Source organism: Camellia sinensis, chromosome 4, assembly GCF_055761805.1.
Source record: "Camellia sinensis isolate YWXY chromosome 4, ASM5576180v1, whole genome shotgun sequence".
NCBI classification, from domain to species: domain Eukaryota; kingdom Viridiplantae; phylum Streptophyta; class Magnoliopsida; order Ericales; family Theaceae; genus Camellia; species Camellia sinensis.
In genome coordinates, this window is record NC_138964.1 from 118182054 (window position 1) to 118254142 (window position 72089).

The window sequence follows — 72089 nt, forward strand, 5'->3', positions numbered from 1 at the left end:
GCTCCCCCGCCGGGGATCGGGGGTAGGGGCGGGGATTTTGTAATCTTCGGGGATCGGGGACGGGGAGGGTGGTCCCTAGCCCCGCCCCGGCCCGTTGCCATTCCTAATTTTACCTACTAAGCAGGTGATGTGACAATATTTTTTTTATTATTTATCAAAACTTAAAAATATAACTATGTAAGAACGTTTTTTTTTTTTTGAATATTCTATAAAAATAAATAAATTAGAGAATGGATTTACTTTTTAATTATTTAAAAAACTAACCCACTTTTAAAATCGCATTTTAAACATTCAATTTCAAGTTGACATGACTTTTGTTGCGATAACGTGACAAGTTGAAATTGCATAAATGCAATTTTAACATAAACTCGCATTTTAAAAATGCGATTTTGAGTAAAGCAATTACAAAATCATTTCTGAAAATTACATTTGAAATTAAAATTCGACAATTCCTTAGCATATTGAAATTCTTTTCACTTCAACATTTTTTAACATACATAGCCAAACTATTCATATTATTTTAGTACATATAAATTTTTATTCATGTCAAATCATCACTCCTTGTATGTCTTTTTCTTCCCTTCCTATATATTAAAGTGAATTTTGAGAAAAGATAAAAACTCTCTTAACGTAATATAGTAAATGCTATAATTTTAACATAATTATATTGAGTTCCCTTATTTTAATTTGTATAATATTTAATTTTCATCAATAATGTTTTTAGTTATATGGATGAAAAATAATATTGTCATCATTTTCAAACAAAATTATATATTTTATGTTATTTATTTTGTGTTTATACAATATCTACATTAGTTTCGGTCAATTTAATTTTACTAAAAGAGAGATTAGCGCAATCATATGAAAAATGTGAGACTTAATGTATTTTTTTAAAAAAAAATTCAGAGGAGGTCAGTGTAATTTACCCTAAAAACAATAAATGCACACCATTAGATTTTTATTAAAAAACCACATAGTGGTATGGTTAATGGATAGTCACTAATGCCACATGCATTATTAGCCTTACAAAAGATAAAGTCAATTTGAAAATGTGACAATCTTTGAATCAACTACAAGGATAGACCACAATAGTAGGAATGTCTTGATTACATACACATTTCTAGCTAGAAATTATGTTTATGCTATGTACTACACATCACTTGATATCCCAGATGACGATGGTGTCAAGGGTATATTTGATATAATTGACTCAACTATTGGTTACAACATTACCGAGTTATATATCACTATGGAGCCCATCAATGTTTTTTCCTTATACTAATGCTAATGTTAATGCGCAAGTAGGTACAAGTGAACAGACTCCCATGGATGCATATTCCCCAATCAATACACATGATCATCATTTTGAATCTACTTACTTTGCGTTAACCAGTCATGACTTCCATGGTGATCATTTAGATCCTACTTATATTCTACCTACTAGCGTTGACTCGAATAGGGCAGAAGATATTCAACCACGGTCCACCAATGAATTGTGTGCAACAACCATATATTCTCTACAAGAAATGATTGCAAATGGCATCCACGTCCCAGAAGATGATGGTTTAGACCTTGAAGACGACAATACTGATGAAGGAGTTGGTCTATCAACTGAAGGATGAAAGACTCACACACCTTTTTTTCACCAAGCCCTATCTCCAATGTTTATTGAAGATACATAGTCAAATGTTAATGATCCATCTATATCATTGGCAGTTGATATCACTAGTATATGAGATGCAACAAAGAAGTTAAGTAAAGGGTTATTGTTTTGAAATAAGGAAGACTTACAAATTACAATGAACCGTTATGGCATGATAAGAAACACTTACCATGTAGTTGTGAAATTAACTACAGACTTGTGGAAATTGTGTTGTAAAAATGGGTGCAAATGGAAGCTTAGAGCATGTAAGCGTGTCATACATGATTTATTTGAGATCACTAAATATGAAGGACCTCACACATGTGTATCTGCAACGCTTACACAAGATCATGCAATGTTGAACACAAAGTTGATTGAGCACAAAGTGCTAGATCTTGTAAAGGCGGATCCATCAATCAAGATCTATGTGCTAAAAGCCAGTATTAGAGAACAGTTCAATGGTTTCTTATTATTTTATGCTAGGGTCTGGAGTGCAAAGCAAAAATCCATTGCAAATATCTTTGGGGATTGGAATGAATCATACCACATCTTATCAAAATGGATGACGACTATGATGGATTCCAATCTAGAAACTATTGTTTCATGGAAAACAATGCTGTCAGCTAATGCAAATAATGTTATATTTGAATGAGTGTTTTGGGCATTTAGTTCTTCTATTGAGGGTTTCAAACATTGCAAGCCAGTTATCAATGTAGATGGAACATTTCTAATTGGAAAATATAAAGGTAAGTTACTAATTGCAGTTTTATGGGATGCAAACAATTATGTATTTCCAGTTACCTTTGCCGTTGTGGAGGAGGAGAGACTAGATACTTGGTCATGGTTTTTAGCATGCATTAGGGAGTATGAGATACAATAGACCGGCCTCTGTCTTTTATTTGACAAATATGAAAGAATCTTATCATCTGTAAATCGCTCACGCTTGTGGCAACATCCAAATAGTTATTATCGTTGCTGCATTCGCCATCTTGCCAGCTACTATGCAAAGTGCAACGATACGATGCTGCGAGACATGATTACTTCTATAGCTTATGAGAATCAAAAGAAGAAGTTTGATCGAAAAATGAAATCAATTAGAGACTTAAATTCTAAAGCTGTAGATGAACTTGATCGTGTGTCACTTGAACCATGGGCGCTAGCACATGATGGTGAAAAACGTTATAGAGCTATGACTACCAACCTTTTTGAAAGTTTCAATTGAGTGTTAAAGAGTGCATAACATCTTCCTATCACATCATTGATACAACTAACCTTTTATAAATGTGTTAGTTATTTTCAGGAACGATGCAACAAGGCCAATGTTGAAATGTACGCCGGTGAAGTTTACAGTGCTTATGCAAAACAAATGCTCATTAGATAGAGGAAAAAGTCCAGGGGTCATTCAGTGCAGAGGTTCAATATGAATTCGGGTATTTTTGATGTTCAAACTGCTGTGAACCCCTTATATTTGAATCAGGGTTTGCATCTTCACGTGGTCAACTTGATGGAAAGAACATGTGACTGTCAAAAATGGCATAATTATAAATTTCTATGTTCTCATGTCATTGTGTTATGTAAATTTGTCAGCCTTGACCACCTGCAATATATTGATGAATGTTACATACTGAAAGCACAACTGGCATGTTATCAACACTCATTCAACCCTACAGTTAATTTGCATATTGAGGAGAGCCTAACCTTCCAAACTCCATCCCAATCTAAACCTTGCTAGGACTCATAGTCGTCCAAGGACAATACAACTTTAAAATGCTATGGATTGAAGTGAGTCTCAAACCAAACAAAATTGTGGATTGTGTAGGCAACAGAGTCATAATCGAAGGAGTTGTCCAAATAGCAATGTAACAACCTAGAGTAGTGGGTCACGTAACTAATGATTATCCAAATCGATTGCACAATGTGTTGTATTTCAATATTGAATGTAGTGCTATCAATCTTAAGTGACTATGTTGTATGTCGTATTATATTTCTTAATATAAAAATGTGTTTGTTTTTATGAGTAAAATGAAGTAAATGATAAACATAACAATTCACGTAGTTGTAATTTATGTAGATAGTTGATTTAGAGAGTTGTCACATTTTCAAATTTAATATAAAATGTGTTATAACATTTATGTTTTTATGAGTAAAATAAAGTAAATAATAAACATTACGATTGACATAGTTGTAATTTTATGTAGATAGTTGATTTAGAGAGTTGTCACATTTTCAATTGACTTTGTTTTTTGTAAGGCTAATAATGCATGCGGCATTAGTGACTACCTACTAACCATACCACTATGTGGTTCTTTAATAAAAATCTTATGTTATGCATTTACTGTCTTTTAGGGCAAATTACACTGACCTCCTTTGAATTTTTTTTTTAAAAATATATTAAGCCTCGCATTTTTATATGATTACACTAATCTCCCTTTAGTAAAGTTAAATGAACCGAAACTAATGTAGATATTGTGTAAGTACAAAATAAATAATGTAAAATATACAATTTTGTTTGAAAATGATGATAATATTATTTTTTCATCCATATAACTAAAAAAACTATTGATAAAAATTAAGTAGTATACAAATTAAAATAAGAGAACTCAATGTAATTATATTAAAATTATAGTGTTTACTATATTACGTTAAGGGAGTCCTTGTTTTTTCTCAAAATTCACTTTAATATATAGCTAGGGAGGAAAAATAAAAAAAGACATATAAGGAGTGATGATTTAACATGAATAAAAATTTATATATACTAAAACAATATGAATAATTTAGCTATTTATGTTTAAAAAAATGTTGAAACGAAAGGAATTTCAATTTGTCAAGGAATTGCTGAATTTCAATTTCAAATATCATTTTCAGAATGGATTTTGTAATTGCTTTACTCCAAATCGTATTTTCAAAATGTGAGTTTATGTTCATATCGCATTTTAAAAATGCAATTTTAACTTGCCACGTCATCGCAACAAAAGTCATGTTAACTTGAATTCGCATTTTTAACATGCGATTCACATTTGCGCATTGTTATCAATGTCAATCTGAAATTGCATTTTGAACATGCAATTTTAATTTGAAATTGCATGTTCAAAATGCGATATCAAAAGTGAACTAGTTTCTCAAATAGTTTGAAAAGTTGGTCAATTTTCTAATTTGTTTCATTTGTTAGAATTTAAAAAAAAAATGGAAAAAAACAACACTCATATAAGCACTTTTTAAAAAGGCAACAAAAAAGCAATGAAGTAATTATACTTGCCAAAAAGAAAAAAAAAAAAAAAAAAAAAAAAGAGCAAAAAAGTTTTCATTTGAAATTATATGATTTTCTTGGGTACCATATTACCCTTCACAATTGGATGAAGTATATGAAAGCAAAATGAAAAATTATTTCCCGGTTTTGGAGAAAATACAAAGGGCCTGTTTGGTAGAGCTTAAAGTAGCTTATTTCAGCTTTTAATTTAAATTAAGTAGTTTTTGAGTGTTTGGTCTAGCTTAAGTGATCAACTTTTAGCTTAAAATAAGTCAAAAAAGTGATTATTTTGTGAGTGGATGAGGAGGTGCTTAAATGAAGCAGCTTAAGGGGGGGAAGCTGGAATTGAGGGGCAAAATAACTAAAATGCCCCTCATTAATCTCAAATATTACCAAATGCCCACTATATAAACAATAATGAAAACACTGTTCACTCCTCTCAAAGAGTGATTGGCGATTTTCGATGTGTGGAGGCGATTTTCGACGTTGTGCTCTCTCTCTCTCTCGATGAAGATGAAGATCTAGGTTGCTCGATCTGCAATCTCACTCGATCTGCTCTCAATCTGCAATCTCACTCTCTCTCTCTCTCTCTCTACACATGGTTGGGTTGATCTCGTTTTTCTCTTTCGATCTGATCTACAATCTTACTCGATCCCCTCTCTCTCTCTCTCTCTCTCTCTGGTGCAGACCACTGGCTAGGGTTGTAGACCACCGGTTAGGGCCGATCTCGGCTAGGGTTGCAGACCACCGGCTAGGGTCAATCTCGGCTAGGGTTGCAGACTACCGGCGGCGTACGGATGGCTCAGGAAGAAAGAGAAGGAAAAAAAAATTAAATAAATTAAACAAAAATAATAATTAAAAACAAAATAATAAAAATAATATTGAACAAAATAAATTGAAATAAAAATAAAAAAATAAATTAATCAAAATAATAATAAAAATAATTTATTAATATTGAAATAAATTGTGCAATTTATATCCATTAAATAAATTACACAATTTAATTGTAATGAAAAAGAATAATAAATTAAAAAAATAACAATTGTTATATTATTAATTGTAATAATTTTTTTTAATAAAAACAGAATCAGAAATGTCAAAAAAATTAATATTGTATATTTTTGTAATGAATTAATTATTAATTGATACTAATTAATAACAATTGTTGATTATTAATATTATTTGATACTAATAAAAATTAATTATTAATATTAATTGATACTAATTAATAATTTTAGTATTAATTCAGACTAATTAAGCCATTAATTGATAGTAATTAATAATTTTACTATTAATTGATACTGATTAAACAATTAATTGATACTAATTAATTTATAATGGAAAAAAATTATTACAATAATACTTCTATTACATTTTTATCAAGTGTATCAATTTTTATATTAGTTGATACTAATTAATTCTAATTATATTAACTTTTATTAATGAAATAATTTTTTTAAATTAAAATTGATAAAAAATGACAAAATTATCATTTTTATATCATATAAGGGTAAAAAAGTCAATTATACAGAAAAAGTTATTTTACAGCTTATTTACTAAACACTATTCTGCTACTTAAATCTATAATCCCACAGCTACACCAAACAGGTTACCAGCTTGTGCTCACAGTTGTAAGTTATAATCGGTTAAGTTATAATTTATAATTACTTTCTCACAACTCTATCAAACGGGGCAAAATAGTGCCCAAAGATGGTTTTAATTGGTTGAAACAATCACATCCAAGTACTTTTTTGTTAGTTTTTAGGAGACAAAGTTAGCCCAGTCTCATCTTATGAATGATGTGAAATAATATTTTAAGATTATTAAATAATATCTCTTATAAATGGGTGTTGTAAAAAGATGATTTAAAGTTGATTTTTTTGAATCTTTTAACTTTTTTTTATATGAGAGGTGATGTGATTCAAAATAGATTAAAAATTAACTTTTGACTTTTTTATGATGTTACCAAATGACCCCAAAATAAAATCCATGTGTAGTGATGTGATGCATGATGGTGCATCATAGAAGATTTATTTTTTGATAAGATTTATTTTTATGGTGCATCATAAAAAATAAGGTCAATATTAAATATAAAATTATATAAAAATTAAAAAGAAATCTTTTTAGCTAAACAATTGTATGAAATATTACTGTGCGAAACTAAGAAATTTCTTATTTTTAAAACTGAGACAAAATTGAGAAATTTCTCAATTTTCGTGCAACTGAAAATTTTCTCAATTCTATTCAATTTTGGTGAAATTGATGAAGTTAAGAAAAAAATAATATTAAGATTGGTCATGAAGTTAAGAAAAAAATACTATTAAGATTGGTCCATTCTGTAATGTTACTAAACTTTTTTTATATATATTTTTATTTTCAATATTAATTTATTTGATAGTTGTAAATTTCAAATATATAAATTTTATTAAAAATAAATATGTGCAGAAAAAGTTATGATACTTTAAAATTTTAAGCATCAAAAAAAAAAAAAAAAAAAAAAACCAAATATCACCGCAGCAATGTGAAAGTGAAATGCGCACAAATCTTACCCAAGATTCACACATGTACATGCATTTGAGGGTATTTTGTGAAAAAAAATATTGCTCAATGATGTTCAAGATTGCACAGTTTTATCAAAAGGAAAATGCTATGCATCTTAAATAATTTATCAAATTTTTTATCAAATTTTTCACATGGGCGTGAGACCCACACAAACTCACACGTGTGAATACCATACCCATATAAAAAATTTGATGAAAAATTTAATAAATTATTTAAAGTTTTCAGCATAACCCTATTTAGAAATTATAAACTACCTTGTTTTTTTGCAGCACTTCTTCCTTCCCTTGGACGAATAGGGGGAAGAAGGGTAAACTACCAATAGGTCCTAATAGTTAGACTTAATTTTCATCAGTCCTATTGAAAATAAGTCTTGGTAAAATTGTCGCTAAAAATACTTTTTTGTGATAATTTTTTATATACGTCCCTAAAAATTGACAATTAGTGACTTTTTTTTGTCATGATTTTTATAAATTGTAACTAAAACTTATAATTAGTGATTTTTTTATGATAAATTTTTTTCATAGGATTTATTAAATAATAAGTCTACTTATTAAGACGTACACGTAAATATCCCAGAAAAGAAAGATAAAACGTCCGAGGATGAAAGAAAAAATGCTCTGTGAGAATTCATTTCATGTCGGTAATATAACATGTGGGTCGACCCACACTACACACATTCATATGGACTATTTAATAAAATATTTATAATTTATTTGGCCTATTTTTTTTTATTTTTCTCCCTAGATAAACGATGAAAAATAAGAGATAGGTTAACTCCCTTTCATTTGTTGTTTATAAAAAGTTCGTAACCCAGCTATAACAATTATCAGTTCATATTTATTTTCTTAAACAATAATTAGAAATTAATTAGAAACCCCATTGAAATGTATAAGGTGCAAATCTGAGTAAAAAATGAAGATCCGTTATGAGGGAGGATTATGGAAACAATTTTGGCTTGCTTCACATATCAGAAGGATATAATTTGTAATGTGATTTGCAAACATAAATTTTAGAAAAAAAATTAGGTATATATACCCCTTTATATCTTTCAATAAGAGTTTTGAGACACCAAAAATTGATTTATAATTAAAAGTCAGTAGGATTTGAAATTCTAGAAGGACAAACTTTAACATAGATGGTCAAGATATCTTTTTATTTATTTATTTTTTTAACGCCTCAACGGTATCCACGGTGTCTCCCAACTGCATCAACCATCACCGCCACCACTTCTACTGTTGTCGTCGCCACATCTATTGGTGTCATCCCAAACCTATTTACCGTACTTTTTTCTACCATCAATAGCCATTCACAATGCACATCTCCGGTCCAGATCTAATTGATCTCATCGTTTACTCTTTTTCTCTCCCTTTAACATTGTTCATCCACTACCATTCAAAACAATTTTTGTTTAGATCCAGTTGATCTTATTGTTCATTCTCTCTCTCACTCTCTCTCCAACACCACCATTCTTGTCGTGCCAATTTATATGTTAATTTTGAAAATTGATGTACTTGATTTATATGTTGTTATTGATAGATATTTTGTTATATTGTTTGATTTGTATCTTGTTTTTTTTAGGTTCACTAATTTTAGATTTTCATCAAACATTCAAAGAAATTATAAGTTTTACGAGTGGTTTTTTTTTTAGGGGTTGAGTTTTAGAAACACAATTATATTGAACTTTCTTAATATTTTAATTGGCATAACTCTTAATCATCTTTTCATTAGTAGTAGGGATGAAAAAAGTCTTTTCCAAATTGAAATATATATCTTTTCTTATTTATTCTAGTATTTACACACTATCTGATTAGTTCTCATTGTTTTAGCCATGTTAAATAAAAGATCATTATAATTATGTCAAACTGGTATAATTTCTTATTTTCTAAACCCTCTCAAAAGAGTTTAATGTAATTTAATTATCCAATATTATAGGTCATATATGTGATGGAGTAGAATACTTTCACATAATCAATATCAAGTCTTGTGCACAAGGAACTTCAATCAATTAAATCTTTCTCATAAATCTCAAGCTAAAAATATAATTTCATTAAAAAAGAAAGAAAAGCAAAGAAAATTTCTTAGAAAATCAAATAACAAATATCATCTGGAAGATAAAAGCAAAAAAGAAGACCTACTGCGTGGTATCTATCAACTGTCGATGAATCCTATTACACACTTTTCATCAGTGCCAAATCTAGTAGTCTTTTGTCTCGAGAAAAAAAAAAAAAAATCCCGTGTCCTTGGCCATAAACTTCATCAGTGATAGATAAGGGTTTCGAAAGGATGCAACCCATCAAAGGCGAGTGTTACTCCCAATTCTTTCTTTCCAATTCTCACCGCCGCCACCGCCGGTGCTACTGATGCTGATTCAGTGCCCCCATGGCAATTCTCCTTCTTGTCATTCATCTTCTTGGCATCAACCTGAGGCCAAGGCCGAGGCCGAGGCAGAGGCAGAGGCAGAGGCAGACCGAACTCATCACCAAAGTAGTCGGCACAGATGGCTCCCCCGACTGATGAAACAAAAGCAGACATTGTCACACAAAAGTATTATCTCGCAGACGATTCGCAACGCAACCCTAAACAGAGAGATTTCAAAGACAGCAAGAAAAAGAAACGAACTGAAAAGCAAGAAGAAGAAAGAATAAGTTGAGGGTGGTGAGGTGAAGAAGCAGTGGCTTTTATTTATAGAGAAAGAGAGAGACTGAGTGAATAAGGGATTGCCTGGAAACCTAACATGTTTAGGATTAGAAAATCTAAAAGAGTCTCACGTTTGATTTTTCCAAATTACTAGCTGTCGCCACAGTTTGGAAACTTCTTGAAAGCACCAAATAGCAACTCTGTTTCTTATTCTTTTCCACCATTTTTCTCCTAAAGTTTCCTAAAGTGGTGTATTGTGTGGTTGAAATTTAATGCTGAAAAATTGATGTGACTTACCATTAAATCTCAACCACATAATGCATCACTCTAGGAAACTTTAGGAAAAAAAAACTCTAGAGGATCCTTGCTCATTTTTTTCATATATTGTACTCGCAGGTCACCTGTGTTATGTTTGGAATAAAATAATATATTATTTAGATAATTATTTTAATCTTTTTTTAATTTATCTTTCATAAATAAAATTTTATACATAAGTTTAAGAGTTTGGTTTTAAATATTCCTTTACTATAATATATAATATAAATAAATTTAAATTATTGTATGGACAATTAATAATTAAAATTACGCTTTGTTATCAATAAATAATAAAAAAAAAACATAGTTCTAATACTTCACTATTTTAGAATAAAAATATATGAATTTTAAAAAATTATTAGATTGGTTTTTGAAAGGAAATAATTAAGAAAATTTTAAAAACTTAATGAATAAGAAAGAATTATCGTAATATGTAATTTAAAATATCAAAAAAAGTTTAAAAAAAATTAACAAAGACTTTAAAAAAGTTAAAAAGACAATTAAAACTAATGTCATATTTATTTATAAGTATAATTTTATTTGGACATCTATTTATACTTTAATATGCTTATTTAAAACAAATACAAAAACAAAAATAAAAATAAAAATAAAAATATTAATATTAATAATTTTGAGTATTAAAATACGATTTTGTAGACTTGTTATATTAACTTTTGGAAGGAATATATTGTAATATTTTTACAAAAATTGAATATTAATCATCGAACAAATCTTATCAGATTTAAAATAAAATTTATAATAGGAAGAAATTAATAATCTTGCAACATATGCATTTTAACATTTTTAAATTTTGAAAAAAAAATGGATTAGGATATTGAATTTCAATTATTGTACAATATTTTTATTTATATAATAATATAAAGCAAGTTCAAACATAGGATTAACACTGTAGATTAACGAAAACAACAAACCATTGGTTGTTAGAGGTTACTATGCTGACAAATATTATATTTGTTGGAGGGCATAAAAGCAATATGTTACCATACTAAAATCATCAGAAAATAAAACAGAATCAAACTTTGCTGATGCTTCAATCACAAGATCATCTTCATCATCTATCTGACACATATCATCATCACAATTGTCAAATCTCCAATGTGGGACACTTCTTGAGAACCTCTCAGGATATATAATTGAGCACCTCACAATATTATGAGCATACTTCAATTGTGTGTAGGTAGTCCTGATAACAGGGTCCTTGCTAAAGCAAAAATGCGACCTCAAAGAGTCATAATTACAAATAACAAACAATAATATATCTTCAAAGCAACTGTGATTATTTAACAAAAACCCTTACGAGTTCCTAAGCTCTAATTCATGTGTTGCCATCATTTTTCCAAAATTTTCCCAATGATTCTAAAATAAATAAGAATGAAAAAAGAGTAGCTGCATAATACAAACAAAGAAGTCTTCATGCAGTTATACTGACCATAACTAAAGCGCGTAACACAGGATAGGTTTCCTAATACTCCCTAGTAACAAATGGATACTGCATATGATGAGTCAAAAACATTTTTTAGAACAATTATTAAAAGAAGTGACAACTTTTATTATCTGACATTGTGTTTTACATCAGAACCAAGGCATGTTCTGCTACAAGATAACCATAATTTATATATATATATATATATACACATATATATGAGTTAGAGCTTAATTTATAACGAATTGATAAGTTAAATTAGTCTGCAGTGTAAAAGTACCAGCAATAGATCTGATGCAGCAGGCCTTAAGTTTGGTTCCGTGCCATAGAAAGATAATAGAATGAAAAAAACTTGAAAGTAAAACATAATTATCTTCTTATAAATTTGTATATCAACCTAAAAAATATAATTAATAATGGATACAAAAGGCAGGAGAAGCAAGAAACAAAAATAATAGGCATCAGAAACATACTTCTACAGACATTTTAACAAAAAAATCTATTGCTTCAGTAGAGAGATGCTCGGGGATGGGTGGATGAGATTTAGTTGTCCAATATGGAAGAGAGCAACAACATGAAAGAAACACCTATTAGTTAGTTTATAAACAATGAACTAACATCTTACTGAGTCCCAAAGTTGTAGTCAACAGAACAAATAAATACTTTAGAAGGAAAGCAATAGAAGATGCTGGTTTCAAAATGCCTTCTGATACTGTTGGCTCCAAGGAGGCTTTCCTATAGCCATCTCAATAACCGTACATCTAACACTCCATATATCAGCAGGCTCAAACATAAGATTAAAACTCTAGATTAACGAAAACAACAAACCATTGGTTGTTAGGGGTTACTATGTTGACAAACATTATATTTGTTGAAGGGCATAAAAGCAATATGTTACCTTATTAAAATCATCAGAAAGTAAAGCAGAATCAAACTTTGTTGATGCTCCAATCACAAAATTATCTTCATCATCTATCTAACACATGTCATCATCACAATTGCCTCATCCCCAATGTGAGACACTTCCTGAGAACTTCTCAGGATATATAGTTGAGCACCTCACATTATTATGAACATCCTTCAATCACGTGTAGCTTGTTTTGATAACAGGATCCATGCTAAAGCAGAAATGCAACCTCAAAGATTCACAATTATAAATAACAGACAATAATATATCTTGAAAGCACCCAAGGTTGTTTAACAAAAACCATTACGAGTTCTTAAGCTCCATCTCAGGTGTTGCCATCTTTTTTTCCAGAATTTTCATAATGATTGTAAAATAAATAAGAATAGAAAAAGAATAGCGGCATAATGCAAACAAAGAAGGCTTCCTGCAGTTATACTGACCATAACTAAAGCGCGTAACATAGGATAGGTTTCCTGATATTGCCTAGTAACAAATGGATGCTGCATTTGATGAGCCAAAAACATTTTTTAGAATACATATTAAAAGAAGCGACAACTTTTGTTATCTAACATTGTGTTTTTCATCAGAACCAAGGAATGTTCTGCTACAAAATAACCAGAATTTACTTATGTATATGTATATATGAGTTAGTGCTTAATTTATAAGGAATTGATAAGTTAAATTAGCCTGCAGTGTAATAGTACCAGCAATAGATCTGATGCAGCAGGCCTTAAGTTTGGTTCCTCTCCACAGAAGGATAATAGCATGAAACAAACTTAAAAATAAAGCATGAATTATCTTCTTACAAATTTGAATATCAGCCTAAAAACAATAATTGGCAATAGATGCAAAGGGCAAGAGAAGCAAGAAACAAAAAGAATAGGAATGAGAAACATACTTCTGCAGATATTTTAAAAAAATATCTATTGCTTCAGCAGAGAGATGCTCGGGAATGGATGGACAAGATTTAGTTGTCCCAATATGGAAAAGAGCAGAAACCTGAAAGAAACATCAATTAGTTAGCTCATAAACAATGAACTAACATCTTACTGAGTCCCAAAGTTGTAGTCAACAGAACAAATAAATACTTCAGTAAGAAAGTAATAGAAAATGATGGTTTCAAAATACCTCCTGATACTACTGGCTCTAAGAAGGCTTTCCTGTAACCATCTCAATAATCGTACATCCAACACTCCATATATCAACGGGCTCAGACTTAGGATTAAACTTTAAATTAACCAAAACAAGAAACCAATCGTTGTTAGGGGTTACTATGCTGACAAATATTATATTTGTTGGAGGGCTTAAAAGCATTATGTTACCTTATTAAAATCATCAAAAAGTAAAGCAAAATAAAAATTTGCTCATGCTCCAATCACAAAAACATCTTCATCGTCTATCTCACACATGTCATCATCACAATTGTAAGATCCGTACGGAGGGACGCTTCCCGGGAACTTCTCAGGATATATACTTGAGCACATCACACTATTATGAACATCCTTCAATCACACGCAGGTTGTCCTGATAACAACGTCCATGCTAAAGTACAAATGCAACTTCAAAGAGTCATAATTACAAATAATAGACAATAATATATCTTCAAAGCACCCAAGGTTATTTAACAAAACCTTTACGACTTCTTAAGCTCCATCTCCGATGTTGCCATATTTTTTTCCTGAATTTTAATAATAATTGTAAAATAAATAAAAATAGAAAAAGAAAAGCTACATAATGCAAACAAAGAAGGCTTCATACAGTTGTATTGACCCGAACAAAAGCGCGTAACACAGCATAGTTTTCCTGATACTCCCTAGTAACAAATGGATGTTGCATATGATGAGCGAAAAACATTTTTTAGAGTAATTATTAAAAGAAATGACAACTTTTGTTATCTAACATTGTGTTTTCCATCAGAATCCAGGAATGTTCTGCTACATCATAACCACAATTTACTTATGTATATATATATATGAGTTAGTGTTTAATTTATAAGGAATTGATAAGTTAAATTAGCCTGCAGTGTAATAGTACTAGCAATAGATCTGATGCAGCAGGCCTTAAGTTTGGTTCTTCTCCACAGAAGGATAATAGCATGAAACAAACTTAAAAATAAAGCATAAATTATATTCTTATAAATTTATATATCAGCCTAAAAACAATAATTGGCAATAGAAACAAAGGGCAGGAGAAGCAAGAAACAAAAAGAATAGGAATGAGAAACATACTTCTGCAGAAATTTTAACAAAATATCTATTGCTTCAGCAGAGAGATGCTCGGGGACGGATGGAGTAGATTTAGTTGTCCCAATATGGAAGAGAGCAGGAACCTGAAAGAAACACCAATTACTTACCTTACAAACAATGAACTAACATCCTACTGAGTCCCAAAGTAGTAGTCAACAGAACAAATAAATACATCAGTATGAAAGTAATAGAAAATGATGGTTTCAAAGTACCTCCTGATATTGCTGGCTCTAAGAAGGCTTTCCTGTAACCACCTCAATAACCGTACATCCAACACTCCATATATCAGCGGGCTCAGACATAGGATTAAAACTTTAAATTAACAAAAACAACAAACCATTGATTGTTAGGGGTTACTATGCTGAAAATATTATATTTGTTGGAGGCTTAAAAGCATTATTTTACCTTATTAAAATCATCAGAAAATAAAGAAGAATCAAACTTTGTTGATGCTCCAATCACAAAATCATCTTCATCATCTATCTGACACATGTCATCATCACAATTGTCAGATCCCTACTGAGGGACACTTCCCGGGAACTTCTCAGGATATATAGTTAAGCACCTCACATTATTATGAACATCCTTCAATCGCGTGCAGGTTGTCCGGATAACAGGGTCCATGCTAAAGTAGAAATGCAACTTCAAAGAGTCATAATTAAAAATAACAGACAATAATATATCTTCAGAGCACCCAAGGTTATTTAACAAAACCTTTACGAGTTTTTAAGCTCCATCACCGGTGTTGCCATATTTTTTTCCTAAATTTTCATAAGAATTGTAAAATAAATAAAAATAGAAAAAGAAAAGCTACATAATGCAAACAAAGAAGGCTTCATGCAGTTGTACTGACCTTAACAGAAGCGCGTAACACAGCATACTTTTCCTGATACTCCCTAGTAACAAATGAATGTTGCATATGATGAGCCAAAAACATTTTTTAGAGCAATTATTAAAAGAAGTGACAAGTTTTGTTATCTAACATTGTGTTTTCCATCAGAATCCAGGAATGTTCTGCTACATGATAACCATAATTTACTTATGTATATATATGAGTTAGTGCTTAATTTATAAGGAATTGATAAGTTAAATTAGCCTACAATGTAATAGTACCAGCAATAGATTTGATGCAGCAGGCCGTAAGTTTGGTTCCCTGCCATAGAAGGATAAAAGCATGAAACAAACTTAAAAATAAAGCGTAAATTATCTTCTTATAAATTTGTATATCAGCGTAAAAACAATAATTGGCAATAGAAACAAAGGGCAGGAGAAGCAAGAAACAAAAAGAATAGGAATGAGAAACATACTTCTGCATAAATTTTAACAAAATATCTATTGCTTCAGCAGAGAGATGCTTGGGGACGGATGGAGTACATTTAGCTGTCCCAATATGGAAGAGAGAAGGAACCTGAAAGAAACACCAATTAGTTGGCTTACAAACAATGAAGTAACATCCTACTGCGTCCCAACGTTGTTGTCAACAAAACAAATAAATACTTCAGTAGGAAAGTAATAGAAAATGATGGTTTTAAAATACCTCCTGATATTGCTGGCTCCAAGAAGGCTTTCCTATAACCATCTCAATAACCATACATCCAACAGTCCATATATCAGTGGGCTCAGACGTGGGATTAAAACTTTAAATTAACGAAAACAACAAACCATTGATTGTTAGGGGTTACTATGCTAACAAATATTATATTTGTTATAGGCATAAAAGCATTATTTTACCTTATTAAAATTATCAGAAAGTAAGGCAGAATCAAACTTTGCTAATGCTCCAATCACAAAATAATCTTCATCATCTATATGACACATGCCATCATCACAATTGTCAGATCCCCAATGAGGGACACTTCTTGGGAACTTGTCAGGATATATAGTTGAGCACCTCACACTATTATGAACATCCGTCAGTCGCATGCCGGTTGTCCTGATTAAAGGGTCCATGCTAAAGTAGAAATGCAACTTCAAAGAGTCATAATTAAAAATAACAGACAATAATATATCTTCAAAGCACCGAAGGTTATTTAACAAAACCTTTACGACTTCTTAAGCCCCATCTCCGATGTTGCCATATTTTTTTCCTGAATTTTCATAATAATTGTAAAATAAATAAGAATGGAAAAAGAAAAGCTACATAATGCAAACAAAGAAGGCTTCATGCAGTCGTACTGACCCTAACAGAAGCGCGTAACACAGCACAGTTTTCCTGATACTCCCTAGTAACAAATGGATGTTGCATATGATAAGCCAAAAACATTTTTTAGAACAATTATTAAAAGAAGTGACAACTTTTGTTATCTAACATTGTGTTTTCTATCAAAATCCAGGAATGTTCTGCTACATCATAACCATAATTTACTTATGTATATATATATGAGTTAGTGCTTAATTTATAAGGAATTGATAAATTAAATTAGCCTGCAGTGTAATAGTACCAGCAATAGATCTGATGCAGCAGGCCTTATGTTTGGTTCCTCTCCACAGAAGGATAATAGCATGAAACAAACTTAAAAATAAAGCATAAATTATCTTCTTATAAATTTGTGTATCAGCCTAAAAACAATAATTGGCAATAGAAACAAAGGGCAGGAGAAGCAAGAAACAAAAAGAATAGGAATGAGAAACATACTTCTGCATAAATTTTAACAAAATATCTATTGCTTCAGCAGAGAGATACTCGGGGATGGATGGAGTAGATTTAGTTGTCCCAATATGGAAGCGAGCAGGAACCTGAAAGAAACACCAATTAGTTAGCTTACAAACAATGAACTAACATCCTACTGAGTCCTAAAGTTGTAGTCAACAGAACAAATAAATACTTCAGTAGGAACATAATAGAAAATGATGGTTTTAAAATACCTCTTGATATTGTTGGCTCCAAGAAGGCTTTCCTGTAACCATCTCAATAACCGTACATCCAACACTACATATATCAGCGGGCTCAGACGTAGGATTAAAACTTTAAATTAATGAAAACAACAAACCATTGATTGTTAGGGGTTACTATACTAACAAATATTATATTTGTTGGAGGCATAAAAGCATTATTTTACCATATTAAAATTATCAGAAAGTAAAGCAGAATCAAACTTTGCTGATGCTCCAATCACAAAATCATCTTCATCATCTATCTGACACATGTCATCATCACAACTGTCAGATCCCCACTGAGGGACACTTCCCGGGAAATTCTCAGGATATATAGTTAAGCACCTCACATTATTATGAACATCCTTCAATCGCATGCAGGTTGTTTTGATATAGGGTCCATGCTAAAGTAGAAATGCAACTTCAAAGAGTCATAATTACAAATAACAAACAATAATATATCTTCAAAGCACCCAAGGTTATTTAACAAAAACCTTTATGAGTTCTTAAGCTCCATCTCCGGTGTTGCCATATTTTTTTCCCAAATTATCATAATAATATTAAAATAAATAAGAATGAAAAAAGAAAAGCTACATAATGCAAACAAAGAAGGCTTCATGCAGTTATACTAACCCTAACAGAAGCGCGAAACACAGGATAGTTTTCCTGATACTCCTTAGAAACAAATGGATGTTGCATGTGATGAGCGAAAACATTTTTTAGAACAACTATTAAAAGAAGTGACAACTTTTGTTATCTAACATTGTGTTTTCCATCAGAATCAAGGAATGTTTTGCTACATGATAACCAAAATTTACTTATGTATATATATCAGTTAGTGCTTAATTTATAAGGAATTGATAAGTGAAATTAGCCTGCAGTGTAATAGTACCAGCAATAGATCTGATGCAGCATGCCTTAAGTTTGGTTCCCTGCCATAGAGGATAAAAGAATGAAACAAACTTAAAAATAAAGCATGAATTATCTTCTTACAAATTTGTATATCAACCTAAAAACAATAATTGGCAATAGATGCAAAGGGCAAGAGAAGCAAGAAACAAAAAGAATAGGAATGAGAAACATACTTCTGTAGATATTTTAAAAAAATATCTATTTCTTCAGCAGAGAGATGCTCGGGGATGGATGGACAAGATTTAGTTGTCCCAATATGGAAGAGAGCAGAAACCTGAAAGAAACATCAATTAGTTAGCTCATAAACATTGAACTAACATCTTACTGAGTCCCAAAGTTGTAGTCAACAGAACAAATAAATACTTCAGTAAGAAAGTAATAGAAAATGATGGTTTCAAAATACCTCCTGATACTACTGGCTCTAAGAAGGCTTTCCTGTAACCATCTCAATAATCGTACATCCAACACTCCATATATCAGCGGGCTCAGGCGTAGGATGAAAACTTTAAATTAACCAAAACAAGAAACCAATCGTTGTTAGGGGTTACTATACTGACAAATATTATATTTGTTGGAGGGCATAAAAGCATTATGTTACCTTATTAAAACCATCAAAAAGTAAAGCAGAATAAAACTTTGCTCATGCTCCAATCACGAAAACATCTTCATCGTCTATCTCACACATGTCATCATCACAATTGTAAGATCCGTACTGAGAGACGCTTCCCGGGAACTTCTCAGGATATATACTTGAGCACATCACACTATTATGAGCATCCTTCAATCACGCGCAGGTTGTCCTGATAACAACGTCCATGCTAAAGTACAAATGCAACTTCAAAGAGTCATAATTACAAATAATAGACAATAATATATCTTCAAAGCACCCAAGGTTATTTAACAAAACCTTTACAACTTCTTAAGCTCCATCTCCGATGTTGCCATATTTTTTTCCTGAATTTTCATAATAATTGTAAAATAAATAAAAATAGAAAAAGAAAGGCTACATAATGCAAACAAAGAAGGCTTCATACAGTTGTATTGACCCGAACAGAAGCGCGTAACACAGCATGGTTTTCCTGATACTCCCTAATAACAAATGGATGTTCCATATGATGAGCGAAAAACATTTTTTAGAGCAATTATTAAAAGAAGTGACAACTTTTGTAATCTAACATTGTGTTTTCCATCAGAATCCAGGAATGTTCTGGTACATCATAACCATAATTTACTTATGTATATATATATATGAGTTAGTGTTTAATTTATAAGGAATTGATAAGTTAAATTAGCCTGCAGTGTAATAGTACCAACAATAGATTTGATGCAGCAGGCCTTAAGTTTGGTTCTTCTCCATAGAAATATAATAGCATGAAACAAACATAAAAATAAAGCATAAATTATATTCTTATAAATTTGTATATCAGCCTAAAAACAATAATTGGCAATAGAAACAAAGGGCAGGAGAAGCAAGAAACAAAAAGAATAGGAATGAGAAACATACTTCTGCAGAAATTTTAACAAAATATCTATTGCTTCAGCAGAGAGATGCTCGGGGACGAATGGAGTAGATTTAGTTGTCCCAATATGGAAGTGAGCAGGAACCTAAAAGAAACACCAATTACTTAGCTTACAAACAATGAACTAACATCCTACTGAGTCCCAAAGTAGTAGTCAACAGAACAAATAAATACTTCAGTAGGAAAGTAATAGAAAATGATGGTTTCAAAGTACCTCCTGATATTGCTGGCTCCAAGAAGGCTTTCCTGTAACCACCTCAATAACCGTACATCCAACACTCCATATATCAGCGGGCTCAGACATAGGATTAAAACTTTAAAGTAACAAAAACAACAAACCATTGATTGTTAGGGGTTATTATGCTGAAAATATTATATTTGTTGGAGGCATAAAAGCATTATTTTACCTTATTAAAATCATCAGAAAATAAAGAAGAATCAAACTTTGCTGATTGTCCAATCACAAAATCATCTTCATCATCTATCTGACACATGTCATCATCACTATTGTCAGATCCCTACTGAGGGACACTTCCCGGGAACTTCTCAGGATATATAGTTAAGCACCTCACATTATTATGAACATCCTTCAATCGCGTGCAGGTTGTCCTGATAATAGGGTCCATGCTAAAGTAGAAATGCAACTTCAAAGAGTCATAATTAAATATAACAGACAAAAATATATCTTCAGAGCACCCAAGGTTATTTAACAAAACCTTTACGAGTTTTTAAGCTCCATCACCGGTGTTGCCATATTTTTTTCCTAAATTTTCATAATAATTATAAAATAAATAAAAATAGAAAAAGAAAAGCTACATAATGCAAACAAAGAAGGCTTCATGCAGTTGTACTGACCTTAACAGAAGCGCGTAACACAGCGTACTTTTCCTGATACTCCCTAGTAACAAATGAATGTTGCATATGATGAGCCAAAAACATTTTTTAGAGCAATTATTAAAAGAAGTGACAACTTTTGTTATCTAACATTGTGTTTTCCATCAGAATCCAGAAATGTTCTGCTACATGATGACCATAATTTACTTAAGTATATATATGAGTTAGTGCTTAATTTATAAGGAATTGATAAATTAAATTAGCCTGCAGTGTAATAGTACCAGCAATAGATCTGATGCAACAGGCCGTAAGTTTGGTTCCCTGCCATAGAAGGATAAGAGCATGAAACAAACTTAAAAATAAAGCATAAATTATCTTCTTATAAATTTGTATATCAACGTAAAAACAATAATTGGGAATAGAAACAAAGGGCAGGAAAAGCAAGAAACAAAAGGAATAGGAATGAGAAACATGCTTCTGCATAAATTTTAACAAAATATCTATTGCTTCAGCAGAGGGATGCTCGGGGACGGATGGAGTACATTTAGCTGTCCCAATATGGAAGAGAGCAGGAACCTGAAAGAAACACCAATTACTTACCTTACAAACAATGAACTAACATCCTACTGAGTCCCAACGTTGTAGTCAACAAAACAAATAAATACTTCAGCAGGAAAGTAATAGAAAATGATGGTTCTAAAATACCTCATGATATTGCTGGCTCCAAGAAGGCTTTCCTGTAACCATCTCAATAACCATACATCCAACAGTCCATATATCAGTGGGCTCAGACGTAGGATTAAAACTTTAAATTAACGAAAACAACAAACCATTGATTGTTAGGGGTTACTATGCTAACAAATATTATATTTGTTGGAGGCAGAAAAGCATTATTTTACCTTATTAAAATTATCAGAAAGTAAAGCAGAATCAAACTTTGCTAATGCTCCAATCACAAAATCATCTTCATCATCTATCCGACACATGCCATCATCACAATTGTCAGATCCCCAATGAGGGACACTTCTTGGGAACTTGTCAGGATATATAGTTCAGCACCTCACACTATTATGAACATCCTTCAGTCGCATGCCGGTTGTCCTGATTAAAGGGTCCATGCTAAAGTAGAAATGAAACTTCAAAGAGTCATAATTAAAAATAACAGACAATAATATATCTTCAAAGCACCCAAGGTTATTTAACAAAACCTTTATGACTTCTTAAGCTCCATCTCCGATGTTGCCATATTTTTTTCCTGAATTTTCATAATAATTGTAAAATAAATAAGAATGGAAAAAGAAAAGCTACATAATGCAAACAAAGAAGGCTTCATGCAGTTGTACTGTCCCTAACAGAAGCGCGTAACACAGCATAGTTTTCCTGATACTCCCTAGTAACAAATGGATGTTGCTTATGATGAGCCAAAAACATTTTTTAGAGCAATTATTAAAAGAAGTGACAACTTTTGTTATCTAACATTGTGTTTTCCATCAGAATCCAGGAATGTTCTGCTACATCATAACCATAATTTACTTATGTATATATATATGGGTTAGTGCTTAATTTATAAGGAATTGATAAGTTAAATTAGCCTGCAGTGTAATAGTACCAGCAATAGATCTGATGCAGCAGGCCTTAAGTTTGGTTCCTCTCCACAGAAGGATAATAGCATGAAACAAACTTAAATATAAAGCATAAATTATCTTCTTATAAATTTGTGTTTCAGCCTAAAAAAAATAATTGGCAATAGAAACAAAAGGCAGGAGAAGCAAGAAACAAAAAGAATAGGAATGAGAAACATACTTCTGCATAAATTTTAACAAAATATCTATTGCTTCAGCAGAGAGATGCTCGGGGACGGATGGTGTAGATTTAGTTGTCCCAATATGGAAGCGAGCAGGAACCTGAAAGAAACACCAATTAGCTAGCTTACAAACAATGAACTAACATCCTACTGAGTCCCAAAGTTGCAGTTAACAGAACAAATAAATACTTCAGTAGGAAAGTAATAGAAAATGATGGTTTTAAAATACCTCCTGATATTGCTGGCTCCAAGAAGTCTTTCTTGTAACCATCTCAATAACCATACATCCAACATTACATATATCAGTGGGCTCAGACGTAGGATTAAAACTTTAAATTAACGAAAACAACAAACCATTGATTGTTAGGGGTTACTATGCTAACAAATATTATATTTGTTGGAGGCATAAAAGCATTATTTTACCTTATTAAAATTATCAAAAAGTAAAGCAGAATCAAACTTTGCTGATGCTCCAATCACAAAATCATCTTCATCATCTATTTGACACATGTCATCATCACAATTGTCAGATCCCCACTGAGGGACACTTCCCGGGAACTTCTCAGGATATATAGTTAAGCACCTCACATTATTATGAACATCCATCAATCGCATGCAGGTTGTTTTGATAACAGGGTCCATGCTAAAGTGGAAATGCAACTTCAAAGAGTCATAATTACAAATAACAAACAATAATATATCTTCAAAGCAACCAAGGTTATTTAACAAAAATCTTTACGAGTTTTTAAGCTCCATCTCCGGTGTTGCCATATTTTTTTCCCAAATTATCATAATAATTGTAAAATAAATAAGAATGGAAAAAGAAAAGCTGTATAATGCAAACAAAGAAGGCTTCATGCAGTTATACTGACCCTAACAGAAGCGCGAAACACAGGATAGTTTTCCCTATACTCCTTAGAAACAAATGGATGTTGCATGTGATGAGCCAAAAACATTTTTTAGAATAACTATTAAAAGAAGTGACAACTTTTGTTATCTAACATTGGGTTTTCCATCAGAATCAAGGAATGTTCTGCTACAGGATAACCAAAATTTACTTATGTATATATATCAGTTAGTGATTAATTTATAAGGAATTGATAAGTTAAATTAGCCTGCAGTGTAATAGTACTAGCAATAGATCTGATGCAGCAAGCCTTAAGTTTGGTTCCCTGCCATAGAGGATAAGAGCATGAAACAAACTTAAAAATAAAGCATGAATTATCTTCTTACAAATTTGTATACCAGCCTAAAAACAATAATTGGCAATAGATGCAAAGGGCAAGAGAAGCAAGAAACAAAAAGAATAGGAATGAGAAACATACTTCTGCAGATATTTTAAAAAAATATCTATTGCTTCAGCAGAGAGATGCTCGGGGATGGATGGACAAGATTTAGTTGTCCCAATATGGAAGAGAGCAGAAACTTGAAAGAAACATCAATTAGTTAGCTCATAAACAATGAACTAACATCTTACTGAGTCCCAAAGTTGTAGTCAACAGAACAAATAAATACTTCAGTAAGAAAGTAATAGAAAATGATGGTTTCAAAATACCTCCTGATACTACTAGCTCTAAGAAGGCTTTCCTGTAACCATCTCAATAATCGTACATCCAACACTCCATATGTCAGCGGGCTTAGACATTGGATTAAAACTTTAAATTAACCAAAACAAGAAACCAATCGTTGTTAGGGGTTACTATGCTGACAAATATTATATTTGTTGGAGGGCATAAAAGCATTATGTTGCCTTATTAAAATCATCAAAAAGTAAAGCTGAATAAAACTTGGCTCATGCTCCAATCACAAAAACAAATTCATCGTCTATCTCACACATGTCATCATCGCAATTGTAAGATCCGTACTGAGGGACGCTTCCCGGGAACTTCTCAAGATATATAGTTGAGCACATCACACTATTATGAACATCCTTCAATCGCGCGCAGGTTGTCCTGATAACAACGTCCATGCTAAAGTACAAATGCAACTTCAAAGAGTCATAATTACAAATAATAGACAATAATATATTTTCAAAGCACCCCAGGTTATTTAACAAAAACCTTTACGAGTTCTTAAGCTCCATCTCCGGTGTTGCCATATTTTTTTTGCAAAATTATCATAATAATTTTAAAATAAATAAGAATGGAAAAGGAAAAGCTACAAAATGCAAACCAAGAAGTCTTCATGCAATTATACTAACCATAACTGAAGTGCGTAACACAGGATAGTTTTCCTGATACTCCCTAGTAACAAATGGATGTTGCATATGATGAGCCAAAAACATTTTTTAGAGCAATTATAAAAAGAAGTGACAACTTTTGTTATCTAACATTGTGCTTTCGATCAGAATCAAGGAATGTTCTGCTACAAGATAACCAGAATTTACTTATGTATATATATATATATATATATATGAGTTAGTGCTTAATTTATAAGGAATTGATAAATTAAATTAGCCTGCAGTGTAATAGTACCAACAATAGATCTGATGCAGCAGGCCTTAAGTTTGGTTCCCTGCCATAGAAGGATAAGAGCATGAAACAAACTTAAAAATAAAGAATAAGTTATCTTCTTATAAATCCGTATTTCTGCCTAAAAAAAATAATAAGAATGAGAAACATACTTCTGCAGACATTTTAACAAAATGTCTACTGCTTCCGCAGAGAGATGCTCGGGGATGGATGGATGAGATTTATTTGTCCCAATATCGAAGTGAGGAGGAACCTGAAAGAAACACCAATTAGTTAGCTCACAAACAATGAACTAACATCTTACTGAGTCCCAAAGTTGTAGTCAACAGAACAAATAAATACTTCAGAAGGAAAGTAATAGAAAATGATTGTTTCAAAATACCTCCTGATACTGCTGGCTCAAAGAAGGCTTTCTTGTAGCCATCTAAATAACCGTGCATCCAACACTCCATATATCAGCGGGCTCAGACATAGGATTAAAACTTTAAATTAACGAAAACAACAAACCATTGGTTGTTAGAGGTTATTATGCTAGCGAATATTATATTTGTTGGAGTGCATAAAATCATTATGTTACCTTATTAAAATCATTAGAAAGTAAAGCAGAATAAAACTTTGTTGATGCTCTAACAAAAAAATCATCTTCATCGTCTATCTGACACATGTCATCATCACATTTGTCAGATCCCTAATGAGGGACACTTCTTGGGAACTTCTTAGGATATATAGTTAAACACCTGACACTATTATGAATATCCTTCAATCGCGTGTAGGTTGTCCTGATAACAGGGTCTATGCTAAAGCAGAAATGCAACTTCAAAGAGTCATAATTACAAATAACAGACAATAATATACCTTTGAAGCACCCAAGGTTATTTAACAAAAACACTTACGAGTTCTTGAGCTCCATCTCTAGTGTTGCCATATTGTTTTCTAGAATTATCATAATGACTGTAAAATAAATAAGAATGGAAAAACAAAAGCTACATAATGCAAAGAAAGAAGGCTTCATGCAGTTATACTGATCCTAACTGAAGCCCGTAACACAAGATAGATTTCCTGATGCTCTCTAGTAACAAATGGATGTTGCATATGATGAGCCAAAAACACTTTTTAGAACAATTATTAAAAGAAGTGACAACTTTTGTTATCTAACATTGTCTTTTCCATTAGAACCAAGGATTGTTTTCCTACAAGACAACCAGAATTTAGTTATGTATATATATATATATATACACCTATATGTTAGTGCTTAATTTATAAGGAATTGATAAGTTAAATTAGCCGGCAGTGTAATAGTACCAGCAATAGATCTGATGCAGCAAGCCTTAAGTTTGGTTCCTTGCTATAGAATGATAAGAGCATGAAACAAACTTAAAAATAAAGCATAAATTATCTTCTTATAAATCTGTAGATCAGCCTAAAAATAATAATTGGCAATCAATACAAAGGGCGGGAGAAACAAGAAACAAAAATAATAGGAATAAGAAACATAATTTTGCAGACATTTTAACAAAATATATATTACTTCAGTAGAAAGATGCTTGGGGATGGCAGGATGAGATATAGTTGTCCCAATATGGAAGAGAGCAGGAATCGGAAAGAAACACCAATTAGTTAGCTCACAAACAATGAACTAACATCTTACTGAGTCCCAAAGTTGTAGTCAACAGAACAAATAAATACTTCGGTAGGAAAGTAATAGAAAATGATGGTTTCAAAATACCTCCTGATACTGCTGGCTCAAAGAAGGCTTTCCTGTAGCCATCTCAATAACCGTACATCCAACACTCCATATATCAGCGGGCTGAGACATAGGATTAAAACTTTAAATTAACGAAAACAACAAACCATTGGTTGTTAGGGGTTACTATGCTGGAAAATATTATATTTGTTGGAGGGCATCAAAGCATTATGTTACCTTATTAAAATCATCAGAAAGTAAAGCAGAATAAAACTTTGTTGATGCTCCAATCAAAAAATCATCTTCATCATCTATCTGACACATGTCATCATCACAATTGTCAGATCCCCAATGAGGGACACTTCTTGGGAACTTCTCAGGATATATAGTTGAGCACCTCACACTGTTATGAGCATCCTTCAATTGCGTGTAGGTTGTCCTGATAACAAGGTCCATGTTGAAGCAGAAATACAACTTCAAAGAGTCGTAATTACAAATAACAGACAATAATATACCTTCACAGCACCCAACGTTATTTAACAAAAACCCTTACGAGTTCTTAAGCTCCATTTCCAGTGTTGTCATATTTTTTTCTAGAATTTTTAGAATGATTGTAAAATAAATAAGAATGGAAAAAGAAAAACTACATAATGCAAACAAAGAAGGCTTTATGCAGTTATACTAACCATAACTGAAGTGCATAACACAGGATTGGTTTCCTGATGCTCCCTAGTAACAAATGGATGCTGCATATGATGAGCCAAAAACATTTTTTAGAACAATTACTAAAAGAAGTGACAACTTTTGTTATCTAACATTGTGTTTTCCATTAGAACCAAGGAATGTTCTGCTACAAGATAACCAGAATTTACTTATGTATATATATATATATATATATATATATGAGTTAGTGCTTAATTTATAAGGAATTGATAAGTTAAATTAGTTTGCAGTGTAATAGTACCCACAATAGATCTGGTGCAGCATGCCTTAAGTTTGGTTCCCTGCCATAAAAGGATAAGAGCATGAAACAAACTTAAAAATAAAGCATAAATTATCTTCTTATAAATTTGTATATCAGCCTAAAAACAATAATTGGCAATAAATACAAAGGGCATGAGAAGCAAGAAACAAAAATAATAGGAATAAGAAACATACTTTTGCAGACATTTTAACAAAATATCTATTGCTTCAGCAGAGAGTTGCTTGGGGATGAATGGATGAGATTTAGTTATCCCGATATGAAAAAGAGCAGGAACCTGAAAGAAGCACCAATTAGTTAGCTCACAAACAATGAACTAATATCTTACTGAGTCCCAGAGTTGTAGTTAATAGAACAAATAAATACTTGAAAAGGAAAGTAATAGAAAATGATGGTTTCAAAATACCTCCTGATACTGCTAGCTCCAAGAAGGCTTTCCTGTAGCCATCTCAATAACTGTACATCCAACACCTCATATATCAGCGGGCTCAGACATAGGATTAAAACTTTAAATTAACGAAAACAACAAACCATTGGTTGTTAGGGGTTACTATGCTGACAAATATTATATTTGTTGGAGGGCATAAAAGCATTATGTTACCTTATTAAAATCATCAGAAAGTAAAGCAGAATAAAACTTTGCTGATGCTCCAATCAAAAAATCATCTTCATCGTCAATCTGACAGAGGTCATCATCACAATTTTCAGATTCCCAATGAGGGACACTTCTTGGGAACTTCTCAGGATATATAGTTGAGCACCTCACACTATTATGAACGTCCTTCAATCACGTGTAGGTTGTCCTGATAACAGGGTCCATGCTAAAGCAGAAATGCAACTTCAAAGAGTAATAATTACAAATAACCAACAATAATTACCTTCAAAGTAGCCAAGGTTATTTAAGAAAAACCCTTACAAGTTCTTAAGCTCCATCTCCAGTGTTGGCATATTTTTTCCCAGAATTTTCATAATGATTGTAAAATAAATAAGAATGGGAAAAAAAAAGCTACATAATGCAAACAAAGAAGGTTTCATGCAGTTATACTGACCATAACTGAAGCGTGTAACACAGGATAGGCGTCCTGATACTCCCTAGTAACCAATGGATGCTGCATATGATGAGCCAAAAATATTTTTTAGAACAATTATTAAAAGAAGTGGCAACTTTTATTATGTGACATTGTGTTTTCCATCAGAACCAAGGAATGTTCTGCTACAAGATAACCATAATTTACATATATATATATATATATGAGTAAGAGTTGAATTTATAAGGAATTGATAAGTTAAATTAGCATGCCGTGTAATAATACCCCGTAGTAGATCTGACGCGGCAGGCCTTAAGTTTGGTTCCCTGCCATAAAAGGATAAGAGAATCAAACCAACTTTAAAATAAAGAATAAATTATCTTCTTATAAATTTGTATATCAGCCTAAAAAGAATAATTAGTATTGGATACTTAGGGCAAGAGAAGCAAGAAACAAAAATAATAGGCATGAGAAACATACTTTCCCAGACATTTTAACAAAAAAATCTATTGCTTTAGCAGAGAGATGCTCGAGGATGGGTGGATGAGATTTAGTTGTCCTAATATGGAATAGAGTAGCAACCTGAATGAAATACTAATTAGTTAGTTCACAAACAACGAACTAACATCTTATTGAGGCCCAAAATTGTTGCCAACAAAACAAATAAACACTCCAGTAGGAAATCAATAGAAGGTGATGGTTTCAAAATACCTCCTAATACTGTTGGCTCCAAGGAGGCTTTCCTATAGCCATCTTAATGACCGTACATCCAACACTCCATATATCAGTGGGCTAATACATAGAATTAAAACTCTAGATTATCGAAAACAACAATCCATTGGTTGTTAGGGATTACTATGCTGGCAAATATTATGTTTGTTGCAGAGCATAAAAGCAATATGTTACCTTATTAAAATCATCAGAAAGTAAAGCAAAATCAAACTTTGCGGATGCTCGAATCACAAGATCATCTTCATCATCTATCTGACACATGTCATCATCACAATTGCCTGATCCCTAATGTAGGACATTTCCTTTGAACTTCTCAGGATATATAGTTGAGCATCTCACACTACTCTGAACATCCTTCAATCGTGTGTAGGTTGTCCTGATAACAGGGTCCATGCTAAAGTAGAAATGCAACTTCAAAGAGTCATAATTACAAATAACAGACAATAATATATCTCCAAAGCACCCAAGGTTATTTAACAAAACCCCTTACGAGTTCTTAAGCTTCATCTCAGGTGTTGCCACCTTTTTTTCAGAATTTTCCTAATGATTGTGAAATAAATAAGAATGAAAAAAGAAAAGCTGCATAATGCGAACAAAAAATTCTTCATGTAATTATACTGACCATAAGTAAAGCGCGTAACACAGGATAGGTTTCCTTATACTTCCTAGTAACAAATGGATGCTACATATAATGAGCCAAAAATATTTTTTCGAACAATTATTAAAAGAAGTGACAACTTTTATTATCTAACATTGTGTTTTCCATCAGAACCAAGGAACGTTCTGCCACAAGATAACTAGAATTTACATATATATATATATATATAGATACATATATGAGTTAGATCTTAATTTATAAGTAATTGATAAGTTAAATTAGCCTGTAGTGTAATAGTACCTGTAGTAGATCCGATGCAACGGACCTTAAGTTTGGTTTCCTACCATAAAAGGATAAGAGCATGAAACAAACTTAAAAATAAAGCATAAATTATCTTCTTATAAATTTGTATATCAACCTAAAAAAAATAATTGGCAACGGATACAAAGGGCAAGAGAAGCAAGAAACAAAAGTAATAGGCATGAGAAACATACTTCTGCAGACATTTTAACAAAAAAATCTATCGCTACAGCAGAGAGATGCTCGTGGATGGGTGGATGAGATTTTGTTGTCCCAATATGGAATAGAGCAGCAACCTGAATGAAACACCAATTAGTTAGTTCACAAACAACAAACTAACATCTTAATGAGTCCCAAAGTTGTAGCCAATAGAACAAATAAATACTCCAGTAGGAAAGCAATAAAAGATGATGGTTTCAAAATATCTCCTGACACTGCTGGCTCCAAGGAGCCTTTCCTGTAGCCATCTCAATAACCATACATCCAACACTCCATATATCAGCACGGTTCAGACATAGCATTAAAACTCTAGATTAACAAAAACAACAAACCTTTGGTTGTTAGGGGTTACTATGCTGACAAATATTATATTTGTTGGAGGGCATAAAAGCAATATGTTACCTTATTAAAATCATCATAAAGTAAAGCAGAATCAAACTTTGCTGATGCTCCAATCAGAAGATCATCTTCATCATCTATCTGACACATGTCATCATCACAATTGCCTGATCCCCAATGTGGGACACTTCCTGGGAACTTCTCAGAATATATAGTTGAGTACCTCACACTATTATGAACATCCTTCAATCGCGTGTAGGTTGTCCTAATAACAGGGTACTTGCTAAAACAGAAATGCAACCTCAAAGAGTCATAATTCAAATAACAAACAATAATATATCTTCAAAGCACCCATGGTTATTTAACAAAAACCCTTACGAGTTCCTAAGCTCCATCTCAGGTGTTGCCATCATTTTTCCAGAATTTTCCTAATGATTGTAAAATAAATAAGAATGGAAAAAGAATAGCTGCATAATGAAAACAAAGAAGGCTTCATGCAGTTATACTTACCATAACTGAAGCGCGTAGCACATGATAGGTTTCCTGATACTGCCTAATAACAAATGGATGCTATATATGATTAGCCAAAAACATTTTTTTCGAACAATTATTAAAAGAATTGACAACTTTTATTATCTAACATTGTGTTTTCTATCAGAACCAAGGAATGTTCTGCTACAAGATAACCAGAATTTAAACACACACACACACACACACATATATATATATATATATATGAGTTAGAGCTTAATTTATAAGGAATTGAGAAGTTAAATTAACCTGCAATGTAATAGTACCTGCAGCAAATCTGATGTAGGAGGCCTTAAGTTTGGTTCCCTGCCATTAAAGGATAAGAGAATGAAACAAACTTAAAAATAAAGCATAAATTATCTTCTTATAAATTTGTATATTACTCTAAAAAAAATAATTGGCAATGGATACAAAGGGTAGGAGAAGCAAGAAACAAAAATAATAGGCATGAGAGACATACATCTGCACAAAAAATCTATTGGTTCAGCAGAGAGATGCTCGGGGATGGGTGGATAAGATTTAGTTGTCCCAATATGGAAGAAAGTAGCAACCTGAAAGAAACACCAATTAGTTAGTTCACAAATAATGAACTAACATCTTACTAAGTCCCAATGTTGTAGTCAACAGAACAAATAAATACTTCAGTAGGAAATCAATAGAAGATGATGGTTTCAAAATACCTCCTGATACTGATAACTCCAAGGAGGCTTTTGAGTTGTATTTTGAGTTTTGAGTTTTTTAATTTTAAGTTTTATTTTAAATTTTATGGATCTATTTTTTTAAAATATTAAAAAATGTTTAACAAAATTTTATTTTTTTATTTTAATATATATTTTTATTTAGATATTTTTCAAATTTTTATTTTAAATATTTTATTTTATTTTATAAATATTTTAATATTTGAATTTTATTATTTTAAACTCAAAACACAACTCTTCACTCAAATCGTAACCAAACACATAACAAAAAAATTAAAAGATTTAAAAATATTTTTATAAAATAAAATATAAAAAAATATTTAAAACTAAAATTATGTATTTAAAGTAAAAAAATATTTTTTTTCAATTTGTTAATACTTAACAAAATACAGCACAAAAATGTATGAAATGTAGCGGATTGGGTCTTCCCAATCGTCTGCCCAGACATCCCCCAGACATCTTGTCGATTGTCCCACAGGTTGACTGTAACAATGCAATTTTTATTATTATTTTTTTATTTTGTATTTTTTTGCAATTGTAACCTGTTATTTTTTTAAAAAGAATTATCTTTGTTTTAGATATTTTTTTAATATAGAATTTTTGTTTTATATATTTTTAAAAAATAATGGGGCATTTACATACAAGTTCCATTTTGTGAACTTATACTCCATTAAGTTCTAAATAAAATTATTTGCTCCTTCAAGTCCCATTAATTTTTAATAGCCCAATTTATCCTTCCAAGACCCATTATTTGCTCCTTCATTCAACATGCCCACCATTAACGATACCTTCGCAGGTTGCATCAAATTGGTTATCGATTCCGAATCGAGATCAAAATTCACAAGAATCCCAATAGCCTCCGAGCCAACAGCATGAGTTGTGAAACAACCCAACAATGAAGAAATCAGACAAAACCCGTTGTTCTCCGCCAGTGTTTTCTTGGCCGAATCGTGAGCAGAGACGATTTGCCTGAGCTCCTTGAGAGCTTGAACTCTAGCTTGACCTTTCACCTTCTTCAATGTCTTCAAAAGCTCCAAAGCTCTCCCCTGCACATCCCCTGATATTTTCGATAATGAATATCAGATATGGTATGCTTACAGTCAAGAACGATTTGCCAAATCCTTTGGTCAAAAGGATTGATTTTCGATAATGAATTTAGATGCCCCTATTATTTTATAGTATGCTTACAGTCTTGCCTACAGATATGGTTCTTATTTAGCCGTGTTTGATTCACCAATAATGATAGGACAATTTATCCCGAGATGAAGCTGTCGTAGTAAAATGGCTAAAGAAATTGAGAATATTCTCAGTTTATAATATTCTCAATTTTAATCATGAAAAAAAACTCAATTCAGCAATCTAATGTGTCAGGTTTGCGGAATTATCTTTCTTTTCAATCCCATACTTTTCTCAGAAGCCAAACAGAAATTTCTTAGTTTTGATAACTATGTACTGAAATCATTCTCTGTTTTAAAAATTGAGAACATTCTCAATTTTGAAATTGAGAACATTCTCTGTTTTGGAATTAAAGGGCAAAACGTCTTTTTACCTATAAATGGGGCTTATTGGTTCAAAAACTTTTTGACAGGACCTAGGCTACCACCAAATATATAAACATAACTTTTTGGTAATTAACTCAAAAATAATTTAACAATCCTATCACTAAACATCTTCGACACTATATCATTAAAATAAACATACTTTCATTTAATCTGGTCACTAACAATCCACACATTAATAATTTCCTTATTAACAATCCTCTCACTAATAATACCATCTAACCTAATCCGCCATACAAACATGGCCAAAACTCTTTTCAAAACTCATAACCAAACAAATTTTTTCTTTTCAAAACTCATAACTCAAAATACGACTTCACACTCAAATCATGATTCTAAAAATAATTTTAAAAAACAAAATAAAAAATTATTTTTTAATTTTTTTTTTAAATAGAAGTTTGAAAAGAGTTTGGTTTTGAGTTTTGAAAAGAGTTTTGAGCTGTGTGTTTGGTTATGAGTTTTGAAAATAATTTTTGAATTGAGTTTTGAGTAATTTTAAATTGTGTGTTTGGTTATGAATTCTGAAAACTGTTTTGAAAATTTTGTGTTGGAATGATGATTCCAACACATAACAAAATGCAACCAATGAGTTTCATCGTTCCATGAATGTAATATTTATAGGGCGAGAAAGACATGAATGGTTTGGAAAAAGTATAGTGTATGATGCCTAGGATTTTTCGATAGAAGAAAGAATTGGTTAGAGAAAGAATACACAATAATAATTTTTTTCATCTTTCCTTTTCTAAATTATAAATCATGGAATCATTATAAAAATAATAAATTATGAGATTGTTAAAAAAAATTATATACAGTATACATATGTTTAAATTTATATGGGAATAAAATTGTATTTAATTATGAAATAGAGAGAGAATTAAGATATAAGGTTTAATTTTTATTTTATGTTATGTTTAATTTTATGTTTATATAGATCAGACCAGTTGTGAAAGATATTAATAGTATACATCTTATGGGAGGTGAGAGAGTTTCTTTTTCATTAGATTTAGTTTAGGAGATAGAAAATTGTATGAGATTTATATTTTTTTAAAATAGAAGCTTGATTTATTTTGAGGAGTGGGAGGTTGAGAATTGTGTATTTTTTATTTATTTCTTTCTTTTTATCGGAAATATATTTGCATTAAATAATTTTGAAGGTTAATCTATATATTATATAAGGAAAAGGGGGTTTCTATTGGAATAGCCAATAAATGTTTTAATTTTTTTTTTTTATAAAATTCAAAACATTAGATTTAAGTTTTGAAACACTTGGGGCATCTAAGATGAAAAGTCACTTTGGTATAATATATAGCATAGATAGATAGATTACGGGATTTAGGAAGAGATAAATATTAGGAGAGAGACTTTTGAAACTTGTAATTCGATTAATATTTTTTAAATCTATAGTTACTTTGTTAGCCAATAATATTATTTTTAAATATTTTTAAATTACAAAAATTAGCAATTTTTGTTTTTTGTTTTTTTTAAATCTATAGTTATTATGTTAGCCAATAGTACTATTTTTAAATATTTTTAAAATTACAAAAATTAACAATTGTGATTTTACGTTTTTTTAATCTATAATGTTTTTTTTTTTTAAATATATAATTATTTTGTTATAAGATGAGATTTGTGTTTTTTTTTAATTTTAAATGTATAATGTTTTTTTTAACGTATAGTTACTTTATTATGAGATGAGATTTAAGAAAGAGGGAAATATTGGGAGGAGAGATTTTAGAAACTTGTAATTCAAAATTTTAGGTGATTTTTTTAATCTATAATTACTTTGTTAGCCAATAGAATTATTTTGAAATATTTTTAAAATCACAAAAATTAGTAATTGTGAAATGAGACTTTAGAGCTCTCATAAGCCTTCTCACTAAAAAATCTCATTTTCCTTATATAATATATAGATAGATAGATATAGATATTTATATTCATTTTAGATATTTTTTTAATATACAAATTATTTTTTTTTAGATTTTTTATAAAAATAATTTAACAATCTCATTACTAACCATAGTGTATGGAAGAAGTTGAAAAGGATGCTGCAGTAACAATGAGAGAAGTAAAAAATGTTTGTGGGTTGGGAGAAGTCAATAAATGCTGATGTTATTTATTTTTTTAAATTAAAAAATTAGGATTGAGATATTAGAGCTCCCACAAAGCATGTGGGTCAAAAACCCCTTCTTCTTTATATAATATATAGATTTGTTGGGACAGCGGAAGTATGAATAGATGAAAGATATAAATCAAGAAGGTTGTGGATGAAAGCAATAGTGAAAAACTATACTGAAGTGCTGCAGATTTCATTAAATAAGGGGCTGAATTACAGATTAGAAAAATACTTGAAAAACATATACATAAACTCCCCAAATTTGATTCGGAAAGTTGCTGGTGCCCTTGGTTTTCTTTCAACTCTATTTCTGTTGCTACACATTTTGCTGCTACACATTTTGCTGCTGCACAAAGGATTATTTGAGATCTTTGGAATATTTTTCTGATGGCTTAAACTGCAGGAAGATCAACACCACTGTTTTATACTCTTTTTTTTTTATCAACAAAAAAGCTTTATTGATGAAAACATACAAAGTATGAAAAGATACATCAATAAAGAGGAAAGTGCAAAAGCATCAAAGTGAACTATCATGATCCCAACTAAGTTGGCACCAAGATGAACACCAAATCATCTGCTAGCACTGTAGTACTCAGTACTTCCTGTTATAAAGTAATTCTATTTGACTCTTTGATTATCTTGATTTTGGATCTTCTTAGTCGATATTTGAGCCTTGGTTGAGGTGTTGCCATAGTGGTTGGGTTAGATTGAATCAAAAACTCCAAATTAGAATAGTTGTTATTGAGTAATGTTCACTATTTTATCATTTTTTCTCTCCACACTTTGAATCTTGATGTGAGGTTAGAACCATTGGAAAGCTTACTTCCAGAGCTTCAATTTGGACACAAGAACGACCCTAAATGGAGTCTGGACAAGAGATATACCTGTTTGAAATTTGTGAATATGTGTTGTGAGCATAGTGCGCTTGAGTGCAACTTTCGACACTCGAGTATACAGTGCAAAATCAGATCTTTAAAAGTCACTTTTTGGATGAAACCACCTCACTTTTCACTTCCTTCTCTCTCTCCTTCATCCATTTTTGTTTTCTCAAGCTTTTTAGACTTGATTTTATCTATTTCTATACATCTTTGACCCCTAGTTCCGTATATCAAAACGTAGAGCACGATGAGGGCTTCTATCTAATCTCAACGGATCGTTGTTTCGCCGTCGGCGATTTTTCCTACTTGTTTCCTTCTTGCTTCAAGAAATAGGGTCTATTTCTTAAACTCAATATGAATTCGATAGTGTATTTGTGGTGTATTTTAATTATATGGATCCCATTGTTCATGGATTGATTTTTGATAATTTGTTTGTAAGTTAGGGTTTGTTCCAAATAGGATTATTGAGCTGTGGTTTAACTGTAAAAGTTTATTTTCCACTTACAAAAAATGTATACAAGTTTTTAAATGTAAAAAGCCCTAATTTGGAGAAACCCTAAAATGTTGATCTTTTGAGAAATTGTTGGATTATTAAATCAAAAAGTAAAAAAGAGGTTTTCAAATGTTTTCTTGAAAAAGGTTGTGATTATGAAATTGAAGTTCATATATGTTGAAATGAGTTATTTCTTGCATTGAAATGAATTTTCAAAAATGATGGGAGTTATGCCCTAAAATGTAATTTTTGAGATTGTAAAGGGAAATCGAATAAATGTTGAGAAATGTGAAATTGAAATGATGACTAATGATGATGGTAGAGTTGGATATGTATTATTACTCCCATTTGAAATTAGAGAAAAGTGTATTTTTAATGAAATTTATTTATCTATTTAGATATATTTGTTTTGGGCTATCGATGAAGGATAGCTATGATTGTTATAGAAATTACATGTGGACTAGACAAACTGGATTGTTTATAAATCGTGCATATCATGGAGCATGCAATGGATTTTGAGGATTTAAACTATATGTTTTGAAAAGAGATTTTAGAAACTCTTGTGTTATGTTTTAAGAGCATTTGTTTCATTTTGAAAATCATATTTTGGATCACATATATTATGCTATTTGGAAAGGGTAAATAAAATGGTAAATCTGGAAAAAGGAAACTAATCTCTTACATGTTGTCATTGAATATGGTTATGACTTAATACATTGTAAATGTATGATGTTTGGGAGAAAAAAGGAGATGTACTCCATGCTCAAGAGAAGAAAGGGGATGGACTCCATTGAATTAAGTTGGCCTCTGTGTCCAGGGTGAAAGTCCTGAAAAACGCGCATATACATGGGTGCCGGTTCCCGCGAATGAAATTTCTATAAATTGACAAATGTAGTGCTTATACAGCCTACGTGTACATGGGTCCCGTTTAACGATTTCCCACAGACAGAATTTACGTGAAATGCTATATTGGTTTTAGAGATTTACTCATTTATTTATTATCATTTTAGTTTTGGAAAGAAATGATTTTAAACGGTTTTAGCAATGTATTTGCTTTTGGTTAACGATGTATTCGTATTGGAATTGGCAATGAAATTGCTAGTTGGTATTGAGATACCTAGATTGCCTTGTGGAAATAGATTTTATATCAAACTAATGTATTGAATTTGGAAAACGTTTTGAATAAATAAAAGGTTTGAAAGACTAGGAAGAAAGGGTTTTTGTTGAGAAAGCAAGTGGGTTTGAGAATGCATTGAGCATATTATATATGTATGTATAGCATTCATGATCATTTACACTAGTGGAGCATATTTAGTTTTTGAAATATTTCCTACTGGGCTCTATGCTCATCCTACGTGACTGAAAATATCTTTCAGGTATGCTTATATGGACGTGGATTGAGACGTTGAAGTTGTGTTTGGAACCGTGTAGCGTGGTTCCTTTATTTGTCAGCCAAGGGCCATTTATATGTTTGTTGGCCATGTGCTATTCTTGTAAGGGTTATACCCTTTGTATATGATGTAAGCCTTTGGACATCTTAATTTGATTATGACATCTTTGTATGTTTTTATTACAGTGCATCTATTTGACTTAGATGTTGTATCTAAGAATGTATAAAATTTGAATGACACATGTACTGTGTGCTTTTATTATATACATTTGCATAAGTGTCGTTAGTGATCATCTATCGTTGGGTGGTTTACTCACGTGGGCCGGACCTCGTAAATTCGGGGTGTGACAACTTGGTATCAGAGGTAACCGGGTTTGAAAACCTTGGGCTCGCGGGAAATAGTTAGTCATAATAGGTTTATGATGCTCGGTGAGGAAATTTGTATGTTGTGTACTAAATGATAGCATGCTTATGTGTTGCATTTTATGTGGGCATGGTGTTGAGACTCATGGATATTATTCGGTGTTTAGTTGACTAACTTGGATGTCTTATTGGAAACGCGCTTGATCAACGTTATTTCTAATGAGAAATCTAAGAGAGTACTGGAACGAATGATTATCTTTGTAGACTTAGCGTGATTACATGTTACGTGTTATGTGGTAGATGGTATGTAAATTAATTGGAGCCTCAATAGGGTTGTTTGAGTAATTGCTATGTAATTATGTTGTGTTAGTATTTTGGGGAAAGGTGCCAGTGTTATGTATCCTAAGTTGTGTGTTTTCCTTCTTATAGAAACATTTTGGGTTGAGTAGTGGACTCGAAGTAGGCACCTCGATGAGTGCTATACTAGTGATATGTTGTGTATTGGCAGAAGTTGTGAGTTTGTGTTGGTTTGTCCTTCATGACAGTTAATATATCTTTAAGAGACGGTGATGTTTTGAGTCCTTTGTGCTTGGTGATTGGATAGAGTTGTTATATTCATTTAAGTGACGTCATGTAGGTTTAGTGTGGGTCGTTAGTCCGTGGACTGATTGTGTTGAAATTAATTATGACCTCGAGTGATCAGAGGCATGGGGTGTGTTTCCCAATTGAGTGAATTGTTTTAAGTCTTGTAACCCGTGGAAGAGGTGTTGGAAGTGTTGGAGTTTTTAGAACACAAAGAGTTGGGATTGCCCTTATAGATGTGGGTAGTGTTGGTGTATAGTTTCAACTATGGTGTTGGTAACCTGGAGGTTAGTGTAACAACCGTCGTCATTGTTTACTGATTAACCATTGATTACCGTTAAACTGAACTGATTATGACTGATAAGTGAACTGAATAAACTATTGAACTGACCGACTGAAATTGAAACTGAATTGACTGAGTATACCTGTTTAATTGTAATTCTATCTGTTTGGTTATCTGATTATCTGTTCGTGCTTTTATGTTTAAATTGCAAATTGAAGGCCTTATCGGCGGCCGAATCCGAAATTGATTGATGATTTGTGATCCTTAGAATTAATGTGATTTTATGGTATATTTATCTGAAAACTGATTCGGTGTGATTAAATTAGGTTAATTATTGAGAAGTTACATAGTTTGACTTAACTACAACTTTGCCATTTGAGTGGGCCACTATACCAAACCTTGTCTAAGGCTTAGTCTTGCATTGCAAACATTTGCTCAGCCATTATTCTTGAGTGTATAGCCGACTAGAGAGGGAGAATAGGGAGTTAGAGTGAATTCATCTTGAATTGCTTGGAATCTTGAAGAAATTGTGAGAGATTTGCCTTCTTAAGCCTCCATACCTCTAATTCAAGACTTAGGTAAGGAATTCCAACCTCTCCTTGTTGTACTTAAGCTTGTTCATGTGTGGTTCTTGAGCCTTTAGTGATTTAAGTCAAGTTTTGATCTCATGATGTTGAATTGGAGCCTAGTTCATGCATGCATGCCTTTACTTTGAAGTTTTGAAGTTGTCCTTCATGAAATTGTACATGCATGCTCATATTTTTACAATAGACCATGTTTTCACCTTGTCTTTGAAAGAATTGGCTCATTAGAGCATGAAATTGAAGCTTGAAATGGTTTGAATTCATGCATGTTTGCATGTTCTTCATATTCATGGAAATTGGTTTGAATTGGATTTATTTGAAACACCCTTGGGCTTTGATTTTACAAATTGAGTTTTGAATCATGTTAAAGTATGAGTTTTGATGTGTTTTCTGGAAAATTGGTCCAAGAGGATCGAAATTTATGGTTTAAAACTTGGTTTTGAGCTTGAGGTTCAAATCTGGAATTTCCAGAATTTGGGATCACGCTCGAGCAGGGTGACTGGCGCTCGAGCGTGGAAATTGTGCTCCCAGCATTTTGTTCTATTTTGAATTCCGCTCGAGCGGAATAATTGACGCTCGAGTGGGGCATTGTGTCTCATGCTCGAGCCGGTGTCGAGCGCCCAATCAAGCGTGATTTTCGCCTATCCAGCACTTTTGACTGTTTTGCATAACGCTCGAGCGTGACCCCTGTTTTCTAAAAAGTCTGGAAATGCTTTTTCAAGTGCATCTTTGCATCCTCATCTCATCCTAGGCATCCTAAGGCCTAGTTTAAGGCATCCTAATGAGGATATAGATATAGAACACACCGAGGCAATTAGGGATTAAGTTATTATCCTTCCCAACTGTATAGCTTAGTGTGTGTTCAATCTGTAACTGTATAGGGTTGGCGACTGGGGACGCGCTCTAGCTTACTGTAGCCCAGAACTCTGTGAGTAACAACTATGTAAAGATATGTTCAAAATGATTATCTTCTGAACAATTGAACCGTACTGCTTTCTGAACTGATACTGTTAATTGAATGAATGTATGTCCTATATTCTGAACTGTATTGTGGCATCCTTAGCAACTACTGTTTACTGTTACTGCTACAGAGATCTCTGTCGGTTCCCTCGTTGGAACCACTACTGTTACTGACTGATGGCCATCATTTACTGCTCGGTCTTTTTAAAACCTACTGTTTATTGTACTGTTATGCTAATGGATGTACCACATATGACTGTATCGACTGAACGACTGAAATACTGATTTAATGAACTGTTTTCATTACTGTAAGGACATTCATTCTTAACCTCTTTATACATTGTGTTATTCACTGGGCTTTAGCTCACTGTTCATATATATATGTAGGTGTGCAGGCACCAGACCGCAGCTAGAAGCGTCGGGGTAAACTCTAGTTTTGTCAAGCCAACCGTTGTGCCTCACTGCGAGGTTCCGAGCCTGTCAAGCTACGGCTTAGGGGTGTTTTTAAATTCCCCGTCTGTCTCTGTATCTGTCCTATTTGACTGTATAGACTGTTACTGTACTGTTTGATAGGGATTAGGTCCCTGAACTGAATGATCGTATATATGTACATACTGTTTTATCTGACTGTATATATTTGAATGAAAAGTCTTTTTGGCATACAGACTGTCACAGCTCATTGGACATTGTTTATTTACTGTATTGGCTTCCGCCAGCCCCTGTACTCTGTATTACTGTATTACTATTAAGCAGGCCTTCGGTAATCTCGGATTACTGGCCGGTTACGGTGCTAAACCTATAGGGGCGGGTGTGGGTCATGACAGTTAGTATTGTGGAGTGTGGTTGGTTGGGATGTGAGTTGTTGTGGAATTGGGAAATCTTCATTTAAATGTGTAAGAACTATTGCATTTTGACATGTGAATATAAGGGTCAGAAAGCCTTATTTTGATTAAGGTTTGTGTTCTATGTTAAATAATGTGTTTGGTTGAATTTGATTTAGAATTAATGGATGGTAGAGTTGGTTGTGGAAAATGAGTACTTTGAGGGTCATTGTGACTTGTTGGGTTATTGTGAGGGTGGAGTTTTACCAGTCAATATATTCAGTTTGGTTGATGTTAGTTATTGGTTTTTGTTGGAGATATGATGATTTTGGTTTGGACCCGACCTATTTGATGTTTTGAGATTCAGGTTTTCTTGTCTTTAATGGTTGTTCATATCCTTGTTTATCTTATTCCTTGTTGATTTGAATTATTTGAGTATTGTGGTTGCATTCGAAACAGGTTGGGGGTTTGTTTTTCAATAGAAATTTTGTCTAGATTTTGGCCTCAACGCTTAAGCAGTACTTTCTATGCTCGAGCGGTCTTTGAGAACTCTGAGTACTTTGATTGGTTTACAGAGATACTGGGAGGGTGTATTCTCAGCTCGAGCAGTGTCTCTTACGCTCAAGCAATGTTGCGCTTGAGCGGTCTTTCTTGTGCTCGAGTGGTGGTCTTCTATCTGCAAAACTTCTAGGAGTTGGTATTCTTCGCTCGAGTGGTGTTTTTTGCGCTCGAGCGGTGTCGCGCTCGAGCAGTTGACTTCTATTTGAAATTTTTGAAAGTAAGGTGTTCTAGTCACTCGAGTGGTTTGTGCGTATTTGGAACCCATTATGGGAGTGTTTGGTGTTTAAGTATTGTTGTTCATACCAAGAAGTGGATTAGATGGATCAATGTCCTTATAACATCTTTAAGTATTCCTTATCAGGTCTTTAAGAGTTGGCAATGTTGGTGTTTGAGTTAGTAAGAGTGGTTAACATGAGAGTGACTTGAGTTTCTTTTGTAGGGACAAATATTTCTTGCCTGCTGAGAGTGGTTAGGTTTGTTTTATGAAAATTACTTTAATTATAGATTCTGTTGTTTGGAATTGGCGGTATCTAGGAGTATGTTGTTAAGAGATATGTAGAAAAGGATTGGTCATGGGACTATCCTAGAAGGTTGCCTTGGTGTGTTAATAGTATGCTTATTATATTGTTGCGTGGTTTAATGTGTGCTAAGGCAAATTACTTTCGTCATAAGTGGAGGTTGTTTATGAACTCTATGTAAGATCCCCAGTGTTGGGGTGATTTTTTGTTGCGGTTTTAGTTTGAGGATGGAACTTCTAGTGCTATGGTAAGGTTGTGTGGAGCGGATAGTGAGTTGTGTAAGTTTGTTATCTACTTCATTGGTCTTTGGGAGTTCAGCTCGAACTCAAGTGTGGTGCGAGGAAGTATTGCCATGTAGGCATAAGTGTAGAGGATGGGCTATGATTTGAGGTAGTATGGGTTAACTTGCGAAATCCAGTATGATTCCATGAGAATGTGAGATTGTCTGAGGAACTCCATCCTAGAGTTGATTTGGTTAGGTAATATGTATTGGTGTAGTGTTGGGATATGGAGTTAAGTGGCATGTCGGTGTTTGGAGGCTAGTATGGGAGAGTGGTGTTGAATAATAAATTGGTTGGCATTTGGATTGGGTGACATATAGTCACCTCAAGAATAGGATGGAATTGAATGATTGTGTAATTGATCGATATCTTAGAGTGGCATGTAAATTCTATATGGACAGTTGGGAACTTAATTCGAGTTTGAGATAATCGGTTTGGGGTTACAGTTTTACTGTGCTTTTGCGCCATTATGTGATTATGAGTGTAAAATTTCTTTTCTTGTGTTATTGTGTTGCTGGCATTTTGGAAAGTTCTTGGATTCTTATTGTGAAAATTTGGTTTTTGTATTGTGGCATCACCATGGGTGTTGAGAGGGTAATTTTTGGGAAAATTGGGCCGAGCTTCGAGTTGGGTTTTGAGGCCCAAAACGCAGAGGACTAGGTAAAAAGGCCGAACAGAATACTCCGGCCTAGAGGGCAAGGTTACTCCGGCCTTGGGGAGACAAAGTTACTTCGGCCCAAGGAGGTGAGTTTATTCCGGCTCAAGAAGAGATAGTTGCTTCGGCCCAAGGAAGAGTAAGGCTACTCCGGTCCAGAGACAACTCGGAGTAGGGCCGGTCTTAGAGTTAGTCCGGTCACAGTATGTTCTGGGAAGACCGGTTTCAGAATCAGTCCGGTCGTGACACAATCTGGTTAGGTCGGTCAAAACTTGTTACTTGGAAGTTTGATCTAAGCACACCAAGGTTGAACAGGGGCAGCCGAAGTAATGAGTTAAAGGAGAAGACCGAGCTAAGGATAGTTCGGCCTTCTCTGTGGCTCAGCATAGCCAGTGTTATTTCGGCCGTGTGGTAGTTCGGCTATGGAGAAAACCATCCCACTTGGTTTAAGCAGTGGGGGAGGGTGTGAAAGGATAAGCATTATCCTTAAGAGTATGAATCCTAGGAGGACTCTACATGGAGAAATACAAGTCCTACTAGGATTGTGCCATATGAAACTTATAAAAGCTCACAAGCATCACCTTGGAGGAGGTAATTGAACACAATCTTTCTGAGAACTTAGAGCTTTGTCTATTTGTCAAGTTATCTGACTTAGGCATCGGAGAGGTTTCCGGCACACACCCGCCGGCTAGCTCACGTTTGTGTTTTCAGGTGACAAAGCGACGTCGTACGGAGAAGCGTGGACTTGGTCAACAGGATTACACGAGGAGAATTATTTCCTCCCCGTACAATTGGCGCCGTCTGTGGGAAGAACAGACAAGAACAAAAACCTCTTGACTAAGCTTCTCCTTTTCTCATTCAATGGCACACATTGAAGACTTGCCGCAGTCCGCCGTCGACGGACTAACTCCAGAGGGGGGCGCAAGGCGCGAAGGATTACCCTCTGTCCCTCCTATGGCGGATCTGGAGCCCCAACAACATAACTCCAGGAGGAGTGGCAGGGGAAGGCGGAATAGCAGCCCTCGTCACTCTCAGAGTCCTGACAGGCAAAGGAGGAGGATTGATCCTCAAGCCCTAGAAGATCGCGTGAAGGAACAAGATGAACTAATTCGAAGGATGGCGGCGGACATGGAGGCTTTAAAACGCCAGATGAAGACTAAAGATGTGGCGACAGGAGAGGGGCGCAAGCATAAGACGCCCCCTCGCCACTCAGAGAATCGTAGTAGGAATACTACGCCCTCCCAAGGAGAGAGCAGAAGCCTCAGGACAGGCGACACTCACTCCTTGTCCTCAAGGACTCGTCACTCTAGGTCTGAGAGGACGAGATCCGAAAGATCATACACTGAAGGAAGCACGTATTGGCCTTCACATTCACACCAAACCAGATCCAGACAAACCGAGCTACCCAGGTCATCCGACTTACGAACCGTGCTAGAAGAAAAAGCACGATGCAAGGAGGATGCCAGGGCAAGGGATCCACACCGAGTTTCGGCCTTACAACGGTTGGCTCCTCGGACGCACGGAAGCGTCGAGGTTGGAATGCCAATACCGCGACCGGCCTACGAACCAACGGACAAGGCATTGGTAAGACTACAGACTTCGCCGTTTGTCCCAGCGATCGAAAACGCACCCCTACCATCAGGCTTCCTTCAGCCGAAGTTCAATACATATGAAGGGAAGACGGATCCGTATTCTCACTTGAGCCACTTTCGCCAAGTCATGGCTGTGTACAGGCGAAACGAGGCCCTAATGTGCATACTCTTCCCATCAAGTCTGGGCGACTTAGGCTTGACTTGGTTCGAAAAGCTCCCAGAGGGCAGCATAGCCTCCTGGGCCCAATTGGCGGAAGCGTTCGTAACAAGGTTTCGGACAAATACTAAAACACCGGTGGAGATAGACCAGTTACTCTCCATCGACATGGGTGAGAAAGAAACCCTCAGATCTTACAACAGTCGCTACTGGGAGACATTCAACCAGATTGGAGACTGCCCCACCAATCTAGCCATTGCGCAATATAAAAGAGGCCTACCAGTAGGGAACCGACTAAGGGATTCAATTACCATGACGCCACCCCTCACCATGGAGGCCCTGATGGAGAGAGTGCATCAGCACATCAGGGTAGAAGAGGATGGCGTACGTGCAAAGGCGAAATCTAGCGCTACCATAGTACCAGAAAAGAAGACCTCAGCAAAGGTCAATACAGTAGATAGACAGAACAAAAACGGGCGTGGCAGACGAGATAACGGAGAAGACCCAGACAAAAGATGGTTGAGAATCCGCACTGCCATAACAACGGTGTTCAAAAAACCAATATATCGGATTCTGAGCGAAATAAAAGACGAGCCATTCGTCAAGTGGCCAGCCAAGCTAGGGGAAGCTCAGAAGAATTACGACGACAGATCTCGGTGCACCTTCCACAAAGAAAAAGGACACCGAACTGAGAATTGCACGCCACTGAGGCAGCATTTGGAAGAATTGGTGGCAGCAGGCCACTTGGACGAATACATTGAAAGAGGAGCACAACCGGCCCCCCAAGATCATAATGACCAACCCAACAGAATGCCAAACGATGCACCACCACAAGGCATTATCAATGTAATTCATGGAGTTTTTGAACCTGAGCGCGTATGCGAGCTTAGAGGTTCGATCAAGAAGGCTGAGCACTTTAGGGAAGTATTAAGTGCCCAACCCGCCATCAAGAAGGGGAGGACAGAGGCAACAAACGTCATGTCCTTTTCGGATAAGGACTTGGAACGAATTTACTGCCCCCATAATGATGCCCTGGTTGTCACTCTCTGAGTCAAGGATTTTGACGTCAAGCGGATTCTGATTGACCAGGGTAGTTCATGTGAGATCATGTATTACGACACATTCAAACAACTAAAGCTGCAAGACAAAGACTTGGCACCTGCAGTTTCTCCCCTGATTGGATTCAACTCCATGCCAGAGTGGCCTGTCGGCAAAATAATCCTTCCAGTCAGAGCAGGAAGTGTATCAAAACAGGTGGAGTTCTGGGTGTTGAAGGTCCCCTCCACCTACAACATCATCCTGGGCAGAACATGGCTGCATGCCATGCGTTCGGTAGCGTCATCATACCATCAGGTAATGCGGTTCCCCAATGACGCCGGTATAATCGAAGAAGTCTATGGCGATCAGATCATGTCAAAACAGTGCTTCGCCACAGCAAATGGAAGCCGAGCTGCCAAAGGATACGTTCATTCGGTGGAGGAGCCAGAAAGTAATGAACTATTCGCTGACGTCGGCAAAGAGGCTGATCAGAAAGCGGTGGAAGACTTGGTGGAGGTAAAAATAGATGAGAAGAACCCGGATAAGTTCTTCTTGCTTGGCTCATCATTGTCCAGCGCTGAGAGATTAGAGGTCTTGGAATTCTTGACCTCTAATATCGAAGTGTTTGCCTGGACACCTTACGACATGCCAGGCATTGATCCAAACTTCATCAGTCACCAACTCAATGTCCACCCATCTGCCAGACCAGTCATTCAATGCACACGCAGATCGGCACTCCACCACGCCGAAATAGTGGCAGAAGAGGTAGGCAACCTGCTGGAGGCAGGAGCGATAAGGGAAGTGCACTACCCAAGATGGATCTCCAACACCGTCGTAGTGCCAAAAAAGAACGGTAAATGGCATGTCTGCGTCGACTACAAAACGGTCAACAAGGCGTGCCCAAAAGATAGCTTCCCTCTACCAAGGATAGATCAACTGGTGGACCTAACGGCAGGGCATAACCGTCTCAGCTTCCTGGATGCATACAGAGGCTACCACCAGATCGCCATGCATGAACCAGACCAGGAGGTCACATCCTTCACAACACCAAGGGGGTTATATTGCTACAAGGTCATGCCCTTTGGCCTAAAGAACGTAGGGGCGACATTCCAAAGGATGGTCACCAAGATGTTTGAACCATTGTTAGGCAGAACAATGGAGGCTTACATCGACGACATGGTGGTCAAAAGCAAGGATAAGAATGACCATCTGAAAGATTTGGGCGAGATGTTCCAGATCCTGAAGAAACACAAGTTGCGCCTCAACGCGTCCAAATGCGCATTCGGAGTTGGATCTGGCAAATTCTTGGGCTTCCTGGTGACCAACCGAGGTATAGAAGCAGACCCCTCTCAGATCAAAGCAATCCAGGAGTTGGAGAGACCAAACTCAGTCAAAGAAGTGCAGCATCTCACTGGAATGGCGGCTGCGCTCAACCGGTTCATAAGCAGGTCATCAGACAGGCTACGACCATTCTTCCAAGCTTTAAAGGCCAAGTTTGAGTGGGATGAAGAATGCGACCGAGCTCTGGAAAGCTTGAAGGAGTACATGTCTTCCCCACCACTACTTGTTACTCCAGTACCTGGTGAAGAACTCTTTTTGTACCTGGCAGTCTCTCAGCACGCAGTCAGCGCGGTGTTGGTTCGTGCAGAAGGAATACAACACTTGCCCATCTTTTATGTCAGCAAGACATTATTGGGAGCCGAAAAAAGGTACTTGCCATTAGAGAAACTAGCATTAGCATTAATGATGGCATCCAGAAAATTAGCGCACTACTTTCACGCCCACACCATAGTCGTCCTCACAGCCTTTCCACTAAAAGCTCTGTTTGAAAGGGCGAACTTCAGTGGGCGAATTTTGAAATGGGCAGTAGAGTTGGGACAATTCGACATCAAGTTCCAACCCAAGACCGCAATAAAAGCTCAATCTTTGGCAGACTTCGTCGCAGAGTTTACCCCTGGAAGTCATCATATCTGCCCAGTCGACCTGACTGACTCAACCGAACTAGGGACGGAAGTTGACGCCGGAATAGCGCAACCCCTAGTGGAAGGTAGTCCATCAACCGAACTAGGGACGGAAGTTGACGCCGGAATAGCGCAACCCCTAGTGGAAGGTAGTCCATCAACCGAACTAGGGACGGAAGTTGACGCCGGAATAGCGCAACCCCTAGTGGAAGGTAGTCCATCAAGCACAAAGGCAGACCACATTAAGGACAACAAGGAGGAGCCAAACAAAGGCTCACCAGCAGTTCAAACAGAGGACGAAGGGCAGACAGCCAGTATGGACTTTGAAGAAATCACCATCCTTGACCCCACGGCATCGTCTGACCCTTCCACCTGCTGGAAACTATTCGTTGGGGAGATGTGGAAGCTCTTTGTGGATGGAGCATCCAACCGACATGGTGCAGGGCTTGGCATAGTCCTCATCTCTCCAGACGGCCTGGTTATAGAGCAAGCAATCAACCTTGGCTTCCCAGCATCCAACAACGAAGCAGAGTATGAGGCGCTTCTCGCAGGACTCAAGTCGTCACACTTCATGAAAGCAACAGAACTAATGGTGTACAGTGACTCACTGCTGGTGGTAAACCAAATTTCTGGCGAATACGAAGCAAAGGATGACAGAATGGCCAAGTACCAAGAGCTAGTCAGAACGGAGATCAAGAAGTTTGATGTGGTAAGGATAGAACAAATTGGCAGGGAGGAAAACAGCCGAGCGGACGAGCTAGCAGGCCTTGCCTCAATGGCAGATACATCAATCCCTCATCCATTACTCGTCGACTTCTTACCAAAACCAAGCATAGAAGACCCCGAAGCAGAAGAAGTGTATTGCGCAGAATTAGGGCCCTCTTGGATGGATCCCATCATCCTGTTCCTAAAAGACGGCATCCTACCAGAAGAGAAAAAAGAAGCCAACAGAATAAGGGCGAAGTCGCAGCGGTTTTGGCTATCTCCATCTTTGGCATTATATAAGAAGTCATTCTCTGGGCCTTACCTCAAGTGCGTTCATCCCAGCAAAGTAGAAGCATTCCTGTTCGAAATACATGAAGGGGTATGTGGAAGTCATCAAGGGGGAAGGTCGCTCGCTTACAGGGCTATTTCACAAGGATATTGGTGGCCATATATGCAAGCAGACTCAGAGAAATACGTGAAGAAGTGTGAAAAATGCCAGAAATTCGCGCACCAAATACATCAACCAGCAAGAGAACTCCTACCTTTAACTAGTCCATGGCCTTTCGCAATGTGGGGCTTAGACATAGTAGGACCACTTCCAACAGCACCCGGAGGCAGAAAATTCTTTCTCGCAGCAACAGACTACTTCACAAAATGGGTGGAAGCAGAAGCATTGGCATCAATCAAAGAAAAAGATGTGAAGAAGTTTGTTTGGCAAAATATTATCACTCGGTTTGGCATACCAAAAGCACTGATCTCAGACAATGGAACTCAGTTCGACGGCAGAATCTTCAGAAGCTTTTGTGAAGAATACAAGATAGAGTTCTACAATTCCACACCGGCGTATCCTCAAGCAAATGGGCAGGCTGAAGCATCAAATAAAGTCGTCTTGGATGGACTAAAGAAAAGGCTAGAGAAAGCAAAAGGCAAGTGGGCGGATGAACTTCCTCATGTTTTATGGGCTTACCGCACCACACCTCGGCGATCAACTGGAGAAACACCATTTTCCTTAGCCTATGGCATGGAAGCAGTGATCCCACTAGAAGTTGGCCTCCCCACAATTCGAAGCGAAAATTTTGATCCAGACTTAAATGGAGAAGCCATAGCCTTAGAACTCAACCTTGCAGAAGAAAGAAGAGAAAGAGCGTTGGTCCACATCGCCTCATACCAACGAGAGTTAATCAAAAAATACAGCAAAAAGGTTCATCCAAGACAATTCAAAATTGGCGATTGGGTATTGCGCAAAGTAATGGGAAACACCTTGGTCCCAGGAGACGGGAAGTTAGGCCCAAATTGGGAAGGTCCTTATAAGGTGGTTGGGTTAGCCGGCAAAGGGGCATACCACCTAGAAGACAAGGATGGCAAGGCAATCCCTAGGCCATGGAATACGGCCAATCTCAAGATATTTTACTTTTAGCTTTTCTCTTTCAAACATTATGTAATTTTATCTTCCTTCAATAAAATGAGATTCTTTTTAGCACAGATTACTCTTTGTAAAAGTTAGCTTTCAAGACTTAAGTATATTACAAGCATTCCATTCTAAGTTAGCCGGAAAAACAAACTTAGAGGTTGGCTGGATTAAACCAACACCCTTCCTAAGCCCAGGATAAGTATCCAGGCTGCAGGACATTTGGTCGGAATAACCAAATACTAGAAGTTAGCTGGAAAAACTAACTTCGATAGTTGGCTGGAATAAACCAACACTTGTTACTCTTCAGCCTAAGTAAGTGTAAGGCTGAAGAGTGGTTGGCTGGAATAAACCAACTCTTGTTACTCTTTCAGCCGAAGTAAGTGTAAGGCTGAAGAGTGGTTGGCTGGAATAAACCAACTCTTGTTACTCTTCAGCCGAAGTAAGTGTGAGGCTAAAGAGTGGTTGGCTGGAATAAACCAACACTTGTTACTCTCCAGCCGAAGTAAGTGTATGGCTGAAGAGTGGTTGGCTGGAATAAACCAACTCTTGTTACTCTTCAGCCGAAGTAAGTGTATGGCTGAAGAGTGGTTGGCTGGAATAAACCAACACTTTGTACTCCTTAGCCGAAGTAAGTGCATGACTAAGGAGTGGTTGGCTGGAATAAACCAACTCTTGTTACTCTTCAGCCGAAGTAAGTGTAAGGCTGAAGAGTGGTTGGCTGGATTAAGCCAACACTTAATACTCCTCAGCCGAAGTAATTATGTCGGCTAAGGAGTGGTTGGCTGGCAAGTATAGTTTAACCAACCAAAAACCGAAATAACACTTGGAGTAATAGAAGACATTACAAATGCAAGCATACACACAATAACCGGAACAAGAGAAGTAAAATTTTCATTCAAAAGAAAAGTCATTACAAGGGGGCTTAGTTCGGTTACAAAGAAAAGAGTACAAAATTAAGAGAAAAGTTCATCTATTTCGGCGTCGAAGGCAGCATCGGCGTCAACCCGAAGACCGGTTTCGGACGCAACAACATTTTCAGAAGGAAGAATGGGTTCGGCTGGAGCCACGGTTTCACTTGGTTGATCAAGAGTTAGATCTTCCACCATGGGCTCCGACCGAACTACCTGATCTGCATTCACAACCGAAGTATCCTCAAGGGCAGAGTCTTCATCAGAGTCTTCATCAGAGTCTTCATCATCTGAGCCCTCAAGGAACTGTTGTTGCATGGCCGTGGCATATTCCATCAGGGAGTTCGGTATAAAGTAGGCTGGAGGGTTGAAAACCTCGGTCTGAGGATCATGACCGAGCTTCTCAACGGCTCCCCTCCAGCCGCACTTAAAGAAAAGCTCCTTGGCAGCATTGCATTGTTGGGCGTAAGCATCCTCTGCCCTCTTGAAACCTTGTTTCTCAGCCTCCTTCGCCTTCTCCTTCATTTCGGCGTCTTTCTTTCTTTCAAGCTTTACCAGCTCACGCAAGTACTTGTCCTTCAGCACAATGGCAGTCTTTTGTTTTTCGGCCTCGGCCGAACTAACCATTCCGGTCAAACGACCGACCTCACCTCGGAGTTCGGCCATTTCCTTTCTGGCTTCTTCGAGTTCGGCCGATTTCGCCTCTGCCTCGGCCGCTGCTTGCCTAGTCACTTTCCTCAGCTCCAGTACCTTCCTGTGGGTGATTTGGTTTTTCTGAATAGCCTGCCAAAGCAAACAACTTCCCTTTAACCGAAGAAAGAGTTAAAAAGAAAAAGAAACATAAACAGAAAAGCAACCGAAGTCACTAACCAGAATCATGGATTTAGTAGCAGACCGGATGGACTTCAGCTCGGTGGTTAACTGTTTTTGGTGATGTTCCATGTCTTTGGGCAGACACACGCTCTTGGCCAGGTTGATGGCCAACAGGTGGTCTTTCTCAGCAACGACCGAGTCTGTGTCTAGAATGTCTCGGTCGTTGAAGGTTAATTTCGGTGCCCAGCAGCCGATGGTTCGGTCGGAAGACTCCGGTTGGGGGCTCGGTGGTAAGCTCGGCCGAATAGGAGTTTCTTCATCAATCAAAACTCGTTCGGGTTCGGAAGTTCGGGCACGTTTGGTTCGGCGGGAAGAGGATGGCTGTTGGGAAGGAAGGGCGACAACAGCAGGCTGCGGTTGGCTCGGAGGCGCCACTTCGGGCCTAGCTGTTTCGGTGAGAAGGGCCCTGACTCTGCTCCTTTTCGCCATCTCTTCTTCTGCGGTTAGAGGGACAAGTCTTATCTCGGGCAAAGTTGGGTCCGGCTCCGGTGCCTCTTCAAGAAGGAAGTCAGTCACCCTTGCTTTTCGGCGACCGCTGTAGCGATAGGTCGGCTCAAAATTTAGAAGCTTGGCCCAATCTCTTTCTTTAATCCGAAATGCGGCTCGCAAGACTCTGAGGTTGGGATAGCTATACAAGGAATGGAGATGGGCGAAATCTGCACAAAAGAGAGAAGTGTTAGTTCGGCTAATAGACTAAACAACCGAGATAACACACAAAGCAGAAGACCGAAGTAAAATTACCAGGCTCTCCCATTTTCCAATTTATAGGTCGGCCAGGAATTTGAGCTTGAAAATCCTCAAAGTTCCCAGAGACCCAAAAGAAATCATCATCATTAAGATCTTTATCCGGAGTGTGTTTGATTATCTTCTCTCGACGGCGGCGAATTCTAAGGTAGTAGACCCACCCAGCATTCTTTGAGCCAATAGAGTATTGATGAAAGATCTCGGCCAGACCAAGATTTAGTCCGGTTTGGTGGTTTAATGCGGCTATCCCCATTATAATACGATATGTATTGGTGGATAGTTGGGTGGGGCATAACCTAGTCTGTCTAAGAAATTCGCAGATTAGCGGTTGGACAGGAAACCGTAGTCCGGTTTCTATTATGGATTGAAGGGTAAAGGGGACGAAGCCTTCATTGTTCCAGGGGGTAGCATCTTTTTCGGCCAACGTCAGATGGACATCATTAGGAATCTGGTAATCTTGCCTAAATTCGGCCATGCCACCAGGGGTTTCGACTAAATATCTATACTTACCCATTTGTTGTATAATTTATGAATAAATTATTTCGGTACAAAAACTAGGCTCAGTAGCTCGGTTGAGCACACGCAGGAGTGTCTGGGCAACCTAAGTCTGCAAAGTAGAAAACAAAGGGGTTAAGCACAGATCGTTGGACCGCGCTACAAATTATAAGCAAGATATACAAATCCTACTTCGGCTAAGTGGGCTGGTTCTACCTCGGCTCATCAAGGTTTCTTAGCTCGGTTTTGAGCAGTTTAGACCGGTTTAACGTCTAGGGGCAGCTTTCTGAGTCCGGTCTAAAAAACTAAGAAAGCTGGTTTAGTCCCAAGGCCTAAATCGGTTGCGGTGTGAGGAAAGTTACTCCGGCTGAGCCCCTAGGGGCGGCTTTCCGAGTTCGGTTTCAGAACTAAGAAAGCCGGCTTGGCCCCAAGGTCTTAGCTCGGTTGGAGACCGAAGTACCTAGTTCGGTAAGTGCAAGCTTGTTCGGTGAACTTATCTTGGCTCGAGTGGGTCAGAAGAAACTACTGACATTCCTACAAGTTCTAGTTCGGTCATTCTCTGAATCTATCTACATACATAACACAAACAGTATCCTAGTCCGGTTGCTAGGTGATTTTGGATCTAAGACTATTTTCCTACAAAATAGTTCATACATACATGGAGTTCTACTGGTTTCTTCATAAAAAGTACAAAAGCAAAGCAGATAAATGGAGAAAGATTTTTTCAAAAAACATACAAGGCATGGAAAGTAAAATACGAAAACATAGAGAGCAAGATGATTAGATTTTCTTACCAGAAAAGAGAGAAAGGAGACTGGAGTCGGAAACGGTGGCAGCAAGAACACAAGCTTGAGTATGGAAGTAGAGGCACAGAAAGAAGATGAAGACAGAGAGAGAAGGTAGATGCAGGTAAATGATTCAGAAGAGTAAAAAGGTTGTTTTGTGAAAGAAGGGAGAGAAAAAGGCGGCAAAAAGAAGCGGGAACAGTACAAAAATTCTGAAGGGCGGCATGACAGTTGGTCACAGCTTATCAGAGTTTGCCACGTGTCACTGGAATGGGAAGCGTTACAGTCGCTGTGATTGAAGAGACGTTTTGACCGGACATAGTGATACCCGAGGTAAACTTAGTTCGGCTGGAAAGGCTAAAAGGGTTTTTTAGCTCGGCTGAAAAAGCGTAACAAACTCTAGCTTGGCCAGAAGGCTGGTAATCCCAATCATGTTGCACAGATGGAATTAAGGGGCAATTGAGAGGGTAATTTTTGGGAAAATTGGGCCGAGCTTCGAGTTGGGTTTTGAGGCCCAAAACGCAGAGGACTAGGTAAAAAGGCCGAACAGAATACTCCGGCCTAGAGGGCAAGGTTACTCCGGCCTTGGGGAGACAAAGTTACTTCGGCCCAAGGAGGTGAGTTTATTCCGGCTCAAGAAGAGATAGTTGCTTCGGCCCAAGGAAGAGTAAGGCTACTCCGGTCCAGAGACAACTCGGAGTAGGGCCGGTCTTAGAGTTAGTCCGGTCGCAGTATGTTCTGGGAAGACCGGTTTCAGAATCAGTCCGGTCGTGACACAATCTGGTTAGGTCGGTCAAAACTTGTTACTTGGAAGTTTGATCTAAGCACACCAAGGTTGAACAGGGGCAGCCGAAGTAATGAGTTAAAGGAGAAGACCGAGCTAAGGATAGTTCGGCATTCTCTGTGGCTCAGCATAGCCAGTGTTATTTCGGCCGTGTGGTAGTTCGGCTATGGAGAAAACCATCCCACTTGGTTTAAGCAGTGGGGGAGGGTGTGAAAGGATAAGCATTATCCTTAAGAGTATGAATCCTAGGAGGACTCTACATGGAGAAATACAAGTCCTACTAGGATTGTGCCATATGAAACTTATAAAAGCTCACAAGCATCACCTTAGAGGAGGTAATTGAACACAATCTTTCTGAGAACTTAGAGCTTTGTCTATTTGTCAAGTTATCTGACTTAGGCATCGGAGAGGTTTCCGGCACACACCCGCCGGCTAGCTCACGTTTGTGTTTTCAGGTGACAAAGCGACGTCGTACGGAGAAGCGTGGACTTGGTCAACAGGATTATACGAGGAGAATTATTTCCTCCCCGTACAGGTGTGATAGGCTTTGTTGGGTGACCGTGTTGTGGTTCACCGGAGGAATGCTAATGAATAATTTTGAAAAAAATAAAAATAAAAATCTTTCGGCATTGTGGCTTTGGGTATTTTCTTGAACTAAAACGGTTTTGAATTTAAACGTAAGTTTTCAGTTTAATAAAAGTTGAATCCAACAAATCAGAAACAAAATGAAAATGGTTTCGTGTTATAACTATCATCTATGGTTTTCGGAAAAGCAGTTTGGAAATCTCTTAGTTTTGTTGTGAATGGTTGAAAATGTATTTGGATTGTGACAGTGCGGTTTGGGTATCTTTTGGAAAAGCAAAGCGTTTTGAGACAAATGGGAAAAGTAAGGAATTTTCTTTAACATTGGATGTGGTACCTTGTGTTGTGCGGTGTGTTGTAATCTAGCCTGAGTTGCTAATTATGTGCTATGTGTTTACCTTATGGGAGTTTAGAATTTGTTCGAGGCTTGTTATGTCGTATTCGTTATTCTTTAGCCGTATTTTACCTTGTGTTCTCGTTCCAAGAATGGGTCGAGAGTTTGGTGTGCGAGGAGTCCTCTTATTCTCTATGTCCGAGCGTTTAAGCACTCGGGCAATTTAGGTGTTATAGGTGATTCAGGCGTGGTTGACATCTTTGAGTCCAAGTGGTTACCGTTGTTGTTGTGGTGATTGTTGTTTCTTGTTTCAAAGACCACTATGAGTCATGTGGGTCGAAGAGGCATACGTGTTTGTTCCTTGGTGTTTTCTTGTTTGGGGGTCTTTGGGGCCCCGAGGAGTTGAACCTAGAGTATCCCACAATGGATCTAAACGTGGGTTGGTGTTGTATTCTTTGTAATCGTTGGGTGGTTGTTTTTGGTTTTGGCATTACTTCAATTTCGGAGACGAAATTTCCTAAGGTAGGGAGGTTGTAGCACTCAGTACTTCCTGTTATAATGAAATTATACTTGACTCTTTGATTATTTTGATTTTGGACCTTCTTAGTCGATATTTGAGCCTTGGTTGAGGTGTTGCCATAGTGGTTGGGTGAGATTGAATCAGAAACTCCAAATTAGAATAGTTGTTATTGAGTAGTCTTCACTCTTTAATAATTTTCTCTCTCTAATAATTTTCTCTCTCCACACGTTGAATCTTAATGTGAGGCTAGAACCATTGGAAAGCTTACTTCTGGGGCTTCAATTTGGACACAGGAACGACCCTAAATGGGGTCCGGACGAGAGATATACCTGTTTAAAATTTGCAAATCTGTGCTGTGAGCATAGTGGGCTCGAGCGCAACTTTCGACACTCGAGCATACAGCGTAGAATCAGATCTTTAAAAGTCACTTTTTGGATCAAACCACTTCACTTTTCACTCCCTTCTCTCTCTCTCTCTCTCCTTCTGCCATTTTTGTTTTCTCAAGCTTTTTAGGCTTGATTTCATCTAGTTCTATACATCTTTGACCCCTAGTTCCATATACCAAAACATAGAGTATGATGAGGGCTTCCATTTAATCTCAATGGATCATTGTTTCATCGTCGGTGATTTTTTCGACTTGTTTCCTTCTTGCTTCAAGAAGTGGGGTCTATTTTTTAAACTCAATATGAATTCAGTAGTGTATTTGTGGTGTATTTTAATTATATGGATCCCATTGTTCTTGGATTGATTTTTGATAATTTGTTTGTAAGTTAGGGTTTGTTCCAAATGGGATTGTTGGGCTATAGTTTAACTACAAAAGTTTATTTTCCACTTACAAAGAATATATATGAGTTTTTAAATGTAAAAAGCTCTAATTTAGAGAAATCCTAAAATGCTGATCTTTTGGAAAATTGTTGGATTAATAAATCAAAATGTAAATGAGGAGTTTTTAAATGTTTCTTGAAAAAGGTTGTGATTATGAAAATTGAAGTTAATATATGTTGAAATGAGCTATTTCTTGTATTGAAATGAATTTTTCAAAAGAAAGGGAGTCATGCCTTAAAATGTAATTTTTGAGATTATAAAGGGAAATCGAATAAATGTTGAGAAATGTGAAATTGAAATGATGACTAATGATGATGGTGGAGTTGGATATGTATTATTACTCCCATTTGAGATTAGAGAAAAGTGTATCTTTAATGGAATTTATTTATCTGTTTACATATATTTGTTTTGGGCTATCAGTGGAGGATAACTATGATTGTTGTAGAAATTACATGTAGACTAGGCAAATTGGATTGTTTATAAATCATGCATATCATGGAGCATGCAATGGATTTTGAGGATTTCAGCTGTATGTTTTGGAAACAGATTTTGAAAACTCTTGTGTTATGTTTGTTTTATTTTGAAAATCATATTTTGGATCACATATATTGTGCTATTTGGAAAGGATAAATAAATGGTAAATCTGAAAAAAAAAAAAAAAAAAAAGAAACTAATCTCTTACCCGTTATCATTGAATTTGGTTATGATTTAATACATTGTAAATGTATGATGTTTGGGAGAAGAAATGGGACGTACTCCATGTTTGGAAGAAGAAAGGGATGGACTCCATTGAATTAAGTTGTCCTGTGTGTCCAGGATAAAAGTCCCAAAAAACGGGCGTATACATGGGTTCCGGTCCTCGCGGACGAAGTTTCCATAAAATGGCAATTGTAGTGCTTGTATAGCCTACGTGTACATGTGTCCCATTTGATGGTTTCCCACATACGAAATTTTCATGAAAGGTTGTATTGGTTTTAGAGATTTACTCATTTTATTTATTATCATTTTGGTTTTGGAAAGAAATGATTTTAAACGGTTTTAGCAATGTATTTGTCATGGGTTAATGATGTATTTGTATTGGAATTGGCAATGAAATTGCTAGTTGGTACTAAGATACCTGGATTGACTTGTGGAAATAGATTTTATATCAAACTAATGTATTGAATTCAGAAAACGTTTTGAATAAACAAAAGGTTTGGAAGACTGGGAAGAAATGGTTTTTATTGAGAAAGCAAGTGGATTTGAGAATGCATTGAGCATATTATATATGTATGTATTGCATTCATAATCATTTACACTGGTGGAGCATATTTAGTTTTTGAAATATTTCCTACTGGGCTTTATGCTCACCCTATGTGGCTGAAAATATTTTTCAGGTATGCTTATACAGACGTAGACTGAGACGTTGAAGTTGTGTTTGGAACCGTGTAGGGTGGTTCCTTTATTTGTTGGCCAAGGGCCATTTATGTGTTTGTTGGCCGTGTGCCATTCTGGTAAGGGTTGTACCCTTTGTATATGATGTAAGCGTTTGGGCATCTTAATTTGATTTATAACATCTTTGTATGTTTTTATTACAGGACATCCATTTGAATTAAATGTTGTATCTAAGAATGTATAAAATTGGAATAACACATGTACTGTGTGCCTATATTATATACATATGCATGAGTGTTGTTAGTGATCGTCTATCGTTGGGTAGTTACTCACGTGGGCTAGACCTCGTAAATTCGGGGCATGACAAGCACATGCTTCAGGCTCCATGCTGGTGAGAAACCAACATACAAAGCAAAACAAATTAGAAAATAAGAAACAAAAAATTGGCAGCAACTTAGTCAATGACAAAACAGCCTGCATCTAATCACCAACAAAATAGCAACACCAACAGTAAATACCAACAGTAAACATCAATAGAACATCAGCTCCAGCACCAGCTAAACATCAATAAGATGAACACCAAGATTAATACTAGTATCTGATCAGCAACAGAACAGCAACACCAGCAGGATGAACATCAGCTAAACATCAACAATAAACAGCAGCACCAGCAATAATCACCAACAAAAAAATAGTAGCACCAGCACCAGCTAAACATCATCAAGATGAACACCAAGAGGAACACCACCAAAAACAATATACAGCCGCACCATCAACAACATTATACACCAGCACCAACAACAGCAGCACTATTAGCTAAACATCAAATAGACAGCCTGATCTGATTCAGATTGGAGACAAAATCATGGATGGAATACGAATTACCATAAGTGTGGCTTTTCAACCAAACTGTGATTCTAACCTTGATAAGCTCAATGATCTCCAAGAAGTTAGGCTGGGCACTATTGAAAACACAACCATTCCTGAGCTTCCAAATTGACCAAACAACAGCAAGTGGGATGACTTTCCATATTTGTAATTCTTTCTTCTTAATTTTTGTGCCAAGCCACCAATCAAACAAATCCACAACAGAGCCAAGGCAAACCCAAAAAAGACCCCACCAGTCAATGATAGCAGACCAAATTTTCCAATTAAAGGGACAAAGAAGCAAAACATGATTAATGATCTCCGAGTCAGATTTGTAGAAGATACACTGAGTGACATCCTCCCCTCTGAGAACACCAATATGATGAAGGAACACAAATGTTTTTACTCGACCTTTCCAAACCAGCCAAGAAAAGAATTAGACATTTTGTGGTGAGATGTTGTTCTAAATAAATCCGGGCATAGACAGATCTAGTTCTCTGTTGAATTGCCACCAACAAAACAAACCCTTTGCTTTGAAGACACCCTGAGATGAAGCTTTCCATCTCATTCTATCCTCTATCCTATGCCTTAATAATGGCCATCTCCTAATAAAACTTGCATATTATGAATTGATTTATCTTTCCAGGCTAACAGAGGTCTCCTAAAACTGAGATTTCTATTGGAAGAGCTAATTTTCCTAACATTGAAGTCTAACAGAGATCCATCCTTATTAGAAGAAAGACTAAATAGTCTAGAAATTTAGATTGAATGCAGTCAATCCCCACTCAGATATCCTTCTAGAAAGATATGATGGCCCCATTACCAATAACTAATTCTGAATTAGTAAAAAAGAAATTGAATAAAGCAGGATTTCTGAAGCAAGGCCCATAATGTCCTTCTAAATCCATGAGCAAATAGTAATAGTGCCTTGAGAATGGAACCAGCTACCTGTTCTGGAACTATACTTGCTACAGATTAATCTTCTCCAAAGAGCTTGTTTTTCATTACAGAACCTCCACCACCATTTAGCAAGAAGGCAAACATTGACTTGACCCAAACTTCTTACACCTAAGCCTCCTTGTTTTTTTGTCAGTGAAACATCCTTCCAACTGATCAGGTGTACCTTTCTTTTGACATCTGAGTCACCCCACAAGAAAGAAGCTTGAATTTTATCCACCTCTTTGATTACACATTTTGGCATTTTAAACAAGGAAAATTAGAAAATTGGAAGGCTAAAGAAGGTGGATTTGATGGGGGTGAGTCTATCGGCAAATGATAAAAGTCTCTTTTTCCGTCCTGAGAGTTTGCTCTTAAATTTGTCTAAAACTAATTTCCAAGAGGCTTTTCTTCTGGGATTATCAGCAAGAGGAAGCCCAAGATACTTTAAAGGTTCTAATCGAGACAATTCAATGCGGACGAAAAGTCATTGATTAAAGTCTCAGAGGCACTAACACCACAAACTGTACTCTTGTGGAAATTTATTTTTAGCTTTGACATAATTTCAAAGCACAGTATTCTTTTCAAGGTTGTGATCTCTAGTAAATTAGCTTCACAAAGGAGAATGGTGTCATCAGCAAATTAGAGGTGAGTGAATTGCAAGCCATTGGGACCGACAACAGCCCTTTTAATTAAGCCCAGGTTCTTAGCTCTAGTTAGAAGCAAATTCAACCCCTCTGCAACAATGTTAAGAAGAAAAGGTGAAAGTGGATCACCCTGTCTAAGCCCTCTTTCTAGTCAAAATTCATCTGTAGGTGAGTCTTTGACAAGAATGGAAATGCTAGCAGTTGTCAAACAGGATTTCATTTAGCCCAACCATTTTGAACCCAGACCAAACTTGATAAACAAATCAAAAAGGAACTCCCAATTTACAATATCAAAGGCTTTTTCGAAATCAAACTTGATGATCACCCATTGGGTATTGGATTTTTTTTCTACTAATCTACAATCTCATTAGTAATGAGCACTCCATCCAAAATACTCATGCCCCCTAAGAAGGCAGACTGTGCTTCACTTACTATCCTAGGTAAAACAAGCTTCAATCTGTGAGAAAGAACCTTGGAAAGAATTTTATAGACAGAGCTAGTTAGGCTAATAGGTCTGAAATCAGATAGAGACAAGGGGTTTTCCTTTTTTTGGATGAGACTAATAAAAGAGCAATTAAGGCCCCCAGCTAGAATTCCATTCTCATGGAATTTGAACATAAATTTCAGAATGTCATGCTTCATAAATTTCCAGCACTTTTGGAAACAAAAGAGGTTGAAGCCATCAGGGCCTGGGGCTTTATTCCCATCACATTCTTTGATGGCAGTTCAAACTTCATCTTTAGTGAATACACTTTCCAGCATGGCAGATTCATTGCTAAGAGTATTAATAGAATTAAACTGCGCCCCCTCCACCAAAAAAAAAAATAAAGTTTAGGCTTTATTTTCCAACGCTCTATATATAGATTTTTGAAATGGTTCACCACTGCTTTTTTTGACTTCTCCAAGTTGCACTACTAAAACCCCATTTATACTTGCAAGCAAATGCTTCAAAAAATTCTGCTCATTAACTTTTGCTTTCTTCCAAGCTCTAGGAAGATAAACCAACACCTAGAACTTAATTCTCCTTGGCAGACATTTCCAAAGAGTAGACTTCCACAATATTCATCAAATTATCTTCTTAGAAATTACAAATTATCTTCCAACAGTATATTTATTTGATTTATTGTTTTTGAAGCTTTCTTTGGGCAGTTGAAGGTGGCAAGTGTCGCCTTACTTCCCAAGCATGGGCGAAGCCAAGTAGAATTCAGGATTTCAACTAATACTATAATTTTAGAAATTTTATTACCAATTTTATCCGGAATTATTAATTTGTAGTTTAGATTCATCTTATATTTAAACTCATACTAGACTAATTCAATTTCTACCCTACAAACATCTTATCCAGAAAAATTTGGTACCAAATGCATTTGTGTATAAGATGTATTTAGTTGATAATGATATAAAAAAGAGAGATTTGGTCAAAACCCTCCCATAGTAAAACTTTAATGCATTAAGGATAAACATAAAAAAAAAAATTTAAAAAGTCCATCACATATCATTATTACCAAAATATCATTAGTAACTAATTTAATATTTTAAATTTTAAAATGATATAACTTTTGATCTAGATGTTAATTTTTAATAAAATTTATATTTTTAGAATTCTCTTATCAAGATCTATCAAACAAAATTTAGGTTGAGTATAAAATTATTTTTTAAAAAATACCATTGAAATTGGCACAACAAAATTTTACTCTCATTATTAGAGTAGGTGAAATCGTAGCATCATTCAGAGTAAAATTTTACTATGTTTCGTAGTAAAATTTACTGTCGTTAAGGATATCAACAATCAAAGTTTATTGTCGTTAATCAGAGTAAAATTTTATTTTACAAAAAACATAGTACATATTAGATGAACAAACAAAAAATACAAATACACAACATTTCTAAACTTGTATAATAAAATAAAAATGAGAAATTATTGAATTAATAAACAATGAAGTTAGCACATAGTTTAGGGTACATAAGGAGAAACAAACAATGATTACCTTCTTTTCTAAAAATTATGGCAAACGTTTCAATGATTACTCAGACAATAAAATTATGGCTTGCTAGCTTCACCTTCTGTGATTGATGAGCGGAGAAAATCACAAATTTTGAGACTTTCAAAAGTAATTCGATGACACTACCAAATCCCAAACAAGAAGGATTTTTTGGATAATTACAAAATAAGAAATCTTGTAAATTTCAAATATGTGAGATATATATATATATATATGCATGAGCAATATTTTCTAGGAAAAAATAACAGAAATTTTATTCTCTCCTTACTCAATTATGCGCCTCCTCCTTAGAGATTTTATGAAATAAAATAAATTGGGCTATCATTTTCACCAAAAAAATGGTTCGATTGAAGGGTTTTGGCCAAATTTTCCTATAAAAAATTAGACAAATTATACTGTTTTTCTAAAAATAATATGAGGTAAAAAAAATTAGTATGTTTGGGATAATTTTTTTATTTTATAATTTGCTGATTTTTTTAACACTTTTAGTTATTTTGTGACTTTTAATCTTAAATGTTAACTCCCCAAACTCATTGATAACATTTGTTAAAAAGATAAGCAGAAATTAAGGTTAAAAAAAAAACAAAAAGACCATTTTGAACCCTTTTAAATGTTTTTTTTTTTTTGTCTTTTATGACTTTTTAAAAGAAATTCTTAAAAAAATTAAATATTTACATTCTATAAATATAAAAAAGTAAAAAATTTTGAGAGATACAAATATAAAAATTTTATAGTTGTTCAATACAAAATCTGTTGCCAATTCAAACAAAAAAAATAAAAATAAAATTACAATATGTACCATTTGAGAGATCTAGAACCTTTCAGCCTCTATTTTCCAATTATCCAACGGCACAATACAATATTCTCTCTCTCTACATTCTCTAATGCTGTGTTTAGTTGGGGGATTTGGAGAAGGATTTGGAAAGAGAAATGGAAAAGGTAGGTGAAATGTGAATAAATCATGCCTATATTTCACATAGTTTCACACACCTTTTCCCTTTCCCTTTCCAAATCCCTCCCCAAACCCCTCAACCAAACACACCATAAATGGTTAGCTCTCCCTCTCTCTCTCTCTCTCTCCCTACCCTAAACCCTTCTGATCTAGTTCGATACATTGGAAATCAGGTTCCATACTTTCAAAGCCCTTGGATCCCACTCACCTCGTCAAGCCCTACTCGATCAATTCTGAGAAGTCTCATCAGTTTCTCCTTTTATTCTCTCAATATCCCATTCTCACCACCAAACCCCAGATCCTTTTGGATCTTCATCTCTTGATCTCACTCTAAATCGAGAGAGGTCGAAACCCCAATTGAAGATGAAGAAACCCTACATCTGTCCTTGACAGATGAACTTGAAATCTCAACCTCTCAAACCCTAACGAAGAAGATGAAAACAAAGCACGAGGATGAAGAAAATGAAGTCGAAGATTCAAAGTGTTGAAATCGTCTCAGAAATCCATCAAGCATATTGAAATCTAGGTATTTTTGAGTATAAATTTGCTTGAACTCCACTTAATTGCTGAAATTGCTTGATTGTTGTTGTTGGCTAACTATGTTTATTTTATTTTTATTTTTTTTGAATTTTTTTAAAATTTATTTTTGAAGGATTTGGCTATTTTCACCCAATTTTTGTTTAAAAAAAGTTTTAAAAAAAGTTATGTTTTAAAGTTTTGAACAAATTTTTGTTAAAAAAATATAAATAAATAAATAAAAAATGGTGAACTTGGTTTTACAAAAAAATTCAAGAAATGGTTGTTTCACCCAATCTCTTTTTTCCTAGGAAGGATGAGAAAGGTAGGGAAGGAAAGAAACTATTTGGTTTGAGTTTTCTGAATTAAATTTTTTTGAAAATTTAATTTTTTGATTTTCGTATTTTTTTATTTTTAGTGAATATTTTTAAAATTTTAAACATTTTTTTTTACTTTTTTAGATGCACCTTACTTAGATGTATCTAAAAAGTAAAAAAATTGTGAAAAAATATTTTAAAAAATTAAGAAATACATAAAAATACAAAATATGTACTGAATTCTTTTTTTTTTATATATATTTTTGGTATTTAATGAATTTTCAACAGATTTTTTTTATAATTTTTACTTTTTAAGTATATTTATGTTAGGTGTGTTTAAAAAGTAAAAAATTTACATAAAATATTAAAAAAATTCAATAAAAACAGAAAAAACACGAAAAATAAGAAAGTAGAATTTTCTAAAAATTGTTTTTAGAAAATGAAAACTAAGCAAGCTGATTGGTTTTTGATGAGTTGGCACATTTAGCATTTGTCAAAGCTTATGTCAAATTTAGTACAAGTTTTGACATTTGTTAAATTTAGCAGCTGCCATCTTCAACCATTTGGAGAATCACTATTGATGCAAAGCTGCTATATTATAGTTTTGCAGCTCCAAATAGCAAACCATTAGAAATTCTCTTACATGATACGTTGGCCTCTTCTTTTCCCACGCAAAAAAAAAAAAAAAAAAAAAAAAAAAAAAAAAACCGTCTTTTTCTTGTTGTATTATTATTATTATTATTATTATTATTATTATTATTATTTTATAAAATCAGCTTTTAATTTTTTTCATATTGAACTTCAATCTCTCAATTATTTGGAGAAGAATAAATCAACTATTTGTTCCTCATTTCAACCAACTTTTTAAATAGGTATTATTAGTTAATTAATTTGACATAATATAAAAATTTTAAGGATAAAATTAATATAATTAGAATTATAAAACCAAATTAATAAAAGAGACAAATTATGAGGGACATTAATTAGTATTTGAGGTATTTCTATTAGATCAGTGAGTAAAGTCTTACCAAAATCTAAACAAAGCAGGTGCCTACCATATTACAACATACGACAATAATGTGAAAGAGGCCTACCATATTACCTATCCTATTAAAACTATCTTATGTGATGAGATTAAAACTTGTCTTTTTCTTCTTCTTATTATTATTTTATTTTTTCTAAAGTCGATCATCTTTTTATTTTTTTGTCTATCACATCTAATAATTAAGATGGTGGGATATAACATGGAATGTCATGTATCCGAGAACAAATGTTAACTTGTAATCCTATATAAATAGAAATTTTTATCCAAGAACAAATGTTTTAGGAAATAGGTTAAAAATTAGTTTTTTGATTTTCTAAATTTTTTTTTTAAATATATAAAAAAAGTAAAGAGATACTGTGATTCAAAATAGATTAAAAGCTAAAAAAATTACTTTTAACCTCTTGCGAAAAGAGGCCTAAATCTAGAATGTAGTATGTCTCGAATTCAATACAGATTAAATCTTCTTCTTCTTTCCCACATTTTTTTATAGTAATAATAATGGATAACATGTATAATTTTAAATAAATTATCTATTATTACAAACACAAATGTATTTTAATTATATGTACCGTTGTCATATCAATTTATTTTTTACAGGAAGATCTACTTGAAAGATTTTACAACTGTACAACATGAATCATCGAGACAGACTTGTGATGGCCTTATAGAAGCCGAACAACACCTCTAGGCCATGTTTGTTTGGGCGGACTGGATTAGCATTCCCATGACTAATAGTCCTAGGGGTACAAATCCATTGGATTATGTATCCTATCTTAACTAATAGTCAAGTTTAAAATAATTAGTCCGTACTTCAATTGTTTAATCAAACATTGGATTAGTAATTTTATTGGACTATTAGTCCAATCCCAAGCTCATGTCCACCCAAACAAACATGACCCTAGTGTGCAACTAGTGACAAGCCGTGTGCGTGGTTTTTTTTTTGAGTTATGCTAGGGATCCTAAACAAATTACCAAATAAATTATCAAACCTCTCACATGGGTGTAGGACTCACACAAATCACATGTGTGTGGGTCCTACACCCATGTGAGAGGTTTGATAATTTATTTGGTAATTTGTTTGGGGTCTATAGCATTTTCCTTTTTTTTTTTTTTTTTGTCCTTGCCCCCTGTCAACTTTTTCTGGCTTATTTCCAAAAAAAAAAAAAAAAAAAGATTCAAAAGTTTACTAAAGAGTCAAAAGTTATAAGTAGAATTTATACTAAACATTATGATACAGACTATCAAAATAAAAAATATTAGTTCTTTTGTTCCATTTTATTAATTTAAATTATGTAATAACTAAACTAAAACAACAAAATGAGATTTATATCATTCTACACTTTTTTTGATTTATTTTATTTTATTTCACTTCGTTTACACGTTTTAGTTTCACAAGACTTTTTTTTTTTGTTTTTGTTTTTTTACGAGTAAAAGAAAAAAAAAAGAATAATTTAGGCAATTGTTATTGACAATCCATTTTTTGTTATTGACACTTTACAATGTATTTTAGGAAAAGGAGAAATTTTAAAAATGTAGGCAACATGTGTGAATAATAATTCCTGAAATTTAGCACCAAAAAATTAAAAAAAAAATAATTAGTTGAGCTTAGCTTGAACCGAAACTGAAGTCAAAGGAGGCCGTTACCCATTCGAATCCATAAAGCCTAGTTTAAGCCAGCCCGGCCCAGTTCCAATTCACCAAGTTAGGTTTTCTTTTCATACACCCGAAATATTATACTGTGAAGTAAACAATAATGTTAAGGATCATGAAAAATATTTCCTAAAATTCATCTAAAAGTTGTTGCTAGTTGATCAATCATCAACCCTAAGCTTTTAATTTCTGTCAACCAATAGATCAACACGCCACAACTTCGAGATGATTTTCGTGAACTATTTTTCATGATTTGTAACATTTTTGTACTGTAAAATACTAACCTCCATTGAGGTTTGAAGAAATTATATTAATTTTTATAAATTTGACATAATTACATTAGACTTTCTTAATATTTTAATTGATATAACACTTTTATTATAAAGGTCAAACTTTAGGATTCTTTTGTTTTGTTTTGTTTTGTTTTGTTTTTTATTTTATATTATTATTATTATTATTTAATTTTCCCAAAAAATTGTGTTATCATTTTTTCACACTGAAATGTATTTTTGTTATACCTTATTTACCAAATATTACATGATGGAATAGTCTTTTTTTTGTTTTTTGTTTTTTATTTTTTGTTTTTTGACGAAGATAGCTTTAGTTTGTTAGTAATTAGATTAAGGGCTGACTTAACCACATGTGTGGTCTAAAGCAAAAAAATTAAAGTCAGGCTATTTTTGTTTTGTTTCATTTTCTTCTTTCTTAGGCCAAGAACATATTGAAATAGGCTTCTACTAGAAATGAAATGATACAAGTTTAATGAAATGATATTGGACCTTTTTTAACTAAAATTTTTATCAAATTTAAATTTGATGCAACATTTGGTGAAGGATTGAATGCTCTAATCCAATTCATTTATTATTTCATATTATCATGCCATGTTCATATTTCCTGTAAATAAATTTTATTTTTAATTAAAAATGTAAATTCTATAACAACTTCATTTGGTAGCTCGAAATATCAGAGAGTCGAATGGCTCAAAATCCCAAAACGATGTCGTTTTAGGCTTTTTTTATATTCTCTTACCGGTAAGAGAATATTTTCGACCCATTCGACCCTTCACTTTCGAGCTACCAGCCATTTTCCATTCTATAAACAAATTAAAATTTTTCCTTACAGGTTAAATTTAGTTACTACATGAAATTATTCATAAAATATTTTATTTTAACTTTTATTTTCTTAATTTATGAATGTGAGGGAGTGAAAATTTGACTTTTACTGGTGCATAAATGATAGGGATCTCTACTAAATCACTATTTTTTTTTATATATATACTAATTACTCATATGAATGTGGTCTCACATGGGTGTAGAGCCAATGTATGAAGCTGATAGAAAATTTAATAATCTTATTTTAGTTTGGAAAGTTAATGACATTCTTTATTCTTTATTTTATTATTTTATTATTTTTTATTTTTGTTTTACTTATAAGAGTTCAACTGAAAATGAGCCCTTTTGTTATACCAAGGCCTAAAGCAAGTGCTTCACTTGCCAGTCCCCTTGAGCCGGCCTTGATTAGATTACAACGTGAACTAATGTTTGTCTATAGACATGATAACTTGAAACTTCATTCTGACAAATGCTGTCTCCATCACTAATTAGGCTACAACTCGGGTCATACATGATGAAATAGTCGCAAACAAACTACTTTTACATAATCAGTATCATGTCTTATGCACAAGGAACCTCAATCAATTATTTTTTTTTCCTCATAAATCTCAAGCGAAGTATATAATTCCATCCATAAAAAAACCCCCTTCTTAGAAAATCAAATAACATATATCATGTGGAAAATAAAAACAAAAAAAAATGAGACCTATATATCTAATACATGATGATGAAGTATACAGTAGCCAACATATAACTATGCTTGTCTACGTGGGTATCTATCAGCTATTAATGAATACTACAAGTTAATCACCAAGGATCATTTAGAGTATTTTTTTTCTAAAGTTTCTTAAAGTGGTGTATTGTGTGGTGGAAATTTAATGTTGAAAAATTGATGTGACTTGTCATTAAATCTCAACCACACAATACACCACTCTAAAAAAGTTTAAAAAAAAAATTCTAAAGAATCCTTGCCCCAAGTTAATACAAACTTTTCGTCAGTACATGTACCACAATCTAAGTAGTCTTTTGTCTCGATAAAACAAAAAGTCCCCGTGTCCTTCATTGGCCATAAACTTCATCCGTGATAGACGAGGGTTTCGAAAGGCTGAAATCCATCAAAGGCTTGTGTCACTCCCAATTCTTTCTTTCCAATTCTCACCGCAGTCTCCGCCGGTGCTACCGATGCTGATTCAGTGCCCCCATGGCCATTCTCCTTCTTCTTGTCGTTCATTTTCTTTGCATCAACTTGAGGCCGAGGCAGACCGAACTCATCACCAAAGTAGTCGGCACAGCCCCGACCGATGAAACAAAAGCAGACATTGTCACACAAAAGTATTATCTCAGAGATGATTCGCAACGCAAACCCTAAACAGAGATTTGAAAGACAGCAAGAAAAGAGAAGATAGAATTGAAAAGCAAGAAAGAAAAGTTGTGGGTGAAGATGTGGAAGGAGCATTGGCCTTTATTTATAGACACAGAGATTGAGTGAATAGGGGATTGCCTAGGATTGGGAAATCTAAAAGAGTTCGTTTTAGGAAATCTCTCACGTTTGAGTTTTCCAAATTGTTGGCTGTCTTCACAACTTGGAAACTTCTTGGAAGCACCAAAGTGCAACTATGTTTCCTATTTTATAATTTTGTTTTTATTTTATTTATTGAGAGGGTAATTTTTGGGAAAAATTGGGCCGAGCTGGGCCCAAAACGCCAAGGACTAAGTAAGAAGGCCGTAAAGGATACTCCGGCCCATAGAGCAATGTTACTCCGGCTGGGAGAAGTAAATGTTACTTCGGCCCAAGAAAGAGTAAAACTACTCCGGTCTGGAGGCAACTCACAGTTAGGCCGATCTCAGAGTTAGTCCGGTCGTGACTTACAATGGTTAGGTCGGTCAGAACTTGTTACTTGGAAGTCTGATCTAAGCGCATCAAGGTTGAACAGGGCAGCCGAAGTAAAGATTTGGAGGAGAGGACCGAGCTAAGGATAGTTCGGCCTTCTGTGACTCGATATAGCCAAGTTTACTTCGGTCGAAAGGAAGTTCGGCCGTAAAGAAAACCATTCCACTTGGTTTGAGCAGTGGGGGAGGGTGTAAAAGGATAAGCATTATCCTTAAGAGATTGAATCCTAGGAGGACTCTGTATGGAGAAATACAAGTCCTACTAGGATTGTGCCATATGAAACTTATAAAAGCTCACAAGCATCACCTTGGAGGAGGTAATTGAACACAATCTTTCTGAGAACTTAGAGCTTTGTCTATTTGTCAAGTTTTCTGACTTAGGCATCGGAGAGGTTTCCGGCACACACCCGCCGGCTAGCTCACGTTTGTGTTTTCAGGTGACAAAGCGACGTCGTACGGAGGAGCGTGGACTTGGTCAACAGGATTATACGAGGAGAAT